The sequence below is a fragment of the Pinus tabuliformis genome, chromosome 1_2 (assembly GCF_031772625.1).
Source record: "Pinus tabuliformis cultivar Carrire ecotype Pingquan chromosome 1_2, CPIR1, whole genome shotgun sequence".
NCBI lineage: Eukaryota > Viridiplantae > Streptophyta > Pinopsida > Pinales > Pinaceae > Pinus > Pinus tabuliformis.
Genome location: NC_142298.1, coordinates 739844741 through 739916829, shown reverse-complemented (window position 1 = coordinate 739916829; position 72089 = coordinate 739844741).

Below are 72089 nucleotides of genomic sequence, written 5' to 3'. Positions count from 1 at the left end.
CTCTCTAGGAAGGGTCACATATGTTAGTCCAAGTGGCTCTCTGAAAACCAAGAGCTTTCTTTTCGATAAAGTCTTGGTAAGAATGTTAGCGATCTCGTCATCAATCGCTATATGATGAAGTGTTACTGCTCCTCTTTACACCATATCTCAAATATAGTGATATTTGATCTCAATGTGTTTGGACTTGTCATAGAACATGAGACTTTTAGCAAGATGAATCCCACTCTTATTGTCACAGGAAATTACTGTAGTATCCAAACCTTGCTCAAACAACTCTCCAAAGAGCTTCGTTAGTCATACTGCCTCACAACTAGCCATGCTAGCAACAATTTATTTTGCTTTAACCGTGCTAAGGGAAACATACTTTTTCCTTTTGCTCATCCAAGCTATCATGGAAAATATTAAGATGAAGAAACACCCTGATGTGCTCTTTTTGTTAGTAGATTTACCATCCCAATCAACATTAGAGTATCCATGTACCCATGTAGGTACCTCAACACATGCTTTGTAGAAACCCGATGTGCATGAGAAGGCTTAATCATATATTGACTCATAATATTGATTGCAAAGCATATATCTGGTCTAGTGTTCACTAAGAACATCAGTGCCCCAATCAGTTGACGGTACTCAGAAGGATTAGCCAAATCAGGTCCTGCAACTTTACCATAAATCTTCTTGAAATTCATTTCTATTGGAGTATTCATAGACTTACACTTAGTCATCCCAAACCTTTCTAGTAGTTTGAAAACATATTTTCCTTGAGAAAGGAAAATCTCACTAGATTTCTGCCATACCTCTAGGCCCAGAAAGTAGTGCATCAAACCAAGATCTTTCATTTCAAATTTAGAAGCTAACTCCCTCTTACACTGGAGAATAAGAGGTTCACTACCGTCATAAATAAATCATCAACATACAATACCAAAATCAAAGACATACCTTGGACTGTCTCAAAGTAAAGATTTGGATCCGCATTGCTTCTGGTAAAACCAAGCCTCATCAAGAAGTTATCTATGCAAGCATCCCAAGCTCTTAGAGTTTGCTTCAAAACATAGAGAGATTTCTTCAGCCTACACACGAGTTTTTGGATCATTTATTTCAAAACCTTATGATTTCTCTACAAATACTTCTTATTTAAGGAAGCCATGAAAAAAATAAATATTCACATCCATTTAGTGAAGAGACTATCCTTGGCTAGAAGCTAGAGATACAATAGATTGGATGGTGGTGTAATGGGAAAAAGGTGCCAAAATTTCGTCATAACCTATTCCCTCTTTCTGAGAGAAACCCCTACCCACAAATCTAGCTTTATATTTTTCAATACTGCTATCAATACCGTGTTTAATATTATACAACCATTTAGAAGATACAACAAATTTACCTTGGGGATTTTGAACCACTTCCCATACATCATTTTGAATGATGGATTCATATTCTTGAGTCATTCCATATTTCCACACTTGGGCCTTTACAACTTATTCAAAAGTGCATGCTTCAACTTGAATAATGTTTCTCATGGCTACAACATATCCTTGGAACCAACAAGGTTTCTATATTTCTTTGAAAGAGCCTCTAGGAGCAGCATGTTTATCAACATCTTGAAGAATATCACGAAGCCACAAAGGTCTCCTTTTATAAGGAGGATCACATGGAGGAGGATCCAGAGGATCCATGGGTCCATCAACAAGATTAGTTTTAACTTCAGGATCTTGTATTTCAAGTACGTCATCTTGATTATCAACATTAGCAGGAGGAAAGGAGTATCACTTGCTTTTCCAAGAGTTTCATCTTCATCAAATGCTATATCCCTGCTAAATTCTATATTTCTTTGACCAGATATGCATATTTTGTAAGCTTTAGAATTCTCACAATAACCAACAAATGTACCTTTCTTACTTGAAGTTTCCAACGTTTTCCTTTTCTCTTTAATTTGGGACATGGAAGTAGATAGGACAACCAAAGATCCTTAGGTGAAAAACTTTGGGCTTCTTGTCAATGAAGACTTCTTCAGGAGTCTTTTTGTTTAGGGCATCGTGAGGAGATCCATTTTGAACATAGACAATAATGTTCATAGATTCTACCCATAAAAGCTTTGGTAATTTCTGATTAAACAACATAACTTTGACTTCTTCCATGATAGTTCTATTCTTTCTGTTGACCACACCATTTTGTTCTAGTTTATATGGTACAATGGTCTCTTTTATGATTCTAGCTTCTTTGCAAAAGTCAATGAAATCACTAGAAGTGAACTCTCCTTCATTGTCATATCTAAAAATTTTGATCTGATTTCTAGTTTGTTTTTCTACTAGAGCTTTGTAATCTTTGAACATGTTAAAAACTTGACTTTTATTTTTCAGAAAATAAATCCATGTTTTGCGAGAAAAATCATCCACAAAGATAATATAATACAAGTAACCACCAAGAGAAGTTATAGGCATTGGTCCACATAAATTAGAATGTACAAGATGCAATACCTGACTGGTTCTACTTTTGCTTGAAGGGAATGGTCCCTTCACTTGATTTCCACTTGTGCATCTTTGGCAAACACCATCATGATCAGATCTAATTTCTAGTATTCTAGAAACCATCATTCTCACATGAGATAATGCTTTGTAGTGAAAGTGAGCAAACCTTTGGTTCCAAAGTTCACTTTAATGATTGATGTCGTAGATTAGTGCATGAATAGGCCTTCCATTGATTTTGTATAGACCTTCACATATAGATCCCAGAGTGATGGCATCTCTCATGTTGGATCTCGATGGCCAAGTGAGAGATTTACCATTTATGAAAGCAACTTTCATTCCTTTATCTTCTAAAGATGATATGGACACAAGATTCTTCTTTAAACCAGGTACATATAAAACTTCTTGAAGAGTCAAAGTTTTACCTTGATCCAGATGGAAAGAAACAAAATTAGATCCTTTTATGGGATATGTAGAGTTATCTCCAAGAATGATCTTCAAATTTGTCTCCCTCTCAACCATATTAGAAAGTACTTTTTTGTAAACAGTAAAGTGCCTTGAAGCACCACTATCAACCAACCATCTATCACAAGAATATGCAAGAGATGAACTAGAAAGAGAAGAAATAATAAAGTACTATGATTGAGTCTCAATTGCATTATTATCATACCTTTGGTTCCTTAAGGAACAATAGTTTCCTTTGTGAGCAGAAGGAACTTCTCTTCTTCTTCTTATGTAATCGGATTTGTTGGAGTGATTGTTGAAGTTATATTTTGATGCTTTTTTATTCTTTGAACAATCACGAGCATAGTGGCCATGCTTACGAAAATTGTAGCATTAGACTTTTGATAAGTCTTTGGTCCATTGAGAGGATCTGTTGGGAGTAGACTGTCTCGAATAGTGCATTCCTTTTCTTCCTTTCTTCTTTTTTCCTTGTACAACAAAGGCGATAGGTTCTCCCTCCTCATGCTCAAGAATTGTCCATATGGAAATCATTTTGGCTTATTCTTGAATGAACTTTCCCAGGAGCTCATCAAATGTAGGAAAATTGTCATTATTACTGATGGTAGTAATAAACATTTCCCAGGAAGAAGGAAGACCTACAAGCAAAATCAGTACTAGTTTTTTATTGGAAACAACTTCACCAAAAGTTGATAGCTAATCTTCAATTTTTGATATCCTCATGCAGTATGCTTGAGTGATTTCTCCTATGTTCATCTTAACATCCTTGAGTTGATTCTTCAAAGAATTTGACTCAAGTTGTTCACTTGATACAATCTAATCAACTTGGCATACATTTCTTTGGCTTTCTTCAAATTAGGTACATAAGTGATGAGGTGGTCTCCAAGAGAGTCAAGGATAATATTTTTAGTCTTGACGTATTTTTTCTTATATCTGGTCTAGATAGCAACATTGGATTTTTCAGCTGGTTCTGTTACCTCTCCTTCAACATACTCTAGAACATCACATTCCTCAATAGTAATATCCAATCTGGCCTTCAAAGGGAAGAGGTTTGAAACATCAACCAGATTCTATTCATTCTTAAAGTAGGAGGAAAACTTTTTGATCTGCTCAAAATTTCAACAGCAAATAGAAAGGGGTAGAAAGAGATATTTCAGTTGTAAATGAGATATTTCAATAGCAAAAGGGAAGAGAAATTTTAGTAGAAAATGAGCAACAAGTAGAAGAAATAACAAGATATTTTTCAACGAAAGAGAGTTGTAAATGGAGCGAACAACAAGCTATATTTCAGAAGAAAGAGAGCTACAAATGGAGTAGACAACAAACTATATTTCAGTAGAAAGAGAACTGCAAATGGAATGGATGACAAGAGATATTCGAATAGAAAGAGAGTTGCAAATGGAGCAGACAACAAGTTATATTTCACTAGAAGGAGAGCTGCAAATGGAGCAGACATCAAGCTATATTTCAGCATAAAGAGAGTTGCACATGGAGCATACATCAAGAGATATCTCAACAGAAAGAGAGTTGGAAATGGAGGTTGTATTCACCAAAGCTATGATACCATGTTGAAATTTCGATGTTCTATGCTGTTATAATCGCTTACATCCATAACTTCTTTATGTTGAAAAATAAGTTAAGTAATTGTAGATAGAACATAAACCATATTATCCATATGTGCAATGGAATATAACCAAGAACTCAATGAGACGCAAGGAAGTTAGGTCAATGACCAGGGCAAAAGCCACAAGGGGAAACCTAACTAGATTCTTCTTATATTAGAAATCAATTTTTCATTAGATATACAGAGTACAATGAGAGAATGCAAAAGTTCACCCAAATTTGGAGGAGAGCTCTGATAGCAATAGCTGATGCAAACACTGAATCACTTTGGCTCTCCAAGATCTGCCTTTCTATTCAAGACTCTCTTTCTCTCTCTCAATCTTCCTCTAGGATCTCCAACTCTCTCTTTCTCAAGTTTGAATCCTTCTTTCACAAGAACAAGTAAGTGTGTCATGTGAGGATGAGAGGCACAAATATATAGGAAGAGCAAGGAGGTCGAATTCATGAGGGAGTAACTCTTATGCCTTGAGGAGGAGTTACATATGCCAAGATATGAATGTAAAATGCCACAAAGGAGAGGAGTGTAACTTATGCATTTAGGAGAGAAGTGTAATTTATGCATTAAAGAGGTGTAAGCGGAATTTTAATGACGGGTCATTAATGTGTGTGAGAGAGTGTGAGAGAGTGTTAGAGGTGCATAATAGCATTAAAGAGAGAGAGAGTAACCTATGCATTAATTGAAGGTAGTTACACGTGACATGATTGAGTCTCATGATTGAGAGACTTGAATTTATTTATTAATAATACTATAATAATATCATAAAGAGGATAATAGTAATAATAATAATAATAATAATAATATTGATGATTAAATTAAAAATTAAACAATTGAGATTAATTAAGGACAAGTTGAGTGATTTTCCATCATGTATATATGATTACGAATTGATGGAAGGTGATTTAATATTTTTGGAAAGTCATGGTTGCAAAGATAAACATGACTTTATATTTTTAGAAAGTCACTTTAAGAAGGTCAGAAATGAAATTCTATTCAAGGAAATTCATCCCATAGCTGTTAATTTTCAACAACTTAAACCAACATACACACACACAGATATATATGTGTGTGTGTGTGTGTGTAGGTATCAATCACCTCTCATCGATTGTATAATGTTTAGCATGATTTATTCATAAAAGATTTTAACATCCTTAACAATAACATAGGCATTTAACCAACACATTACCCTATGCCAGATTTCTAGCCTTTCTGAGCTTACAAATAAGAAACAAAACCTACTAGACATTCTTTTAACAAAGAATAATCATTGTAGATATCCACCCATCTATTTGATATTCAAGCACACAAACCATAGTTCCAAATCAAGCACTTACCACATTCACAAAATCCTTACATACAAGCTATTTAAACTAGGATTATGCTCATCTTAACACAAGAATCTAAGCCATTCCATATTCATGCTTTTAAGGCAACAATGTTCATTCACACATGGTTATCTCCTTCCTTAGTATACAAGACATGATAAAACAATGAATTAAACATGCATAAAACATTCAGGGCATGAGAGTCATAAGGAAAAACTTATATTTGATAGATTGAACTAGGAAACTGAGATTGGGACTTCAAATCTCCACCCAACCTTAGACACACTACAGTCAAATCTTTCTTGTAGTAGTCACCCTTGAGTGAGATTCTAGAGCTTGAGGATGAGTGCTCAAGGGATTAAACCAAATTTTCCAATTGAATACAAGGACTCTAGAGGACCATCCACCTCCACCTACCAACTACTTCTTGCAGTTAATATCTCACAGTGGAATCCAGAGGTCCACCACCTCCACCCTTCAACTACTTCAATAAGAAAATGTAGCTTTATTGTTACAAGCCAAAGCAAAAAATCCAGAAGCCCACCTCCACCCAAAATCAAATGAGGGAATCCAAAGGTTTATCACCTCCACCCTCAACAAGTTATTTAACAAAGTAGTTCCACTCAATCCTGGGAATCCAAAATACACTATATAAACCATAAAATAAGTAGATTGGGATAAATAACTCTCCTTATAAGGAATCCAAGGAACAACCCTCCACTCAAGTTATCAAGGGAATCCCGAGAGAACCATCTCCACCCTTCCATCTTACAGGGAATCCAAAGACTATTGTTCTCACTTCAGAGCTATTCTTCCACCTCCCAATACTCAACCAAAGGATGACTCTACTCCCTGCATTTTGATAGTGATACAAGGATTCTTCTCCTTTTCCTTCATGCACTATGGCTCTCCTTCCTCTATGTTCCAATCATCTCCTTAGTTGTTCTCCTTCTGTTGTGCTCTTCTATGTTCTCTATTTTTTTTGTCGCCGAATTAGCCTCCCCATGCATGAGAGTGTGATGGTTGATAATGCCCTTTGTGAATGCTCGTCCTTCCTTTCATGGAGTTTGTGGCCATCATCCCCATCGTGGAATTGCAACATTCTTGGTTGCGTGACTATACATTATTTGTCGCCCCCCTTTGATTCTCAGTCACGATGGTTCTTTGAGTTTGTGTGGTTGTGGGGAGGCCATTCTGCGAACTCTCCCTTCCACGTCCTGGTTTGTTAACTTCAGGTTATCCCTCTTACCAACGCAACCTATCACTCTTGAATACTTGTCCTCTTTGCCTTGTGGATTTTTCCAAGGTAAGCATGGCTCATTATTCGTCTTCTTCAGTTGTATTAATGGCACAACCAGTCCATTTAATCACACACTTACTGACCTTCCAAGGTTGTCATAAAACAATCAAACTTCCTTCTAATCCCAAGAAATCTCCTCCTTCAAACTCTAAAATCCGTGTCCCAATTTTTAGGCCTTTTAATTCATAACCAAAATACATGAAATATTTACAATGTTTGTAAGAGGGGAACTTTTCCCAAAGGGGCTATCACAAAGGGTGCTTGACGCTTCAGGATGTGTTGAATGCTAGACTCTTAACCGTGGAGTTCCATGGATGGAGGTATCTTAGAGCGATTTTGATCGATAAAGTTCCTGTATTACTACCTGTCAATAACATTGCATGGAATGTACATTTGTGGTGGAGGTCTCGACATTGACGGATCGATGTGGCACTTTAACATAGGACAAATGCATAACAATGAATTATTGTGTACGTGCACAAAGGACAAGTCATTTATTCTCTCCGGACATAAACTAGTGTAGCTACTTCAAGTTTTGGAGTCCTAATGCAACAGTGCAACAAAAGTCACCAACTTGGGAAAACTCAAAACCAAAGTCTACTTTGCAAATACGTGATTTTTTTTTTTTACGGACCAACTAATATGAAAAACCAATCAAATATGTCATGCAATGACATAACAACAATTATCTATCACTATAACATCACCAAGCTAGATCTATCTTAACTATGGATTTACCGAGCGCCAAGAGGGATCAAATCTCTTTTGAGTCTAAAAGAGGTTTGCACCTCTAACTTGATCCCTCTCGACACTTGGTAGATCTAGAATTAAGATGGATTTAAGCTAGTTTAATTTTATTTTAATTTCTATAAATATTATTTGTATGTTATCCATAATATATTTATTATATATGGTTCAAAGACAAATTGCAATGGAATCTCCATGCCTTTAACCTTTATGGTAAGTTAATTAATTTACTCAATTTTGTATCAATTCTTAATTTTTTTTAATTTTGTTTTTATTTTTATTTTGATATAATTTTACTCTATCAAAATAATATTTACCCGATAAAACACTACATCTCTACTCTATTGCAAGGTAAAAACATTACAACTCTACTGTAGACTAAGAAATGCCTAAACACAATAATATCATAATAAAACTTAAAACAAACCAGATGGCAAAATTGAAAGATTCTTTATATATTTTTAGACTGCACAATAACCTCACGTTGAATAAGAAAGATGGAAGCAGACACAGATATATTACATAAAATAATGGTAAAAATTTAATATTTGTTTTGAAAATTTTAAAAACAAAAAATTGAGATTTGATTTGAAAATTTTAAAAACAATGAACCAAAAACGGATTTGGAATTTGGAAAAATCTAGACGCACAATCTCTATCACTTCTTTCAAAAATCTCTGTCACTTCAATCTCCTTTCAAAATTTTTAAATGGATACTTAAGACCTGCTGGGTGACCTTGCCTAACTTCACAATGAAGAAACATAGCCAAGCCTCGAATTCCATTGCATCCATGGAAAATTCCTCTCGCGGGACAAGATGAGAGACAAAGTGGTTCTTGTTTGGACCGACAAGGCTCCAAAACAAGATCCATCTAACCTTTTTATTTTTTCAATTTGGATTTGAGTAGGTTTATCAGGTTAAGTCACATGAATTTCATTATTTCTCCTTTTTTTTTATTATAACCCAGTTGTCTTTTAATAATTTGAGAAACTCTTACTTAGCAAAAACTGAAAACGAAAATGGAATTAAATTTAATGATCGGACTGGACCATATTCTTGGAACGGGAAGGGACATAAGCATATCAGATGGCTTTATACAATATATTAACAGAGATTATATTAGTTGGAGTCAGCCGAGGAGCTGGCGAAAATCAGATTGTCAGGAGGAGTAGTGGTGGCAGACGTATATAACACTCTATGCTACCAGGAGGTGCACAACACAGAGGTATGTTGGTTTTATAAATTTTGGAAAATTAAGATTCTCATTAAGATCATATTATTTCTCTGGCTTGCTTGGAAAAATAAGAATCTAAGATGGGATAACCTTCAAAAGCTGAACTTGAAGAGGTTGGCGTTATGTTTACTGTGCAGGAATGAGGAGGAGGACAATGTTCATATATTTTTAAAGTGCCCTATAACTGTACACTTCTAGAGTTATATTGCTAGTTATATTGGTTTTCCATACAACCAATATGATAACATCATTCACTGCTTGATTTGGTGGAGTAAACAAAAATCCCCATGGCAGACAATCCTATTAGCTTTATTTAGGTAAATGCACAATAGAATTATATTTGAGAATTATAAGGAAAATGATATGCAGGTGATGGATCCTATTATAAGATGGTATACCTTTGGAAATGAACATGACAGTGGCCCTAAGAAGCCTATAAGCAAGAGGACTGACCTGGGATTGAGTATCAGCAATTTTTTTTTTTTTTTTTATATGGTGCAGTACAAAAGGGCATTTGTGGGCGTGGCTTTTGGATCATAATATCAAAGGAACCAAAACACTGGGTCCATTGGGGTGTTCGCAAGGGCACCAATATGAAGGCTGAAGTGATGGCCCTATGGGGTCTCCTTTAGTTTTCATCCTTTCTTAACATTCACTCCATCCACATATTTGGTGATGCTCAGACAATCATTGAAGATGAATTGGGTAGCAGAAAAATATGGATGGCTCAAACAGATTGAGAATCTTTGGGCCTCTTTTAGAGACTCAAAGATGCTGCATATTGGACGGGAATTTAACCAAAATATAGATCGCATGTCCAAGATGGGACTAGAGGATGCTCTGGACGAGATGCATATTAAAATTAAGTTGGGTGACAACATAGTAGATACAGAGATGTTTCCACTTCCGGGATAGCAACACAGTTGCATGGCATCTTAAGTGCTAATATTTGGTTTTTTGCTATATGCATATGGCCGCTTTGAAACCGTTATTTTGCTTTTTATATGTATATAGCATACATCACTAGTGGATGAGGATTTTTTTTATCAAAATGGAACAATAATTGGTACAATTTTTTTGTTTTGTTTAATACTACCTCTAGTTACATAGACACACTACTTAGATATATCTAATGTTGACAAAAATGAATACACTATTACTGAAACAGTACCAAGAATGCACTATAATGATATTGGCATTATACCATAGTAACTGTACTATTTTTACTTGATGCTTTTTCCTTACCGAAAAAAATCGTAATGATAAACATCCCATCTACTCTAAGCTCAGTTTAACCAAAAAAACAAGAACCATCTACAATCCCTAAGCGACAAAAATGATTACGGCATCACAGGATTTTCCTCAAGTATTTGCTTACGTGCAGCTCAATTGCTTGCCAACGCCTTCCAGCAAAACAAGGACCCCTCTCAAAGTCATGCGGTGCATTATTAAATGTGTAGGCACCAGCTTTTTGCTCCTTCGTGGAAGTTATCCGCCCTGACCTTTATGGGCATTCTGCTCCTTCCTGGAAATTACCAACCCTGACTTTTGTGAACATCCTACACTCTTCTCCATGGAATTATTTGTGCTATAAATTTAACCTACCAACCCTAAATAATTAATGAGCTATCTTCTGCCAAAGTTGCTGCCATGGTTTCTTCGTTTCTTCTCATATTTTCTCCTCTAATATTTTTTCCAACCAGACGTTTAACACTTCTCTGCACCACAGTTGCACAATACTATTGTTACTTCAGGCGACTCCTCCACACCAGCGGCCGGACTACAATAATTCGCAACACGCTCTCTCGTCTCGAGTTCGCGTTAATGCGCGCCAGATTGCCGCCTCTTCATAACTATAATCTCAGCGACGGCCTCGATGAATTGAGCTTGCGGCAGCAGCTTTATATTCTCCTACTGTGAGGGAAGAGGGGGTCACTGGTTGTTTATTCCATGGAAGCAGCTGGTTGCACACGGGATTCCAATGAATATATGTATAGTGTAATGGCTATATTTTGCACAATACAGAATTGTATAGTGTAATGGCTATATTTTGCACAATTCATTCTGTAGCAAGAGTTCGAGCTATAGAGTGTAAGAGTTGTATCTGTTTAGGTTAGAGAAATCGAGTTTGCTCACTCGACTTGTAAGTAAATACACTATGCGGTGAGATTGGTATGGGATTGGATTTGAGAATTTAATGATTCAATCGGTATGTGCAAAATCTCGAATCAATAAATAAACTTCATTTTACAAGGTTCATTTGGATATATTTTCTAATTTCATGATAGGAGATTATGCTTCATTAACTTCATAGTTAATGTTGGAGTATGATGTCGGTTATCATTACACTTCTCTGTTGATAAAGAGTGCTCACGCTTGTGGTTGCAAAAAAGTTCAAAAACAAGTGTCAATAATTTTTAAAAGGTTTTTATGGTAAAGCGTTTTATTTAAAAAAGCGAATTTTTTTCCTAGGATTAATTTTTATTTATTTATTGGAAGTATGTTTAGTCTGCACAAATTTTTGTTTTGTCAATGGCAATATTTTGGATGAAGATTGTGCTTTAAGGGCAATATATTAAAAATTATAATTTTTTGGGAGGCTACATGGAAGATAGCCTCATGCAATTAGGAAAACAACTATAAGATGGAGGAAAGACAAGAGTCATGGGTGGCAAAGTTTGAGTGAAGAAGATTAAAAAAATGAATCGAAAAGAAGAGGCAGACATTGTTGTAGCGTTTAGAGAGTTTCATGGAAGACAAAGAAGAAATAGTGGTTAATTGGTGTAGCTTACCACCTCCTATGTTTAATGATTCCGTGCCTTTGAGTTTCATTTAGCAAGCAATGGATGAAACTATTATGTGCAAGGTAGAAAAAACTACATCTTCCAAAGAAACATGGAAGATCTCGGAAAAAGAATTTGGTGCAAGGGGGAGTGACATGCAACAACAAGATGTGTCACAATTGGTTGAGTCAGTCTCAGATCTAAGAGTTGCTGAGAAAGACATAGTGGATGATGTCGTGCCTTTAAGTTTCATTTAGCAAGCAATGGATGAAATTATTATGTGCAAGGTAGAAAAAACTAAATCTTCCAAAGAAACATGGAAGATCTTGGAAGAAGAATTTGGTGCAAGGGAGAGTGACATGCAACAACAAGATGTGTCACAATTAGTTGCGTCAATATCAGATCTAAGAGTTGATGAGAAAGACATAGTGGATGATGGTCATAAATACCATAAAATTGAAAGCCATTATAGAGACATGCATATGGATGAAGAAGATGCAACGAAGATTGAAGAGAGAGAAGTTGAAGCCTCTGTGTGTGAAGCAGAGCAATAGTAGATAAATGCTCAAGTACTCCATTGTAACGTGGATGGTGAATACCAATGTGACAAAATACATGTATGATGTTTGTAAAGAGAGATGTGAATTGGTGAATCTAGCCACAATTGATGAATTTGGTGAAGTTGAAATTATTGATGAGCACATGCATGCTCAGATATCCCACAAAAGAGTGGACGGAAATTATGTTGATGTTAAACTTGATGAAGATAATTTAACGGGTGGTGAGTTGTTTCACATGATGCAACAAAAATAACATATTGCTATGTTGTTATTTGGTGAGAGCAGCCCACTCGTGTTTAGAAGCCAAGTGCAAAACAACGCGTTTGGAGCAACAGAGGTTGGTAAAGAAGCAGAAGATAATGCAAAGAAGAAAGATCTTATTATAGAACATAATGAAGATGGTTTTAATATTGATAGTGTGTAGGTAAAGGATAGTAGACCAGCTGAAAGAGAAAATTAAGACAAAGATTACAAGCAAAAAAATAGTAGTATGTAATGATGGAAGTGAAGAGAAAAAGATAGGTATTTCTAAAGACAAAAACAAAAACATTAAAACAATTTATTAATCACATAGATACATGTTAATTAAATATTTTTATGCATCTTTGAGATGCCGCATGATATAAAATCTATTGTATGATATGAAAAACAAGTTTAATGCAAATTCTAAACAATCGCCAAAGCAGTTACGTAGGATTTGTCAGTTGTAATCTAACCTAACTATCCAAGACTTATACAATAATTGAACGAACTCCCCAAGAGCGATGCAAGCCATCCATTGATCTCAACAGTACCATAAAAGGAGGTAGATTTCTAGTTCGAGGGATTCTCAGTCTTTTGCATCCAAATGCTACCCGAATTTTGAGTGAGGGCTCAAACTAGTTGTGATATTTTCTTGATGTTTCCTAATTTCTCTTTCATGCATTAATCTTATGTTTTTGTATATATATTTGTTTAACTTTTTATTCATTTTATATAAAAAATTACAAAAATAAGAACTTAATAATACAGGAACTGAACTAACAATATGATGATGATATTTACATTATTAATTGTGCTCTTAAATAATTATATATATGACATGATTAAAGGGGGTTATTTCATTTTCTTCTATAAACATTTAGGTAGTTAGTTTGTATCTTGTTTTATTTTTCCCTTTTTTGACGAGATTATATGCTACAAGATTTTTCCTTGTGGGATGTGATTCTCTTGATAAATACAAGTGGATTGAGTTGTACCAATCTTAGCGTTTACTCAATCCTAATAGTGTGGCTATAAACATAGGGAAAGTGCTCTCGTCGCTTCTCGCTAGCCATCAAGAACTTTAAGGTGTTGATGCCGGAGCGAACCATTTCAAAAATCAACATGGGGGTGTTGATGCTGGAGCAAACCATTTCAAAATTAAACATGGGTCTACTGCCCTTGGCCCTCCATGTAGATTTAAATTGAGTTATAATCTGAAAAAAACCGTGATCAGGATTATGTTTGCATCTGTGGGACCCGCTTAGTCCTTTGGCCTCCGAGTTGTTGAAAGGACCCTCAACTAGGATGACATGTGCACGAGTGGGTCCCCATTGGGTCCTCTAGCCCACGGGCTATTGGAAAGACCCACGATTGGGATGACATGTGTGTGGGTGGGACCCCATCAGGTCCTTTGGCTTGCAAGCTATTGGAAAGAACTGTGGTTGGGATAAGATGTGTGTGGGTGGGATCCCACCTGGTCCTCTGTCCTATGAGCTATTGGAAAGACACGCGACGAGGATGGCATATGTGCATTTCCACTGGAATCAAGATGTGTAGCTTTGACATAGACTTCATCCAAATTAGTAGGATTAAATAAAATAAGAGTATGATGAAGATAACTGTGCAATGCACCAAACTGTATTTGGAGAATTGAATGAATATTCAAAGCTAATGATTTCTTCCTAAATTCTTTAGTAAAAATTTGCACGCATCTCAAATTTTACCATTGCATAATTGTTTTCTAAGTATATTCTAATAGATAAAACTAAATATTTAATGCATTAATGAATTCCGATGAAGAAGAAAGGAGCTTACAATTCTTTTTACTATCTTCTCAAAGTTTACTTTCCCACTAAACTAGTGTTATTCCTTCAAGCCGAAGAGTACCTTCAAGCTGAAGAGAGACCAATTGAATCTTTTCCTATTCTTTAACAATCCGTTGAATATGAAAATACAATTCTATCTATCGAATACAATTATTTAATCATTCTACATTAAGCTTTCCATTATATAGTGGTAAGTCTAACTTAACAACCAACTTCAACAATGGCTTCTTTGAAGCAATCTTCTTATGAGGAGATGGAGGCAAAGACGAAGAAGGAGGTGAATAATGAGGAGGAGAGGGAGGTCTCAAAGTAGGCAGAGAAAATGAAGGAAGAGGGGGTTGATCACCCTCATTCTTTACTTGATTGGTGCTTTATCCTTTATGATGTATTATTTCTTTATAGAGCTCTTCCACCCTTGACTGGAATGTAGTGAATTCCTTGAGAAAATATGACTCAAAGTTAAAAGGATTCTCTCATATTGGTGAAGCCATCTCTCCTCTTTGAGTGAAGCTCCTTGAACCAAATTCAAGATTATAAGTTTCAAGTTCACCTTCTCCCTTCTGAAGCTTATACCTGGTAGTCATTCAAACTCAAGAACCACATCAAACTAGCTCATTTAAGCTCTGATACCAAAATTGATCAAGATCTTTAATCGCGAGCCTACGATTTATCAAGCTTAAAATAGAATGTGAAATACCAAGCTTGAAAAAAAGCTATTAGATAACATTAAAAAAACACAAATGAGATTGATAACGGATTTCACCCAGTGTAGGCTATGTCTCTAGCTCCACTTCCAATCGATTGGACTCTTCAATTATGATGAAGAATTACTCAAGTACATCAATTCCCCAATCTCTAAAACTAGTTCTTTGGTCCACATTACAAAAAGTCTCTAAGAACTCCTCACAAAAACTCTCTTTTCAAAAATATCCAAAAGGGAATAAATTCTATGATTTATCACAAGCTCACTCATAATCATGCTACAAATTTAAAGGAGCTCAGCCAAAATAACACAACCACACTTGTGTGGTGCAGTGGAAAAACCCTTTGTATATATAAGCTCGAGGGTCCACAGCCTCAAGGTTGAACCCATGAAGGTTGCAGCCCTCATTCATTGTCATAATATAAAATTAGTGTGTGTTAAGTTTTAGTTACAACCATATTGTTGAACCTGCGGTGAAAATGTTATAACACAAGTAAAGTTATGTTGGTTGCATTATGCTTGTTATAACAATAACCATAACCATGCCCAAAATGGTATATAATACTTTGACACATTATAACCACTGAACTATACCATGACCTATATATACTTATATGTCCACGTGTATTGTTGTTTGATTGGAAAAGGTTTTCAAATTTGTTGGTAATTATACAAAGGTCATGGGGTCAAGCCTGCAACCTCCCCCCTTTTTGGTAATATCGTTCAATCGAACTAAATATGATAAAAAAATGTATGTTATTCCAATGTCCACCCATAGCCCATTGGTTGGGTTCTTATTACTTATTCAAAGGTTACATGTTCAAATCCCACCAGTGTTAGTGTGTTGAGCCAACCCAAATTTTCGTGATTAGGGGTGCCACGTGGCACCCTCTGATTAGGCCACATGTCACCACTGGATTGGTCCACCTAGCCTGCCGCATGTCGAGACCAGGTGTTGTGATGGCATGCCACATGTTGCACTTAGAACACTACCATATCATCCTATATCCACGAAGTGTCATCCATCAAACCCGCCACGTGTCATCCTAAGAGGTTGTCGTGTTTCACTCTATCTCTTTTTTTCTTGTTGTCGCAAAAATTTGGAATATAATAACTTTTTCATATGACTCTATTCGATGTGATTCAACTTGTGTTGGAATCATCTCATTGAGCTCTTTGACTTGGCACCATTTCCATCAAAATTTGTTGACTTTGAATTTTAGGTCATCTTGGATCCTCCTGGATCACAAATAGTTTTTTCTTAAAAATAACGTATAATTGAGCGATTCTCCCACCCATTCGCAATCAAATCACTAGAGAAATGAGTGGTTACACTTATTTATTGTTGGTGAGCAATAAGATTGACTGAGTTGCCCATGGTAAAGTGTAGAGAACCAACCTTTCTCAACTACTAGATTGAGGGTGTAAGATGCCTCCTACTATCCCTAGCCCCAACTAAGGGTAGAAGGAAGTAGTTACTAGAGTGACCCAATCTTCAAGGTTCAATTATGGAAATGGAGTCTAAATTTTTTCACCTTTTTTGACTTTTTGAAAACCAAAAATGAATGACATATTTGCATCTATCTCGTCCATTCTTTCTAATGATATAAAATTTTCCCCAATATTACTCCCATATCAGAATATATGACTGATTTAAGTCTTAGCCATTCCGAGAGTGCCGCATCATCGATCTACCATATGGTTTCCATGTGGTCCCATGTGGCTATTAGAGATAGCCACCATGCTTCCACTTAGCAACATTGCATTAGTTATTGACCCATTCATATAGGAGTCATGAATTAACCTCCCCTCCTATATAACATAATATTAATTAAACCATGTGCGCGGGTGTGGGTCACAACAAGGCTACGTCACCCCAAGAGTAAAATCCAGACATTATCCCATGCGATCCCCCCTGTTGAAACTTATGGGGACAATTCTTTTGGGGTTGGATTTCCCTGTGGACTCTTCCTTGATTGTAACTCCTCGTTATTTGTTGCAGTAGTGCGTGTAACCCATCCTTGCCACGACATCTTGGAGATTAAATCTCAGGAATTTCTTGTGTCGTCCCTCGTCAATTCTTCTGGGGGGACATGGATACCCTTATGGACCCTACTCCACGCATCTTTCTTGTCATTCGCAGTGGACGTGTACTCAGGTTCCACCCTTGACACATTGTCCCAACCCACATTAACTCTACCTCTGTTCATATCCACTGGGGTTACGTGGAAGCTTACCACATCGTGTCATTACATCTATCGCCAGCTCAACATTGTCCAACAATTGCGTTGTCATTCATTCACACCTGTGCATGTGGGCTCTGCCTCACCACATCACCCCGAGAATTAATTCTCAATGGGGATTGCACCCATCTCTACTGGAAATCGCCTTGGTACAAGACGCTACGGTGACATCATCAACCCTTTCCCCCAAGGTGACGTCACCCTCCAGATGGTGCCATTTGAAGGGTGCCACGAATCCGGGTCACTTGGGCTCACCGAACCTTCAAAAATAACTGACATGTGTCCTATTCTTTAGATTTCATGTGCCCCTGAGGCCATGTTACCTTCTACACTGGCGTGTGTCCCTGTTAGTCCTTTATACAGTAAATTCAAGTTTCCACGTTATAAGTGTTTTGGTTTTTTTGACACATTGATGCGCAAATGCATAACCAACTCACCCCACTTGCTAAGTCACTCCTGAAATAAAATGTCGAGAGTTTCCCTTAGGGATCCCCTCAATATCTCCAAGGATAAAGTTTTGGAAAATGTGGATAGTCCTAACATTTGCGTCATTCAATGACTAGGATCTTTCCTGCCTACTTTCTTGGACATGATTCCCAACCATATGGCTCAACAAAAAGTCACTTCGTTAACCCTCGATATTGATTCTTGAACTCTACAATCAGCACTTGGGCATGGCACCTATTCAGACAACACTTATGCTTGAGTCCCTTTTTACTCCTTCGAGACCCAACTTCTGACCTTTCAAAACTTGTTCATGTGTGTATATGAGACCGCTTCTGCCTTTAGTGTTGTTATTAAGGTTAATGTATAAATCCTCGACGCATAGTATATAGATAAACAAAATTAAATGAAAGCTATTTTGGGGCTATCGCTTCTGAGTTTTCAAATATATGCCCATATTGGACTTAAATTCCATTTATCCTAAGCCTTGACGTTGCGTATATCTCTCCTAAGCTTTCAATGAGGCTAGGTCCAACCAATTCGACACACCCTCCTAAGCTTTATGGTTAAACACCAGCCTAGTGGAAAAATCAATTTAATGCAACATCCATTCAATTAACAAAGATTTGTCCATCTCCACTATACACAACAATTTAGATCATTTTAAAGACTCGGGATAAATACAAGAGTAACCCACTCCTAAATACTAACTTAAGTAGTCGTAAGCTCTGTTATTAGTTAATATTAATAATAAAAAGAACATGTGGTGAAATTTTGATGTTCCATGCTATTAAAATCACTTAAATCCATAACTTCTTTATGCTACAACATAAGTTAAGTAATTATATATAGAACATAAACTATATAAAACATATGCACAATGGAATACAACTAAGAACTCAATGAGACACAAGGAAGTTAGGTCAATGACCAGAGAAAAACCCACAAGGGGAAAACCCAACCAGATTCTTCTTCTATTATAAATCAATTTTTCAAGAGAGAAACAAAGTACAATGTGAGAATGAATAAGTTCACCCAAATCTAAAGAATATCTCTGATAGAAGTAGATGATGAAAACATTAAATTTCTTTGGCTCTCCAAGATCTGCTCTTGCTCTTCAAGACTCCCCCTCTCTCTCTCTCAATCTTCCTCTATACTCTCCAACTCTCTCTTTCTCAAGTTCAAATTCTCCTTTCACAAGCACAAATAAGTGTCTCGAGTGAGGATGAGAGGCAAAAATATATAGAAAGAGCAAGGAGGTCAATTTCATGAGGGAGTCACTCCTATGCCTTGAGGAGGAGTTACATATGACAAAATAGGAGTGTAACTTATGCCATAAAGGAGAGGAGTGTAACTTACACATTTAGGAGAGAAGTGTAATTTATCCATTAAAGAGGTGTAAGAAGAATATTTTATGATGAGTCATTAAAGTGTGTAAGAGAGTGTAAGAGGTGCATAAGAGCATTAAAGAGAGAGGAATGAATACATTAAGAGAGAGAGAGTAACTTATGCATTAATTGAGGGGATTTACATATGACATGATTGAGAGAGTTGAATTTCTTTTTAGTAATAATATAATAATATCATAAATAGGATAATAGTAATAATAATAATAATATTGATGCTTAAGTTAAAAATTAAACAATTGAGATTGATTAAGGAAAAGTTAAGTGAATTTCTATCATGTATATATGATTACGAATTAATGGAAGGTGATTTACTATTTTTGGAAAGTCATGGTTGCAAATATAGACATGACTTTCTATTTTTAGAAAGTTACTTCAGAAAGGTCAGAAATGAAATACTATATAAGGAAATTCATCCCATAGCTGTCAATTTTTTAACACTCTGTCTCTACTAGGGAGGAATTTCTTTCTGATACAAGGATCTCTATTATCTCTTCTTTGGAACAATTATGTTACAATCTAATGAGAATAATCATCATAGGGGAGATACATCAATCACCCTATACACACTTTGGAGTGTCCACTTATCAACACATGAAAAATATCTCTCACATCTAAGGTACATCATTGCTTGGGGGATCCAATTGTCAACACATGACAAGGATCTCACTCATCCAAGGCTCATCACTTCTTGGGGGAATCCACTTGTCAGCAGATGACAAGGATCTCGATCATCCAAGGCTTATCACTATTTGAGGGGATCCACTTGTAAACACATGACAAGGATATCATACATCCAAGGCTTATCATCCATCACCACCCTCTTTAGGAAGGGTCACATCTATTAGTTCAGGTTGCTCTCTGAAAACCAAGAGCTTTCCTTTCAGCAAAGGATTGGTAAGAATGTCAGTGATCTAGTCATGAGTCTCTATATGATGAAGTCTTACTACTCCTATTTGCACCATATCTCGGGTATAGTGATATTTGATCTCAATAATTTTGGACTTGTCACAGTAAATTACTATAGTATCCAAACCTTGCTCAAACAACTCTCCAAAGAGCTTCCTTAGTCATACTGCCTCACAACTAGCCATGCTAACAGCAATGTATTCTGCTTCAATTGTGCTAAGGGAAACATATTTTTTCTTTTTTCTCATCCAAGATATCATGGCAGATCCTAAGCTAAAGAAACATCTTGATGTGCTCTTTCTATCAGTAGAGTTACCAGTGTAATCAACATCAGAGTATCCATGTAGCTTTACATATTTGACAGTATACATCAATACAAGATTGATGGTCCCATCCAGGTACCTCAACACATTATTTGTAGAAACCCAATGTGCATGAGTAGGCTTAATCATGTATTGAATTGAGTATTGACTACAAAGCATATATATGCTCCAATTAGTTGACAGTGCTCATAAGGATTAGCCAAAATAGGTCCTGCAAATTTACCACAAAGATTCTTGAAATTCATTTCTATTGGAGTATTCATGGACTTACACTCAATCATGCCAAACCTTTCTAGTAGTTTGACAACATATTTTTCTTGAGAAAGGAAAATCTCACCAGATTTCTGCCATACCTCTAGGCATATAAAGTAGTGCATCAAACCAAGATCTTTCATTTCAAATTTAGAAGCTAACTCCCTCTTACACTGGAGAATAAGAGGTTCACTACTGATCATAAATAAATCGTCAACATAAAATACCAAAATCAAAGGCATACCTTTTACTGTCTTAAAGTAAATATTTGGATCTACATTGCTTTTGGTAAAACCAAGCTTCATAAAGAAGCTATCTATAAGAGCATCGCAAGATCTTGGAGCTTGCTTCAAACCATAAAGAGATTTCTTTATCCTACACACATGAGTTTTTGGATCATGTACATCAAAACATTGTGGTTGCTCCACAAATACTTCTTCTTTAAGGAAGCCATGCAGAAAAACAATATTCACATCCATTTGGTGAAGAGACGATAATTGGCTAGCAACTAGAGTTGCAATAGGTCATATGGTGGTGTAACTGAAACAGGTGCAAAATTTTCGTCATCATCTATTCCCTCTTTCTGAGAGAAACCTCTAGCCACAAATATAGATTTATATTTTTGAATGCTGCCATTAACACCATGTTTAATTTTGTACAACCATTTAGAAGATAAAAAATATTTACCTTGGGGTCTTGGAACCATGTCCCATACATCATTATGAATGATGGATTCATATTCTTCAATCATTGCATCTTTCCACACTTGGGCCTTTACAACTTCTTCAAAAATGCATGCTTAAACTTGAATAATTTTGCTCATGGCTATAACATATCCTTGGAACCAACAAGGTTTCTTGGTTTCTCTAAAAATTCATCTAGAAGCAACATGTTTATCACATCTTGAAGAGTTTCATGAAGCCATAAAGGTCTCTTTTTAGAAGGGGGATCACATGGAGGAGTATCCAAAGGATCCATGGGCTCCATGGCTTCATTAGCAAGATCAATTTTAGCTTCATGATCTTCTTGTATTTCAAATACATCATCTTAACTATCAACATTCGCAAGAGGAAGAGGAGTGTCTCTTTCTTTTCCAAGAGCTGCATCTTCATAAAATTTTACATCCTTGTTAAATTATATATTCCTTTGACTAGGTACGTATATTATGTAAGCTTTATAATTCTCATAATAACCAACAAATGTACCTTTCTTACCTGAAGCTTCCAACTTGTTCCTTTTCTCTTTTGGGACATGGAAGTAGAAAGGACAACAAAAAAGCCTTAGGTGCCCAACTTCGGGCTTCTTGTTAGTGAATACTTCTTCAAAGGTATTGTTGTTTAGGGCATGGTGAGGAGATCTATTTTGAACATAGACAACTGTGTTTGCAGCTTCTCCCCATAAAAACTTTGGAAGTTCTAATCATGCAACATAATTTTGACATCTTCCATGATAGTTTTATTTTTTCTCTTGGCCAAACCATTTTGTTTTGGGTTATATGGTAAAGTTGTCTTTTCTTTATTCCAGCTTCTTTGCATAAGTCAATGAAATCACTGGAAATGAACTCTCCTCCCTTGTCAGATCTAAAAATTTTGATCTGCTTTCTAGTTTTTTTTTCTACTAGAGCTTTGTAATTTTGAACATGTTAAATGCTTGACTTTTATTTTTCAGAAAATAAATCCATGTTTTGTAAGAAAAATCATCCACAATGATAATATAATATAAGTAACCACCAAGAGAAGTTATATGCATTGGTCTAGATAAATCAGAATGTACAAGATGCAATACCGTACTGGTTCTACTTTTACTTGAAGGGAACGATTCCTTCACTTTCTTTTCACTTGTGCATCCTTGCAAAATGACATTATGATAAAATATGATTTCTGACATTCTAGAAACAATCATTCTCACATGAGGTAATGCTTTGTAGTGCAAGTGAGCAAACCTTTGGTGCCAAATTTCACTCTAATGATTGATGTCATAGACTAGTGCATGAATAGGTCTTCCATTGATTTTGTATAGACCTTCACATCTAAATCCTAGAGTGAGGGCATCTCTCAAGTTGGATCTCGATGTCCAAGTGAGAATTTCACCATTTATGAAAGCAACTTTCATTCCTTTATCTTCTAAAGCTTATATGAACACAATATTATTATTTAAACCATTTATATATAAAACTTCTTGAAGAGATAAAGTTTTACCTTGATCAAGATGGAAAGAAACGAAACTAGATCCCTTTATGGGATATGTATAGTTATCTCCAAGAATGATATTCAAACATCTCTCTTTCTCAACTAGATTAGAGAGTACTTCTTTGTAACTAGTAAAGTGCCTTGAATTACCACTATCAACCAACCAGCTATCACAAGAATCTGTAGGAGATGAACTAAAAAGAGCATAAACAAGAAAGTACTATGATTGAGTCTCAACTGCATTATTATCATACCTTAAGATCCTTGAGGATCAATAGTTCCCTTTGCGAGAAAAAGGAGCTTCTCTTCTTCTTCTGTAATCAAATTTGTTGGAGCGATTGTTGAAGTTGGAATTTGATGCTCTATAATCACTAGTATTATTGCCATACTTGTGAAAATTGTAGAAATGGACTTTTGATAAGTATATGGTCCATTGAGAGGATCTTTTGGGAGCATACTTTCTCGAATAGTGAATTCCTCTTCTTCCTTTCTTCTTTTTTTCTTATACAACAAAGGTAGTAGGTTCTCCCTCCTCATGCTTGGGAATTCTCCCTCTGGAAATCATTATGGATTCTTCTTCACTGCACTTTTCCAGGAGCTCATCAAATGTACGAAAATTTTCACAATTACTGATGGTAGTAATAAAAGTTTCCGAAGAAAAAGGAAGACTTCCAAGCGAAATCAATACTAGTCCTTTATCGGAAACAACTTCACCAAAAGTTGACAACTGATCTTTGATTTTTGATATCCTCGTGAAGTATGCTTGAACGGTTTCTCCTTTGTTCTTATTAACGTCCTTGAGTTTATTCTTCAGAGCAAGAATTTGACTCAAATTGTTTACTTGAAACATTCTAATCTGCTTGTCATACATTTCTTTGGCCTTCTTCAAATTGGAGACATAAGTGATGAGGTGGTCTCCAAGAGGTTCAAGGATAATCTTTTTAGCATCGAATTCTCCTTTCTTGTATCTTACCTTGATAACAACATTGGATCTTTCAATTGGTTCTACTACCTCTCCTTCAACATACTCTAGAACACCATGTTCCTTAGGAGTAATATCCAATTTGGCCTTCTAAGGGAAGAAGTTTGAAGCATCGACAAGCTTCTCTTCATTCTTAAAGTAGGAGGAAGACATTTTGATTTGCTCAAAATTTCAACAAAAAATAGAAAGGGTGAACAAGAGATATTTCAGCTGTAAATGAGATATTTCGGTAGTAAAAGGGAAGAGAAATTTCAGCACAAAATGAGCAACAAGTAGAAGGAACAATAAGAATTTTATTTATTTTTTATTTTATTTATTATTTATTTATTATTTATTATTTATTATTATTATTATTTTTTTTTATTATTTTATTTTATTATATATATATATATATATATATATATTATTTTATTTTATTTATTTATTTATTTATTATTTTTTTTTTTAGCAAAAAGAGACTTGTAAATGGAGAAAACAACAAGCTATATTTCAGCAGAAAGAAAGTTGCAAATGGAGCGAACAACAAGCTATATTTAAGCAGAAAGAGAGCTGCAAATGGAGTATACAACAAGAGATATTCCAACAGAAAGAGAGTTGGAAATAGAGCTTGTCTTCACCAAAGCTATGATACCATGTTGAAATTTTGATGTTCTATGTTGTTACAATCACTTAAATCCATAACTTCTTTATGTTGCAAAATAAGTTAAGTAATTGTATATAGAACATAAACCATATAAACCATATGCAAAATGGAAGAAAACCAAGACCTCAATGAGACATAAGGAAGTTAGGTCAATGATCAGGGAAAAACCCACAAGGGAGAAACCCAACTAGATTCTTGTTCTATTAGAAATCAATTATTCAACATAGATACAAAGTACAATGAGAGAATGAAGAAATTCACCCAAATCTGAAGAAGATTTCTGATAACAATAGTTGATGTAAACACTGAATCACTTTGGCTCTCAAACATTTTCTTTTGATCTTCAAGACTCTCTCTCTCTCTCTCTCTCTCTCTCTCTCGACTCTCCAACTCTCTCTTTCTGAAGTTCGAATTCTCCTTTCACAAGAACAATTAAGTGTTTCAAGTGAGGATGTGAGGCACAAATATATAAGAAGAGAAAGGAGGTTGAATTCATGAGGGAGTAACTCCAATACCTTGAGGACGAGTTACATATGCCAAAGTAGGAGTGTAACTTATGCCATAAAGGAGAGGAGTGTAACTTATGCATTTAGGAGTGAAGTGTAAATTATGCATTAAATAGGTGTAAGAGGAATATTTTATTACAAGTCATTAAAGTGTGTAAGAGAGTGTAATAAGTGCGTAAGAGCATTAAAGAGAGAGAGGAATAAATCCATTAAGAGAGAGAGAGTAACATATGCATTAATGGAGGGGAGTTACATATGACATGATTGAGAGACTTGAATTTATTTTTAATAATAATATAATAATATCGTAAAGAGGATAATAGTAATAATAGTAATATTGATGATTGAGTTAAAAATTAAATTATTGAGAATGATTAAGAACAAGTTGAGTGATTTTCCATCATGTATATATGATTACAAATCGATGGAAGGTGATTTACTATTTTGGAAAGTCATGGTTGTAAAGATAGACATGACTTTCTATTTTTAGAAAGTCACTTTAGGAAGGTTAGAAATGAAATTCTATTTAAGGGAATTCATCCCATAGTTGTCAATTTTCAACAGCATGAACTGACACACACACACACACAATATAAGTCTTTAGGGATCAACCACCTCTCATCAATTGTATTACGTTTAACATGATTTATTCACAAAGGAATTTAACATGCTTAACAGTAACATAGGCATTCAACCAACACACTATCCTATGCTCGATTTCTAACCTTCTTGATCTTACAAATAAGAAACAAAACCTACTAGAAATTGTTTTAACAAAGAATAATCATTGTAGAGATCCACCCATCTATTTTATATTCAGGAACAAAAACCATAGTTCCAAATCAAGCATTTACCACGTTCACATAGTCCTTATATAGAAACTATTTAAACTAGGATTATGCTCATCTTGACACAAGAATCTAAGCCATTCCATATTCATGCTTTTAAGAAAACAATGTTCATTCACACATGTTTATCTCCTTCCTTAGCATTGCATTAAACATGCATAAAACATTCATGACATGAAAGTCATAAGAAAAAACTTATCTTTGATAAATTGAACTAGGAAACTGAGATTGTGACTTCAACTCTCCACCCAACCTTAAACACACTACAGCCAAACCTTTCTTGCAATAGCCACTCCCAAGCGATATTCCAAAGCTTGAGGATGAGTTCTTAAGCAATTAACCCAATTTTTTCAACTGAAAACAAGGACTCCATAGGACCATCCACCTCCACCCACCAATTACTTCTTGCAATGAATATCTCATAGTGGAATCGAGAGGTCCACCAGCTACACCCTTTAACTACTTTAATAAGAAAATGTGGCTTTACTGTTACAAGCCAAATCAGACAATTCAGAGGCCCACCTCCACCCAGAATAGAATGAGGGAATCCAAAGGTTTATCACCTCCACCCTCAACAAATTCTTTCACACAATAGTTACACCCAATCCTAGGAATCCAAAACCCACTGTATAAACCATAAGATAAGTGGAGGGGGCTAAATAACTCATGTTATAAGGAATATAAGGAACAAGCCTCCACCCAAGTTATCAAGGGAATCCAGAGAGAACCATATTCACCCTCCCATCTTACAAGGAATCCAAAGACTACTATCCTCACTTGAGAGCTATTCTTTCACCTCCCAATACTCAACCGAAGGATGGCTCTACTCCCCGCGTTATGATAGTAGTACAAGGATTCTTCTCCTTTTCCTTCATGCACTATGGTTCTCCTTCCTCGACAATGCAATCATCTCCTCTGTTGTTCTCCTTCTATTGTGCTCTTCTATGTTCTCTCTTTTCTTTTTGTCTCCAAATTAGCTTCTCCATGTGTGAGAGTGTGATGGTTGATAATGCCCTTTTTGAATGCTCATCCTTCCTTTCATGGAATTTGTGGCCATTGTCCCCATTGCACAGTTGCAACTATTCTTGGTTGTGTGGCTATACATTCTTTGTCGCCCCCCTTTGATTCTCTGTCACCATGCTTCTCTGAGTTTGTGTGGTTGTGGGGAGGTCATTGTGCCATTTCTCCCTTCCACATATTGGTTTGTTGACATTAGGTTGTCCCTCTTACCAATGCAACCCATCACTCTTGAATATCTGTCCTCTTTGCCTCATGGATTTTTCCAAGGTAAGCATGAATCCTTGTTCTTCTTCTTTAGTTGGATTAATGGCACAACCATTCCATTTAATCACACACCTACCGACCTTCCATGGTTTTCATAAAACAATTAAACTTCCTTCTAATCCCAAGAAATCGCCTTCAAAATCTGGAATCTGTGTTCCAATTCTTAGGCCTTTTAATTCATAATCAAAATACATGAAATATTTACAATGTTTGTAAGAGGGGAAATTTTCCCAAAGGGGCTATCAGAGAGGGTACGTAACACTTCAGGATGTCTTGAATGCTAGACTTGGAGTTACATGGATAGAGGTATCTTAGAGTGGTTTTGATTGACAAAGTTCCTGCATTACTACTTGTCAATAACAATTCATGGAATGTACTTTCATGGTGGAGGTCTCAACATCGATGGTTCAATGTGGAACTTTAACATAGGGCAAGTGCATAAAAATGAATTATTGTGTACGTGCACAATGGATAAGTCATTAATTCTCTCTGACATAAACCACCAGTCTATCCGCTTCAAGTTTTGGAGCCCTAATGCAACAATGCAACAAAAGTCACCACTTGGGAAAACTCAAAACCAAAGTCTACTTTGCAGATGCTTGAATTTTTTTTGTACAAAGCAACTAATATGAAAGTTTGATCAAATATGTCAAGGAATGACATAACAACAATTATCTATCACTATAAAATAACCAACCTAGATATATCTTAACTCTGAATCTACCAAGCATAGAGAGAGATCAAATCCCTTTTCACTCTAAAGGAGGTTTGCACCTGAGACTTGATCCCTCTCGACACTTGGTAGATCTATAATTAAGATGGATTTAAGCTCCTTTGATTATTATTATTATTATTATTATTATTTTTAATTTCTACAAATATTATTTGGTCTATTATCCATAATATATTTATTATATATAGTTTAAAGACAAATTACAATAGAATTTCCAAACCTTTAATCCTCAATGGTAAATTGATTATTTTACTAATTTTATTTATTTGTTATTTTTTCATTTATTTTTTTTTTATATAATTTGATTGAGTAAAAATATTTACATGAAATAAATATTACAACATCTCTACTTTAATGAATTAAAAAAGGCCTCTACACTCAATAATATCATAATAAAACTTTATACATTTTTACACTACACACTAACATCACAGAGAATAAGAAAGATGGAAGCAGACACAAATATATTAAATGAAATAATGGCAAAAATTTAGTATTTCTTTTGAAAATTTTAAAAGCAATGAACCGAAAACGGATTTTGGACTTTGGAAAAATGTAGACGCACAATCACTATCACTTAATCTCCTTTCAATTCTAACGGATACTTGAGGCCTGCCGAATGACCTTGCCTAACTCCTCACTTACTTCACAATGAAGAAACATAGACAAGCGTCGAATTCCATCGCATCCATGGAAAATTCCTCTGGCAGGACAACATGAAAAACAAAGTGGTTCTTGTTTAGACGGACCAGGCTCCAAAACTAGATCCATCTAATCTTTTTTTTTTTTAATTTGGATTTGAGTAGCTAGGTCACATGAATTTCATGGGAGAAGTTGAGATTAATTTTTTCGAGACTGGATCATGCATCACACTTACAGTGACACAATCTTTATGATAAACCTCCCATCTACTCTAAGATCAACTTAACCAAAAAAAACAAGACCCATCTACAATCCCTAAGCGACAAAAATTATTACGGCATCACAGGATTTTCGACAAGTATTTGGTTACGTGCCGCTCGGTTGCTTGCGCACCCTTTGCCGCAAAACAAGGACCCCTCTCAAATGCATGCGGCGCATTATTAAATATGTCAGCAGCAGCTTTTTGCTCTTTCCAGGAAGTTACATGCCCTGACCTTTATCGGCTTTTTGCTCCTTCCTGGAAATTACCAACCCTGACTTTTGTGAACATCCTACAGCCTTCTCCTTGGAATTATTTAACCCATCAAAGCCACTCAACCCTAATTAATTAGTGAGCTATCGTCTGCCAAGGTTGCCGCCATGGTTTCTTTGATTCTTCTCATATTTTCTCCTCTAATATGTCTTCCACTGACGCTGTGTTTTCCGCTCTCCAGACGTTTAACACTTCTCTGCACCACAGCTGAGCAGTACTATTGTTACTTCAGGCGACTCCTCCACACCCGCGGCCGGACTACAATAATTCGCAACACGCTCTCTCGTCTTGAGTTCGCGTTAATGCGAGCCAGATTGCGGCCTCTTCAAAACTATAATCTCAGCGACAGCCTCGATGAATTGAGCTTGCGGCAGCAGCTTCATATTCTCCTACTGTGATGGAAGAGGGTGTCATTGGTTGTTTATTCCATGGAAACAGTTCGTTGGGCACTGGATTCCAATGAATATGTGTAATAGCTATACTTTGCACATTTCATTTTGTAGTGATATGTGTATATAAGTCAGAGCTAGAGCTATACAGGATACGCATAAGAGTTCTTTCTGTTTAGTGTTAGAGAAATCGAGTTCGCTAACTCGACCTGTAATTTAATTATTCAATCCTTATGTGCAAAATGAGAAAATTTACTTATTCATGTTTCTGTTTCCATCAATATACCACTCAGAAGTCAAGTATAGCCTATAATACTATCATCATCGAAGATTATGCTTCATTAACTTCATAGTTCATGTTGTAGTATCACGTCCATTATCATTACACTTGCTCTACTGATATAGAATGCTCACGTTTTGTGCTTGCCAAAAAGTCTAAAAACACACTTACCTTAATATAAATGCTAAGTGATTGCAGGGCAAGATTTATAGACTTCAACATTACAATGATAAATTTTGATTAAATAAAAATTAGCTTGTAATTAAGCCTGAATTTTATTAAACCTGATTTAGCCTTAATTAGAACGTAGGAGATCGAAAATTTATTTAAGAGTTTTCAAGTAACTATCTCCAGAGGAGGAAAACTTTTCTCCATCTCCAAAGAAATAGTGGACTTCCCAAGGAGCAAAAAGCAGTTTCCCTGCGGCCTCCTCGTTCTGATACATTATGGCTCCAGGTTGGACCTGGTAACGAAAGGGGAATCCGTAAAAACTTGGGATCCGACACCGTGGTGGAATACTACCCTCATGATTAGACCATGTCTCGATGAACTACGAATTGCCCTTCTCAGCCTCCCGGAAGGGAGTGCTTGCTCCTCCTAACTAAAAGAAATATTTCTCTGGTACGATGGACGAGAATAATAGGTATGGCAACTTGCTGTCTCAACTGAAGGTGTGGAACCCCAATAGGCACTTGTAATTGTTGGACTTCCCAATAGGCACTTGTAATTGTTGATCTATATCATTATGATTATTGATCTATATCATTATGATTATGGACATTATTCAACATATATTTTTAAAGAAAATTATATTTTTGTGACTTTGATTTGGTCAATTTTATGGAAAGATGAGCCTTTAATTGAGTCTATCTCAACAAAAATATGGACATACATGTGCATAATCGATCTTGTTGTAGCTTTTTCAAGATTTTGGGAGGCAATTCCAATATGTCATTCTAGTAACTAGCATTAAAATCAATTTATGAAAACAAAAAGGTTATAAAAGATTTGGTCTCATGTTTCACAAAATATTTCACAAAATAGAACTACGGAACCTCCTTGAACACTCTCAACATGATTATAGAACTTAATAGTAAAAAATCCTTTGGATCAAACAAAGATCTCACAATTTTTATCCTAGATGAATGTATACACTTCCACAAAGCCATAAGGGCAATAATTTTCAATTATAGAATGTAGATGGGTTATCTCCATTGCTTTGATCTACACCAATGGCATTTCTTTAGATCTCTCCACTATATAGGCACTATGAATAGTAGAAATATTTGAAGCATTTGCAATGGTCTTTTTGTTTTTTTCATCCCTAAGATACATAGTTCTTGAGGTTGAAAACATCACGGGCCCACTACTCCTCCCCACAAGCACACCACAAAAATAAGGGTTAAATATTTAACTATGTTATAATTAGACAAAGGAATTAAGTCCTAGGTTTTTAACCCCAAAAATTAAATATTGTTGTTTGACAATAACCTTTTATAAAAGCTCCAATTTCTACTTGATATCCACCACAAAATGAGTAGAATTTACCTACAAAATTAAGGACTTTTAGGAATTGTTATTTGAAAATTTTCCTTGGCATGAGAGACAACAACTAAAGCTTGATGAAATATTCAATCTTAAAACACTTAGATGTAAGAATATAGACACAAACTAGCTATGCATCTTCTTTTAATCTTTTGTACTCCTAACTTCCAAAGGCACAAAGCAATTCTACATACTATTAATGTGAAAACATTTCATCATACAATTGGCCAATATTCTTGTTGGCTTTTGATTCCAAAGCGAAATACTTATAGGGATTCCAACCAATATTTTGTATGCAATCTCTACGAAGTTTCTAGCTATAGATGTCATGCAATTTTCATGCAAACATTTTCCATAAATCCAATATTAAGAACCGTGTTTACCATGTTTACATTGGATTAGTGTGCGCATGATCTAAAATGGAATCCTTAGTTGTGTAGACCATTGATGAACCCTTATATTACCATTGATTTCCATCTTATTGTCATGGTTTTTGATGTATTTGCCTCATACACATAGAGAAACTTTTATTTTAAATGACCAAACTAGATGATATTGACATTTTCTTATTTGAATGAGTATGAATGGCTTAATTTCAAAGATATAATTTATGTTTGATATCTTAAGTATTTTTGAGTTGATTTTGTAATTTACATTGTTTAGATTAATGTATATTGGCAAATAGAAAGATTAGTGCAACAATTAGCTAATTTTTAAAATTAATATCATACATCTAGTAAGGGGGTGTCTCACCCTCATATTATTGACCATTTTCAACACCCAACACATTTCAATAGATTAATTAGGGATGCGATATTGAAGGGGTCTTTTCCTCTTCCTTGATGGAGATTACCTTTTAACTCCAAACATTAGGAGACAACACTTAACTTATTTCTATTTTGAAACTTTAACGAGTGGAGGAGGAAGAATATTGATCTTAAATAAATTATTTTGCACAAGAGGCAATTGAGTGTGTTACCACTTAGTTTAGTATGTTTTTGAAGATCTAGTACAACCAACTAAAGGTATTCTACAATTATATTTTTCTACATACCTACATAGATGAATTGAATATACCCATGTAAAATGTGGCAAAATAGACTATTAAAACATATATATCAACTACTTAGCTATGATAAAAATTTAAGCTCTTTTTCTTCAAGGAGTAGTAGCTATATATGATAAGAAAATTTGTAGCAAGTGAGTAATAAAAAAAGGGAAAAATTTTAAGGTATCTTTTCAATAATGAGATGGTTGAAGAGTGAGGCTTTACCTTTGCCTTTTAAGCTTATTGATTCACATATTTGCAATCATAGCCCTTTCTTTGTCAATTTTACCTTTGAGACTAGAGATTGATAGGAAGTTAGGGATTAAACTATCCCACTCTCTTAGCCTTGGATAACTTGGAAGAATTTTGCCCTCACTAGGAGAATCTAGTCCTTCAAGATGCTCCAACTATGATAACAACGATAGGATGGAGATTCCCCCAAAGAGTTTCCCCAACACATGGAAAAGTGTATTTTGTGTAGCTAGGAAAGGGTGAGGTGAAGACTTGGTCATTAATGTCTGCTTCTATGTGAAGGTTTGTCCCTCAATGGATTGCTATGATAGCATTGTGATAGTTAAAGTATATGTACATGTTAGTTCTTAAAAGCACAAGATTATAGGCAAAAACCAAGAAGAAAAAACATAAAAGATCAACCGAATACAAAAGAGATTATTTTTGCAAATAGTTTCTTTATATTATGGCATCAAAATGATCTCATAATCAAAAACTTCAAATGAGAAGAGGAGCTAGGAATTTATAATTCTCATTAATAACAGCTTATTTCCTCCTTCCATTAGAATAATAATATTTGACTTGTCATCCACAATAAATTTGGAGACTAAGTCTACTCATGAAAAAATAATATTTTATTACATAGTTTTACCACCTAGGCGGGTTGAATTTCCTTTTACTCCCTATGAGAGTATAACTTTCCAATGATGAAGTGTGAATATCATCAAATGAGTGAAGAATATTACCCATTTCTCCTCTAAAATCTACCTAGAAGCCTCCAACATCTTGGGAGTATACTTCATCACTTAGGGAAATTGATCCACTTGAAGAATATTAACCACTTGACTAGTAACAACTACTTTCATGTCCTCAATCCTTATCTTTTAAGAAATAACCACCTCGTGTCTTGACTATTTCCCATTTGAATTGAATTTTCCATACATTATATGTTAGATTAATTACTTTTGTCATTTAATATAATGCCCTTGCCTAGCTGGCCAAGATTTCCACTCTTTTTTGCACTATTTTCAACCTCATGCCATATTGTACGATTAGTTATCTCCAAAATTGAAATGTGTTGGTATGAATGTTGAATCAAATAAAATCATAGTTAATTAGGAATCTCTAATGCCCCAGAGGAACTATAAAATATGAAACATGGATTGTAGATCACTTTAGATGTAATTCATGTCCAAAACACCTCAAAGTTCCACCTATTTAGCCTCTGCCAACTTGCTCCCTACTGTTGACCAGATTTGACCAATAATAACTTGGGAATGCCTCAACCAAATGGAAATTTTTTACTTGGCATGACATCGTTTCACTGATATTTGCAATCTAAAACCTTGTTAGATTTTTGACCTCTTGGTACACTTTGCATTGGGAAATATGAACTTCCTTGGGAAGCCTAAAATGTATCTTATTGTGACATTTCCATGTCTAAAAAAATGCAAGGGATATTACACCAAAGCTAAGGCTACATACAAACCAAATAGACTCATAACCATGTGGAATGACCCTTACACTCGTGATGAGCCCTACAAAACAAGGCTCCTATAAAACCATGATTCCTCATATAAGCCCATCAAAGGTCCTCTAATCCTATCTAGGATGAAAGGAACCTGAAATGAACTCAAAAGGATTGGCCATGTTCCAACCAAAACAACTTGATACAATATGACACATGGTCTATAATGCGTACAAGGCCTAATATGGTTGTTACATGGCTTTTGAATTGTGATTTGGGCTTACAATGATGGAAAAACATTACATGAATATATAGGTATCCCTACCAGTATAGGGGGTAACATATGGCTATATGTGACACATACTCAGGAGGATATAAAAACCCAAGAATATTCCACTTGCCACTTAAGAGAGACTCACAAATAGGTACCACGTATTGGAAAGGGATCGTATTGAAGTCATATCCCTTCCTAAGATAGCAAAAATCCAAATGAAGTAGCAACTAAACTAAGAAATGAAATTGAAACTAAAATAATTGAAAGGCTCGGAAATAAGATAACTAAAATGAACATGGAAATGCAATGCAAGTGGATAATCTAATGCTCATAATAGTAGCTTATTGCATGAAAACATAATTCAAATACATTTATTCAAATTAAATGCATAAAAAAAAGCTAAAGTACTATGGTACAAAAAATGCCCTTGAAAGCATCGACTACCACTTGGGTTGTGTAACTTGAGAATTTTCCCATTCACGGGCAAATAAAGTCATTCTCCTTTCAATTTTTCCAAGTAGAAGAAGTTATTCACTAATTTGGTATGGTCCAAGCCAAATGATCTTAAACTTCCCATGATTTCCTGGTTTTCTCTTTTCTTATTTAGTAATAGCACTAAATCTCTTACTAGGAATTCTCTTAAGCCATCCTTCTTGTCGAATTTCTTCTTCACTTTCTTTTGGCTATGTATAATATGATTATAAGCCTTCCTCCTTGTTTCCTCCAATTCTACTAACTAAATGATTCTTCATTAAGTACCTTCTTATTTTATGGAGAACAATTGTAATTACTTGTTTACAATAATTTTGAGATGGATTGGAAATGTAACATCCATCCCATAAAAAACCTAAAATAGGATTTTACCTATTGAATATTTCTTTCTCATTTGATTATCCCATAATGCATGATTCAACTTACTTTCTCAACTTCTCTTATTTTCTATGATTGTTTTTTATGGTACTTATAAGATTCTTATTTCTTGGTTTGGACAAACCATTTCCTTGGTGATAGTTGTTTGAATAATTTGATAAGACAATTCCATAGTTGAACATATGTCTAAATATTTTGCTAAACTAAATGCCACTAGGCTTGAAGTAGTCCGGTATGGCATCATTTATGAACATTGGATGACAAGGACAATTGTGGTTCTTCAAATTGGTGGACTAAGGCTCAAAGTCATATGCATAATTTATAAGGTAGTGAGCTAGTGAAACTAGATTATAGGAGCCAGGTAGTAAGTGATATCGAATATTTACACTTCTCCATGCAAGCTCTTCTAGTAACTAACTAGTTTTGTGTAGTAGTTGTTCCACTCTAGGTAGAATAAGAAGCAGAGTATCTCAGCCCAGCTCTGGTGGTAGTAGTAGAATTATATCTTCTGGAGAACAACACATCTATGCGAACATTCATATGTTAAGCGGGGATGTGTGAGCCTCAATGAAAATGATATGCAACTCCAAGAAGTAGAGATGCAAAATATAGTTGGTGAAATCTGGCTTTCATGAGGCATTTCACTTGGATCGAACTCTAAGGCTATGTATGGGCTTTGGCACCATTCAACCCATATGGAGAGCTGTGGAGACCCGGTTTAAGCAAAGCCAGCTAAGGAGAGATAACAACTAACTAGTAGGTGATCACGTCTATATGCCGATTATAGGTGAAAACTTATATATGCCAATATAATATAATATATTAACACTAGCTTAGGGCCAAATAATATCTAAACATGTGGTTCTAGTGATATGGATTGAACGAAAGGGGATATTAAGAGGTCTACTAAAGCACAATGGATGCTCAGAACTATACTTGTAGCAGCAAGATCGAGACAAATGCAGAAGATGCAAGTGAAAGTGGTCAACTTCTCCATGGCGATGTCATATATGAACCAGGTATATATCGTGATATGGCTACAATGAGGTCTGCAATTTAGAACGTCTATATAAATCAATGGGTGATACCCTAATGCTTGTGTTGCTTTAATAATTATCTTTACGAAGCCCTACCTATCTTGGCTCTCTAACATAGGATATGGAACTTCATAGATTGAATGGAGGGTAACTCGTCAAAATGGTAGTTACTTAGTCAGCTGAATCTGCATGAAACAAAAATTTGAGGCCTTGAGCCTCAAATCTCTCCTCTTATTCTCTCGCAAGTGCCTTGAACTAGTCACATGCTTAAGGTAGAAAATTATATTTGAGTTCCAATCCTTCTGTTCTAACTATTTTGTTAATTCACTAACCATGGTACAAGGATGATCCTTAAGCCCCAAGGTTTCTTCATTACCCTCAACCCATAATTTAACTAATCTGCACCCCTTGTCTATCTTGGTTGGTCTGATCTCAATATCATACTTGTTTTTTGGATACCCACTTGCCTCTACTTCCCAAAATTTGTATCATCCCTTGTCTATCTTGGTTGGTCTGATCTCAATATCATACTTGTATTTTGGATACCCACTTGCCTCTACTACCCAAATAATCTCATTGAGAGAAAATTTCTTTAACTATTACATGAGGCACAAATGCTATTACCTTGGAGTACCCAATATATTTCTTAAATTGTTTTAGTAACTTCACCAAAGCATATGCTTTCCTTTCCATGCTAGCATAATTTAACTTTGTATCTCTTAAATATTTTTCTCATAAAGGCTATGGGTTGCTCTTGTTCTTGTCCATTATTTTGGAGCAACACACATGTAATGGTATTATTAGAAGCAAAATAAAATATTAAAAACTCTTTAGAAAAAAATGGGCTTAAGCATTCAAAATGGCTTCCATTATTCCATTAAATGTTAAGTGATCTACATCATCCCATTTGAAGATTCCATTTATTTTTAGTAACTTGTTATGGGGTTTTGTAATCTCTACTATTTTGGGTATGAAGCTCCTAATAATGTTTACTTAAAAAATGATCGTAACTCCTTAATTCTAGGTAATTCAATGCTTTGAATAGCCTTTATCCTCTTTGAGTCCACTCTTACACCTTTTGATATGACATGACCCAAGAATTTTCCTTCAACAACCCTAAGAATCATTTTCCTAGGATTCAATGAGATGACATACCTTCTACACCTTTGAAAAAATTGAATCAAATAACTAATATGATGTTTTCTATTTTTGGAGAAAATAGTAAGATCATCTTGTAATATCTCAATGGTTTTCCATATTATATCTTTGGAGATATCTAGTCCATTTCCATTTGAAGGTTATCCCTACATTAAACAATCCAAATGGCATCCCAATATACTAAAAAAAACTCCCAAAGTGTAATGAATGTTGCCTTTGACCTATTTTCTTTAATCACCAACACTTGATAGTACTCTAAAACCCTATGCAAGAAAGATAACATTTCTGATCATGTAATCCTTTGTAGTAGGATCTCCATATTAGGAAAATAGTAGTTATCTTTAATAAAGTATAAATTCAAATTCCTAAAATCAGCACACAAATGATTTTGATTTTCATGGAGGTGTGAAAATCATTAAATTTGATGTGGGTTATTTTGAAATTCTAATTTTAGATGAAATTAATACAAATATTGGTGATGTTGTAGAGTTTAAACAAGTTACACACGAGATAATAACAGCTATACTATGACCTAGAAAAAGAAAAAAAAAATGGTAATGATGAATGGGTATGGGTAATTGATTAGAGTGATCTTGTGATTTGTGATTTAGTGAAAGGAGAGACTTTCCCTGGGTAGAGGCACTGGGTGAACTGATCTTGTAATTTAGATAGAATAGAGGCTCTCTTTTGATAAAGGAACTTATATCAAACATATATTGAAATTGAACTAATTAAATGAGAAAACAAACTATACTTTTAACCACTCAAACTCAAATTATATTAAGAAACAAATCATACGCTGAACTCATGGTGTACGGCAAGATGCAACAACTTCCGATTCCAGGGAGACAACTTCCGATTCCAGGGAGACTCATGAGAGCAATTCCTATTTTTTACCCTATAAAAAAGTTAATGCAGTCTGACATGCAAGGGGAATAGTAGTTTTCTTGCATTTATATTTCCCTCAGAGTTGACTTGCCTCTCATGAGAGCCGAGGGAAGAGCGGCTCATTAATTGAAGTTGGGGTCTGCCGATTTATATTTAAAAATAGAGAGCAAAGGTCCAGGTAGGTTAGTAGAGGGAGTTTCCAGGAAGGAGGCCGTGAACCAAAATATATTATACCAAAGGTCCTTAATGCTTAGGGACAGTGTAATGTATTTTCTTAAATTGAACTGGTCACATATATTGCCGGACATTAATGGATCAAAAAGCTGCCAACCTGATACTGACACATTTAATAATGCATTATTAAATGCTTTATTATGCATTATTGGATACATTTAATAGTGCAGTAAATGATTTTAAGATAAGGATCTGCAGGGCTGAAAAATTCCTATTTCCAACCCCATTGAAACATAAATGCAGCGTGACATGCAAGGGATATAGCAGTTCTCTTGTATTTATGTTTCAATGGGGTTGACTTTGGCATTTTAGCAACAAAGCAACTGCTATATCCCTTGCATGTCAGGCTGCATTTATGTTTCAATGGGGTTGGAAATAGGAATTGCCCGAAAAAGTTGCTACGTTCCTCTGAACTCTTTACGTCTTTCAACTTGTCCCGTCAGTATCAAGGGAAATATCCGAGCCATTTAATAATGCATTAAATTCCTTATTGACATTTAATAATGCATTAACTGCTTTTAAGATGAGAGTTTGCATGGCTGAAAAGTGTTCGTGCATTCCTCTGAGCATTTTAGATCTTTCTACTTTTCCAGTCAGCATCATAAGATTACTGAGTGGCAGGCATGTTCGTGGAAGGTAGCTATGGAGCGGGACCGATACAAATTTTGTTTATAGTGCGAACGAGCTTTTCAGATGAGTGCAACTCAAATTTACTAACAGCACGGTCACATTATGGGATAAAAGTAGTCTTGATCAGTGTTGGAATTTCGATTATTTATTTATTTATTATATACTATTTTTTTTAAATTATGTTATTGGTTAATGTTTAAAGTTTTTTTCCTTAAAATTATATTTTTATAATAAATTATTTCTTCATTAATAAAAGTTTATTAAAAAATTAATTTTCAATAATATAAATATGTTAAAAATTTTCACATATTTATTTTAATCAAAAAAACAAAAAGACCATAACATACAAATCACTTATTATATCTTGAATTTTGGTTTGAAATTGCATGAAACACTCACAATAAAATCTGTAGAACTTGAAATAAAGATATCTTATGGGACATATAAGATGACTAACCTAATAAAACTATTGAATGTTATCAATAAAAAAATCAAAAGTAAATTAATTAATATGATTTACATAATCTAACATATATTATATATTATATGATTTAAAGATAAAGTTGTATTGTATTTATTTTAGCATATTTTGTATAATGTGATATACATTAATATTAAGAAAATTGAATGCATAGTATTTGAATCTTTTAAAAATTAAAAAATTAATCTTATAATAAATAGAAATTGTGGATCTCTTAACATAATGTTATTGGATTATCTTATAATTTTTTCCATTATTACATTCTCAAAGAGCAAACACTTATAAGTATTAAATGTGGGAAAAACATGCGATCAAATGTTTTATTATCAAAATTTAGTAAAATTGATATATATATATATATATATGTGAAAATTATTTTTCAATTCAATTTTATAAGCATTAGTTTTGTTGTTTCTCTCTCTCTATATAAACAACAAAACTTGAATTGAAAAATAATTTTTACCTTAGTGTATTATTTATAGGCTATACCTTTTGGTCTAGCTTATAGACATATGGAGTAAAAGTTAAAGATATTCAAATTTTAATACTTTGACAATTACAATTGTAGGGTTTTCAACAAAAAAAGGGTTGAACATTTGAAACATTTTTTTTTTTCCTTATTAAAAGTATGCAGCGTGAGTGGGCCTAATGGTTAAGAGCATGTGTTTCCTCCTAGGAGGTCACAGGTTCAAAACCAAAGGGGGGTAGAGTATGTATGCCTTCGTAGTCTTAGCAGTCAAATCGCTGCTGGGAGGTGGGTCCCTTGTCCCACAAACAAGGGGGTCTCATACACCAATTTGGTGTCTGTGACCTTAAAAATAGATATTATTATTATTATTATTATATAATAATCCTAAATAAGTATTGATAGTTATCAATTTCATATTTTTAAATTATCATTTAAAAGAAACAATTTCTAGATATTCAATAAAGCTAAATTCGATGCAAATTAAAAAACAATTTCTAATATTATTTAATATAAAATTCGATAAAAAATATATATAATACTCTAAAATAAATGAAAAATATTTCCACACCACAAATGGTTAATAATACTAACTCAAACCTACAGCCATCTCAAAAATGCATCCTATAACCCCTAAACCTATAACTTAGATGGCTAATCCCGGTGCGACCTTCTCTAAACTCAAAAACCTAGAGCATTATCTTCACTTTGAACTAAATATTTCCCGTTGAAAAAGAAAATAGAAAAATTCATTTAAAAAAGGATAAAAAATCTCCTTTTTCACTCGGATAGGCTTTCGGTTTGACTCGGCTCTATCTGTGCCCCTCAGAATATCATCGCTTCTTTTATAAGCTCAGTCATTTTTGAGCATATCGTCACAGCCACAGGACTCATTTAGCTCACTTTCCCGTGCAGAGAATAGAACAATAAATTGATTCATTGCCTAGACGCATATATCTTTAGCATATCTATATCGCTGGAATAAGACGCACATATTTTAAGTATATCTGATATGAATTCAGAGAATGGCATAGCAGCTCTAACGATAATGATGGCAAACGATCCCAGAACAATGAATAAGCTAGTGATTTACAGGCCACCAGGCAACATAATCAGCCAGAGTGAGCTCGTCTCGTTGAGAAAAAAGAAGACTGGAAGAAGTCTGAAGAGAGTTTTTCTGTCCGAGGCCGAGATGATTAGACTATCAATGAATAAACTAGTTATTTACAGGCCGCCAGGCAACATAATCAGCAAGAGTGAGCTCGTCTCGTTGAGGAAAAGAATACTGGAAGAAGTCTGAAGAGAGTTTTTCTGTCCGAGGCCGAGATGGTTAGACTATGAGAGAGTAAGATAACAGTCCTCACTTCGTTTTTCTTCCACGGTATTTAACACGAGATTCATGTCTTCCATTTCGATTTTTTTGTTAAGGGCGGGCAGACGAAGTTTGAGTTGGGAGAAGAAGACTTAAAGGCGTGTGAAGACTTAAAATATCTTCATAAATTTCTTTATTGTTTTTGAAGCTCTCATATTCTAAAATGAAATGATTTTCTGTTTCCGTTTTTTAGAAGAGTAAAAAATACATTCCTACACTTTTTTTGGCCTTTTCCAACGACCTGTTTCACAACATATTTGATGAGAATTTGAACTCAGAAATACAATTTTTGGCCATCCAAGAAATATTGGGCTCTCATGCACACATTTTATTGATGATTATGAGAGAGATTGAACTCTTCAATATAGTACTTTTTCTTTCTCCCTAACTCCTTTTCTTAAGTATGCTTGTAGAACTTATCCATAACAAAAGAAGTTTTATCTATTTAACTCCTTATCCCAAGTACGCTTGTAGAACTTATCCATAACAAAATCTTTTATCTCTTTACTATTTGTGGGACACATGTTCAAGCAAATACCCCATTTACTAAACCATTTGTTATTTTGCAGCATCCAAGTTTTCTTTCTTTTGCACAATATGTCATTAAAGACAACCTTATGCCATCTACCTTCTTTCATTTTCTCAATTTTTTTTAAATACCTTATGACTCGCACCATAGCATTTACTTCAATAAGAGTAGCGCCTCTTTTACTTAACAAGATATCATAAGGAACTACACTTTAATTTTAATTTGTTAGTAATCAAGTGTTTCTGAATTTTCTGAATTTGTTTACACTGCATGTCAGATGTACTGCTTGCCCATAGTTCACAATCGTAGAGAATCATTGGAATCACTAAAAGCCCAAAATACGTTTGAGTGGTTTTCTAGTCCACTTTGCCTCTCTACACCTATTTTGAAAAGTCACATATATTGTTTTAATAATTCACAAGTCACATATATTAAGTTTAACTGAGTGAAAGATTTACTTCAACACTATTAAAGTTTTGTTTTTTTCTTTCACATATTCCAGATAAAATCTCCAACAAGCCCTAACAACAAATTATATTGAACCAAAAGAGACAAAGTTACTACATGAGCATAAAAAAAATAACTGCTTAAAGCTAATGAGTGAGTTGTCTATAAACTGACAACAATGAAGAAGGCTCAAATATCACCTATCATTAACTTGGTAGACAATATTAAAATCAAAGAAGGGACCCAAAAAAGATCCATGATACAACAGTTCAAACTATTAGAAAGAAATACTACAACAAAAACTGAAATCAATATCATTTACATAGAATCTATAACCATGTCCAACATATGTAAATATGTGATCACGTACATGAAAACACATAGTGTGACTCCATAGAAAATTCATGATCATGTTCCAACACAACAAAGTGATCTTTCTCTAGATGAAGACTTTCTTTTGATAGGTTGTTCGCAATCTAGTTTCTTTCCCTAAAAATATGTGAACACTTAAAAGATGAGAATGATCCAATAATGAAAGAGACCTCCTCAATAATGGGTAAACGAGATATATTCTTGCAAACAAATATCCCATTGATCCAATTCATAGCAAGCTTAGAGTCCCCAAAAATTTGAATCTTGGAACATCCCTTGTTAATTCCAAACAATAATAGAAATTTGCAAGCGAATAGTTCTACCTTGTTATTGATCCCAAGACCAAGACCAATCTTTGCTTTGAAGACATGATTTGGTTGAGATATAAAACAAAACCCCCACTCAATTTTTGTGCATTTTATGTAGTAGCACCATTAAAATATCCCCAAGGAATAGAAGTGTCAATATTTTTTTGTTGAAAATAGCAACAAGAAATGTTATAAATAGAATCCGGAAATTCCAATTTAATTTGTCCTTGAATTAAATTGTAATTCTTTTCTCATAGCAACTTGTAAATAGTTAATTAAGTTTAATTAACTTAGGAATTTCAAGTTGGAAGTCTTTTTGAAGTCATGTATATGTTCTCCCTATGATCCGAACTTAAATAGGAACGCAACAAATTACAAAGATAACCATAAACACAGATATGCAGCGGAAATAGTACTTCATTTAATTAATGTAAAACACTGAAATATGCTTACAAACAGTAATGGAAATAAACCAGCTAGGGCGATGGTAGCTTATCTCTGAGAAGAGATGTGGTGGCTACATGCCTCTGAACTGTGTTACAATGAGGCTCGAAGGCCTATTTATTATTGAGAAACAATGGAAAACCCTTAACATTCCAAAACCTAACCCTAGAAGATGAAACGCCAAACTGTGGGCCCCGTTTGGGTAAATTGGTACATCAACTTCCCGGGGTCGTAACTTTGGCATACGATCTCTGTTTGATGCGTACAATAGCTCGTTAGAAAGATCTATCTGAGCACTACCACTTTGGGAAGGGCAACCCAGATTTCCCAAAAAATGTCGTTTAGGGCCTCAAAACGGCTCCGGAAGTTCAGGACTTGAAAAACTGCTAAAAATAGTAAGTTGTGCTACAATTAAGGAAACTGAAAATGCTAAGAGAAACAATGGTGGGGGTCCAGGTGGACTTGGCAGGTGGCCACCAATATCCACCTGGATCATTCCTCCCCCCTTAGGAAGCAATGGTCCCCATTGCGTTGAGTTCCTCCATGAGATGAGGAAACTTTTGTTGAACTTGGTCCCTGGTGAGCCACTTGCCCTGGTGAAGGAGTTGGCCTGCTTTGACAACTCGATACAGTTGGATATTCTGTTGGCGAGTGTTCTTGATCTGTGTGTCCATGATCCGATCAGTTGCAGCTTGTTCCATGTAATCTGGATTTAATTATGTGGGTGTGAGCTGTTCTGCAATGTCGGATGTGTCTAGCAATGGTGGAAAGTATGGCCGAAGGCGATCCACATTGAACACTGGGTGCAGGCCAAGGAATGGGGGAATGCTAAGCTCAAATGCATTGTCTTCCACAGCCTTAGTAATGGTGTAAGGACCATATCGGAGTGGTCTCAGTTTCCGATAGGCTCCCGTAAGGCATTCCTTTTGCAAATGCAACTAGACTTTGTCGCCTACCTGAAACCTATGTGGCACCCGATGTTGATCATGTCGCTGCTTGTACTTGGCATTTGATTTCTATAGAATGTAATGGACCTGCTGGCGAAGATGTTGGATGTGCTCAATGAAGCTGGTTTCCTTATCTGTTTTAGACTGGACATGAGCTGAATCTATGTGAGTAGCTGCAAGTGGCATGGCCACGTCAATGGGGCATAGTGGCTAGAATCCCAAGCCCACCTGAAAAGGGTTGTGGCTAGTCGAGCTGTGAAGAGTTCGGTTGTAGCTGTGCTGAACATAGGGGAGGTTCTCGTCCCATGTGCGTGGATACTTTGAGTTGTACATGTGCAGAATGTGCGGAATCATCCTATTGACAACCTCTGTCTGGCCATCAGTTTGAGGATGGAAGGCTGTGGACTTAGTGAGTTTGGTGTCCAGCATTGACCAGAGACTGGACCAAAATGTACTAAGGAACCGACTGTCCTGATCTGAGATGATAGACTATGGGATCTCAAAGTGCACCCACACTTGTTCAAAGAAGAGTTTAGCAGTGACTTCTGCTTTGATATTCTTCTTGTAGGCCGCCATAATAGCCATCTTCGAGAACCTGTCGACGACCACAAAAACACAGTCATTTCCATGATTAGGGGAAGGAAGGTCTGACATGTAATCCATGGAGATGGATTCCCAAGGTCGACTAGGGGTAGGTAGTCGGGCATAGAGGCCTTGCTTCTTGATGGTCGGTTTGGCAATGGCACAAGCAGTACATGATCTGATGTACTTCCCAACATCCTGTCGAAGATTCGGCCAATAGAAATACTTTTGCAGTACTGCCACCGTTTTCTCGACCCCGAAATGCCCAGCAGCCCGACTGTAGTGTGCTTCCCAAATCATCTTCGCATGCTCACTTGAAGGAACACAAAGGTGACCTAGGTGGCATAATAGGGCATCCTGGATGTGAAAATCTGGAACATGCCGACCCTCCAAGAGTGTCTGGTATGTGTGGCCGAATTCTGGGTCGCTTTTATAGAGAAGTGGCCAATCAGAAGTCTTGTGTCCACAAGAGTTGAGCACGGTGGTTAACTCCATGATCATTGGTCGACTGAGGCAATCTGCAACATTATTGGTGCTGCCATTCTTATACTTGATATTCAAATGGAACTGTTGTAGGTATGTAGACCACTTCTGATGGCGATCATTCTGCAATTTCCCTTGGGTCTGTATGAACTGTAGGGGTCGGTGGTCTGTGTGCATGACCATTTCCTTCCCCAAAATGTAATGCTTCCATTGTTGGTAGGCCTGCACAATGGAATACATCTCTTTATCATAAGTGGGATACTTCCGGACTATGTCTGAAAGTGTTTCATTGTGATATGCCACTAGATGCCCGTGTTGAGTAAGGACTGCCCCAATAGCATAGTCAGAGGCATCTGTCTTGACCTCAAATGGTTGTTGTAAATCTGGTAACGCGAGCACTGGTTCCGTGCAAAGGCAATCTTTCAACTCTATGAATGCCTTATGTTGAGATTCAAACCAAAATAGTTTTGCTTTCACTCCTCCCTTGGTGACTTGACTCAAGGGCCAAGTGATATGAGAAAACCCCAACACGAACCTGCGGTAGAAGTTGGCAAGACCTAGAAAGCTGCGAAGCTCTGTCAGAGTGGTTGGAGATGGCCAATCTTGAATGACTTGGATCTTGGCTGGATCCACATGCACCCCCTGTTCATCAATAATGTATCCCAGATACTGAACTTGGGTCATGCCAAAAGTGCATTTCTCCAAATTGGCACATAGCTTGTGTTGCCGCAGTGTTTGGAGAACCTGTCGGATATGGTGGAGGTGCTCTTCCCAACTCTGGCTGAAGATTAGAATGTCATCCAAGTATACCACTACAAATGAGTTGGTGAATGGCCGCAAGATGTCATCCATTAGCCTCATGAAGGTTGCAGGATCATTCGTCAATCCGAAAGGCATAACCAACCATTCGAAAAGGCCCTCCTTGGCTTTGAAGGTAGTCTTCCACACATCAAAGGGTTCGATTGGTACCTGGTGATATCTTGACTTCAAATCAATCTTGCTGAAATATTTCACCCCCTTTAATTGGTCCAGGAGGTCATCAATCTGCGGGATCGGGTACCTATTACGGACAGTGATCTTGTTCAGCGCTCGATAGTCAATACAGAGTCTCCAAGTCCCATCCTTCTTCTGTACCAACACGATCGGGCTCCCACAAGGCGATGAACTTGGACGGATGTGACCTTTCTGGAGGAGCTCCTGAATTTGCCTCCTGATTTCATCGTTCTTCAGAACGGAGCGCCGATAAATTGGTCCATTGGGTAGCGGCACACCTGGGGTTAGATCGATTGCGTGCTTGACCTGACAGTGCAGAGGAACCCCTGCGGGGGAGGTGAAGATGTCCTCGTACTCCTCCACGACCTTGTCCATCTGTAGTTGTCGTGCGGAGGGGCCTTGTCTAGAGGCCGCGACCACCGTCTTCTTCTTTCCTTGAGGGCATATCATCAGGAAAACAAATTTCCCGGTTTTGGAAATGAGCTTACTGCATTGTTTTGCAGTAATCAAAGAGATGGTAGTAGGCGGTGCTACCTCTGGTATCCTGTACAACTTATTTCCCAATGTAATAATAACAGCATGGGGCCTTGATTCATACACAGCATGTCGCTTCCACAAGTATGGTTGTCTTAATAATACATCAAAAACTTCAAGGGAAGCAATGTCACACCATACCTCATCTGTGAAGGGCTTGATGTTGTATGGAAGGCGACACTACTGGCTCACGCGAAGATCCCGTCCTTGGTGAAGCCACTTGATGGTGTATGGTTGTGGATGTGCTGTGTTTGGTAAGCCCAACCGCTTCACGACCTCTGTTGAAATGAGGCTCTTTTGGCTCCCGCTATCGACAATGAACTGTAGCAAGGAGCCCTTTACCCACATCTGGGAGTGGAAGAGACGCTCCTCCTCCTCTGGATCTTCGGGTTCATTTTTCTGGATCTTGGTGGTAGCAATAGTGGCATTGGGATCCGCATCAATAATCTGCTTCCGCTTGTCATTACCCTTGTCGGGTTCTGACTCAGAGTCGGAACATGCATCTGATTTTGAAACCTTTAGCTCAACCACCAGTGACTGCTTAGCCCGAAACTCACTTGTGTTGTGAGTGGAGCTCTTATGGAACTCACACCATTTTCCTATGTCCTTTTTCGGCTTCGCGGCGCTGTTCTTTGTTCGTAGCTTCGATGGGTTGTCTTGGGCTACCCCGCCTTGGATTTGTCCTTTGTTCTATGGTTTAGGGGCACCTTTCCCTTGTTTTGGATTCGCAGATCCAAAGTCTCGCTTCTTTTGTTTAAACTTCTGCTCGACCTTGACAGCATATCAGTATGCTGTGCCGAGCGAGGAGATGTTCAGGAATTGTATTTCTTCCTGGATGTACTTGTGCATGCAGCCGCAGTATTTGAGTATCAAATGCTGCTCCGAATCCTTAATACCCAACTTTGTGCGAACGGTATGGAAAAGATTGGTGAACTCTGGCACGTCTTAGTCCCTTCCCTGCCGCAGCGTGGTCCACTTTATGTATTCATCCTCATAGCTTCCGACAGGGTAGTATTGCTCCTTGATGGCATCCCGAAATGAATTCTAGGTGGGTGCGGCTGAAAATAGTGAGCCGGTACTTTCATCCTTCTGCTCACAGTAGGTTTCCCACCAGTCCTTGACGTGGGGTGCTGCTTTGAGAAGAGCGAAAACAATCTTTTCCCGACTCAAAAATTCATGAACAGAAAAATAACCCTCTAGCAGATTTAACCATTTATCTACGTCATCTGCGTCTATTTGACCCTCGAATATGGGGATTTCAAAATTAACTTGTACCTTAAAGGGCGTGGCATTTCCAAAGTAGCTGCTGGAAGCCGATGTGTCACTTCTGGGTAGCCGCTGAAGGATCTGGGCAAAGCTTTCCATCATCGCGTTCCGTTGTCGCTCGAGGGCTTCTTCGAGCAAGATTTTGATATGATCTCCTGCCCCCTCGTCTTTCTTCTCATCCGCCCTGGGAGGCCGTCGGGATTTGCGAGGCTGGTCTTGTAAAGGTTCGACCAGTTCAAGCCCTAACTCCTTATATCCCGACCTTGTTGGGGACATGCAAAGAAAAACAGAGAAAAAGCAGACCGCTCTGATACCACTGATCCGAACTTAAACAGGAACGCAACAAATTATAGAGATAACCATAAACACAGATATGCAGTGGAAATAATACTTCATTTCATTAATGTAAAATACTGAAATATGCTTACAAACAGTGATGGAAATAAACCAGCTAGGGCGATGGTAGCTTATCTCTGAGAAGAGATGTGGTGGCTACATGCCTCTGAACTGTGTTACAATGAGGCTCGAAGGCCTATTTATTGTTGAGAAACAATGGAAAACCCTTAACATTCCAGAACCTAACCCTAGAAGATGAAATGCCAAACTGTGGGCCCCGTTTGGGTAAATTGGTACAACAACTTCCCAGGGTCGTAACTTTGGCATACGATCTCCGTTTGACACGTACAATAGCTCATTAGAAAGATCTATCTGAGCACTACCACTTTGGGATGTCGCCCCCAGATTTTCCAAAAAACATCGTTTAGGGCCTCAAAATGGTTGCGGAAGTTCACGACCTGAAAAACTGCTAAAAATAGTAAGTTGTGCTACAATTAAGGAAACTGAAAATGCTGAGAGAAACAATGGTGGGGGTCCAGGTGGACTTGGCAGGTGGCCACCAATATCCACCTAGATCACCCTATATTATAGGGGTCCAGGTGAGTTAAGTATGAGTTGTAATTAGTTAACTCAGTGTACTGAGTTAAGTCCAGTTAAATTAATTCCAAACTGTTTGAGCAACTAATAGTGAGTTAATAGTTAGTTGATGCATTATTGCACTCAACTAGTGCTACCCCAGTTAACTGAAGATTCCCTCATCAAAAACTCATGCATGTCGATTCTGAGAAAGACCCAGTGGAGACTAGAGTGCAGGGAAAATGTACTATTTGTTGTATAATTTTCCGAGTTGTACAGATGGTGCATGCAATCAAGAACTAAACCTATAAGGGATTGTGTAGTTATGGATGAGGAATTTCGCTTTAAATACGGGCTAATTCTCTCAGGAATTGGGCAAAGAATTAGAAGCTTGGAGGCTTGGAAATTTGGCTAACTATTGGCCAAAGGAAGTCATGAGGTGGAGGATAGGAAATAATTATGCAGGTTTAGCAGAGCATATTGTATTCATCCAAATTCTTTGACTAAGGGCGCAAGGAAATAGGAGGCTTGGAGAGCAAAGAAGAAGCCTGGATTTGGCTTGAGCTTACTTGTGAGCTGGAGATTGATTTTACTGAGTGTTGGGATTGTTCTTGTGAGAACAAGCATTGTATTATCATCTTGGATTTCTGATTAATGCAATACAGATAGTGGGGTTTTGAGTTGTGGCTTTCCCCGAATATTTATTGTGTTATGTGCCATTGATTTGTCTTCCTCTTGTCGATTATTGTTTTTCTCGATCTTTATGGGCTTCCACTATAAAGAGTAGAAGTAGATTCTTGTATCTTGCTTTAGAAAATTGCATTAGCTTGTGAATCTACAAGATTTTCTACATTTTTTGCAATAATATCTCTAGAAGCAACAAATCTTTTGTATTGAGGAAAGTGACTAGGAATAACTAAGATTTCAATAGTAATATCAAAAGGGTTTAACATGATATCCTGAAAGACAACTCAATTTATAGCTAACAAAATTCCCCAACATATGATGAGTGGAAGGGATTTTATATGATAATTGGAGAAAATTTCATTCCAAGAATGCAAAGCCTCCTCCAAACCAACACCTATCTAAGGAATTGAATGACTAAGAGCAGAGTAACAAAGAAGCCACATGCTTTGAAAAAAAGGACATAACATAAAAACATGATGAGCAGATTCATCATCATTGTGACAAAGATAACACCAACTTGGACCAATTATATATATTTTCTATAAAATATCCCATGTAGGTACCTTGTTCATCATCAATCATAACAAAATATTTTAGATTTAGAAGGGAATTTAGATTTCCATAGATCTTTCCACCACCACTTAATTTCTGAATTAAGACAGTCAACAATAATAAAAGAAGTAGTCCAATTTAAGAAAGTAGATACTAAAGAGGGAAACACAACATATTAGCTCATATAATTTGTTAGTCGGGCGAATATGAGCATCCACCAAAGCTTGAATATAATCAAGCCAATAATATATGAATCAATAGTAAGTCCAAGATCTTCAGCAGATAACCAACCTTGATGCCAAAGGGAAGATCGACGAGGATTTGTAATATGGGATAATTTAAAAATGCCCCGATTTAGAGTCAATGAATTAAGGGAGGAGGAAGAAAATGACAGGATCTACTACTAAGTCATCAATCCAAGCCCAAAATAAATTTGTCACCATTACCCACACGCCAAGCAAGACCAAAACTAATAATGTCAAAAGTGTTGAGGACCGCATGCCATATATTAGAAATGTTCCTTCTTGGTTTATCAAACCTTCTTGTCTAGTCCTCAAGCGATAAGGGATCAATATATTTTTTATATACAATAGTTTTCCAAAGGCTCTCAATAGATATTAATCTTTAACCACATCTTGTAGCTAAATATTTTGAAAAATTGAAAAGATGCTTTAAACCCCAACCACCAAGGGCCTTTGGTTTAACAATGACATCCCATTTTACCTAAGGTAGAAGCCCCTTATCTTTCTTTCTTGACTAAAGAAAAAAGGAGCATAGTCTCTAAAATGCATTTGGAAATCCATGCGAAGGATACCCATTAAATAGGGACATCTTTCATAACAGACTTAATGAGGATCGAATGGCCTTCCCTAGACAACCATCTATGGCACCAACAAAATAAAAGTTTATCCACCTTGGATACCAACCAAACCTAGTCCTCTTTATGATAGTCATTAGGCTTGAGAACAAAACCCAAATACTTCAAACCTTGTTTTAGAGGCTTAAGAATATAAGGACGTACACATGTATTTTTTTAATAGTTATAAGCTACATATACTAATAATTATGGGTCAAACATGTTCCTTGGAATGGAACCCACATGGAGGGAAGAAAAATGGTGCTCATAACCACTAAAAAGAAAGTACATAAATGGTGTTACAATGGTGAATCATTAACTTGCTGGAGTAATTTGGTTGAGGTCCAAGATCAATCAAATCTAGAAACTGCCACTATGAAACCAAGAGTATATCCAATATCCTAATCGATCAAATCTAAGAGCTGCCTTTATAACACCAAAAGTATATCCAATATCTAGTAGTTAACACTATAACACCAAGAGTATATCTAATGGCCTACAATCGATATTTACCAAGGATTTTATGACTGAGCAAGAGTTGAGATTCCATGAAGTTGGGGAAGCATACTTGTGCCTTATCACAACAAGCCAAAAATACTTTTTATGAGATTTGAAATCGAGTAAAAAGGATAACATCCCATTATATAAACTAATCAATATATTAATAAAAATAATATTTGTTAATATATATATATATATATATATATATATATATATATTAGACAACTTTAAAAAGAATGGTCCAATATCTTAAACCATATATGTAGGACAAAGTCCAAAACATCATGTGTTACACTCATTTTTTCCATGAATAAAATTTGATATGATTAAATATACACTATTACATAGAGGGTGTTTTATGGGGTTTTGGAGATGATGGTTAAGATAATATTATCAACTTGTTGTAAATAAAGGCTTAAAATACGTATGTATTATTTTTTATATTGTATTGTTTATCTAAATATAATAATTTTTTTCTTTAAAACGATATAGAATATAATTTAATTTTCTTAAAGATGATATATTATACAATGTTGAAAAAATAGAGCTTAGTAAAATGCTTAATCAACATAAAAGTTATTCTTAAGAATTAAGACAATTTCATTTAGTAATTTATGATAGGGAATAATAATATTGAATCATCATGTTCTTGTTTCTAAGGTAGGGGCTATTCGATTGAGCTAACACATTTTAAATAATTAGTGGAAAGGGACATGATATCATTGTGGAAGTCCCCAATAGAGGTCAACAAGGGACATAATTCAAGTTTCATGGAAATGCTCATGTTGTCACTTTAGGATTTTCATACCAAAAGTAATGTACCAAATCCTTAGTATCGTATAATACCCCAATACACACAATGTACAACAAATATGATCATGAAACACAACTCCAAAATATATTAAAGAGATAGGTTACATAATAACTCCTTAAGGAATAGGAGAACCTCATCCAAATAAACCAATGCATTTATACATCCCAATTACAAGTTCCACTACAACAAAACAGGCAATTTGCGCCAGATTTAGCACCAGATTCTAGTGCATTTTTTTCTCAATTGGGATGAGCAACCTGGCGCTAAATCTGGCTCTATTGTACAATTTTTAAAGCGTCCTTTTTTGCACCAAATTTTGCATCTTTTTTACGCCAAATTTTCCATCATTTTCTGCATCATATTTTGCACCAAGATTTTCATTTGGTTTTACAACAGGTTTTGCTTCTAGTTTTGTGCCTTTTTTTGCATCATTTTTTGCTTCCTCTTTTGTGGAATTCTTTGCTTCTATTTTTGTGTCATAATTTGAATCGATTTTTACACCATCTTTGACATCTTATTTAGCGCCTTTTTTTACATCCAATTTGTGCCAATTTTTGCATCTGGTCTTATGCCATCTTTTGCTTCTAATTTTGTACTTATTTTTACATCTATTTTTGTGCCAATTTTTGTGCCTTTTTTTACACCATCTTTTCCATCCAATTTTGCACCATATGTTGAATCTGATTTAGTGCCAAATTTTGCATGCATTTTTGCACCATTTTTTGCATCCACTTTCGCATTTTATTTATCTCCCTTTTTTGCATCCTATTTTAGACCATATTTTGCATTTAATTTTGCATCATTTGTTGCATCCAATTTAGCATCATTTTTAACACCATTTCTTGCATCCAATTTTTCATCCTTTTGAGCATCTAAATTTGCATCCTATGTTGAACCATATATTGCATCCACCTTTGCATCCCATTTTGTGTCTATTGTTACGTTCACTTTTGAGCCATTTTTTCGTCTACTTTTGCATTTGTTTTTGCACCAAGTTTTGAATGATTTGTTGCATCATTTTACATCCAATGTTGCATCTCAATTTGCATCCAAAATTGAGCCATTTTTATGCCCATTTTTGCACCATTTTTTCTTCTTTTGTGTCCAGTTTTGCACCATTTTTTATGTCCAAATTTGCATCATTTTTGGTATCTAGTTTTTCATCCTTTTTGGCTTCCAAATTTGCATCCTTTTTTCTGCCACATTTTGTGTCCACATTTGCATCTCATTTTTCACCTAGATTTTAGTTGGAATTTTCATCTAGTTATGCATCATGTTTGACATCCTTGGTTTCACCATTTTTTAGTCCCATTTTGCATCTTGTTTTGTGTCTTTTCTTACATCCTTTTTGCATCCTAATTTTACACCATTCTTTGCATCCTCATTTTGGTGTCCATTTTTGCATCCTTGTTTGCACCCAATTCGGTATCCTTTCATATGCCCTATTTTGTTCCCTTCTTTGTGTCTAGTGTTGCACCCTTTTTTAATTTTACTTTAAAAACCTTTTTGTGTCATTGTTTGCATATTGTTTTGATGGCTAGTTTAACATCCAATTCTACTCCCAATTTTTCATCCATGGTTAAATCCACTTTTGGCTTCTTGTTTAGAGTTTTACTTTTATTTCCATTTATGACCACCTCTATGGGTTCATTTTACTAAGTTCATTTACATAGTGAAATATATTAAATTTTCTAAATATCATTTTGCTATAGGATTTAATGCATGGTTAGATGAAAACAAAACCCTCTCAGTTTATCTCAGAATCCTAGGACAAACCAATTAAGAGAAAGGTTGTTCTAAGGCTTAGGATTCTTAGTAGATCAAGATGTAGAGTATAGATTAAGAAAAAGAGAATGAATTCTTGTGAGTCCTCGCATGCAGGTCTTCTTGGAGTTTTTCGTATAGCCAAGAAGCACTCCTAGCTAGCTCCAAAGCTTGGTCCTACACATAAGAGAGAGAATAAAGCAACCTTCACAACATAATATCTTAATAATCAAAACTATAAAAAACATATAAATATTATTGAATAAATAAATATAAACCAAAAACCCATGCATACATTAGTTAAATAGAAGAAGTAAAGAATGAATAGAAACATATGGAAGGAAGAACAACTGATCTATATGAATAAAGGAGTTGGAGGAAAGTTATAATAATCAGATATAGTTGCAACATCACCTCCCCCAACTCATAGCTCCAAAACTCTCCCTCTCAAGACAAATCTCAAGAGCATGACAATACAAAATTCCTGTAGGAATTTACAGGGTAAGTTCCACAGAAAGAATACCAAAAGGACACCGCTCACAACCAGATCTCAAATCAATACACCAGTATTTTTGACGTGGTTAAAACCCTCAGAGTGCAAGGAGGGAAACAGTCCACGGCCTGTCCCAACGTGGGTACTACAGGCAATTTATTAATCAAAGAATGAAAATTTACATAAGCTTCTCTCATGCACGGATTACCCGAACAATGACCCTCCATGCGCTTTAAATAGAACTCATGGACCAATCGGGTGTCAAGCCACGGATCAAGTGTCGGTAATACCGAGGTGAGAGTGAACCGTCGGATCACTACATATCGTGACCGTCGGATTGTAAGTTACAAAATGTACAACGGTAAAGAAACACACTTTACCTAACTCTAACCTAACTCTATACTAGACCAAGTTGAACTTAACTATATCCTATGTGTCGGAATATCCTAACATCCCCCCTTAAGAACAACTTGGGATAGGATTGAAGGATTTACAAATATGACACAATAGGAGAAGGAAGGAGGCACTAGAGCCTATCCCCCCTTAGTGACAACTTCCTGAACTCCAAGCATATATCGAAGTTTAGTGAACTTCGCCTCTGTGAGAGCCTTTGTGAAGATGTCTGCAACCTGATCATCTGTTGGACAATATTGCACTTCAAGAACATGGTCATGAATGAGCTTTCTGATGAAGTGCATGTGTAGTTCAATGTGTTTGCTGCGCTGATGCTGGACTGGATCTTTGCATAGCTGAATGGCACTTTGATTATCACACCAAAGTGTGGTTGGATGCTGCTGCTCAAAGCCAAACTTGATAGGATCTGACGAAGCCACAAGGCTTCCTTACTAGCTTCCACGGCACCACGATACTCTGCTTCTGCTGACGAAAGAGAAATGGCAGCCTGTTTCTTACAAGCCCATGTAATAGGTCCTGAACCAAGAGTGAAGACATAACCGGCAGTAGACTTCCGATCATCAGGGTCACCAGCCCAATCAGAATCAGTGAAACCAACTAACAGAGGAGCTGCTTTGGCACTGTAATGAATCCCAAACTGTACTGTACCTCGAACATAACGAAGTATTCTTTTAGCTGCTTTCCAATGACTTTCACGGGGGTTTTGCATAAAACGAGCAACAAGGCCAACAGCAAAGGAAAGATCAGGACGAGTATGGGTTAAATACAGAGTTTTTTGACAAGTTGACGGTATAAGGTAGCATCAACTTCAGGAGAAGTACAAGAGACTGAAAGTTTGACTCCAGACTGAAAGGGAGAAGGGGCTGGCTTACAGTCTTCCATGTGAAAATGACGAAGAATATCACAAGCATACTTGGACTGGGAAAGGAAAATACCCTCTTGGGATTGCAAGACTTGAAGACCGAGAAAATAGTGTAAGTGTCCTAAGTCTGTCATTTCAAATTTCTTTTTAAGGCTGGACTTCACATGGTTTATAAGGTTGGGATCACTACCAGTAAGAATAAGATCATCAACATAAAGAACAAGGATGATAAGAGAGTTGCCCACTTTCTTGGTGTAGACAGTATTGTCAGAATGACACCTAGAAAAGCCAGATTCTAAAAGAAAGCTATCCATTTTGGCATACCAAGCCCGAGGAGCTTGCTTGAGGCCATAAAGGGATTTCTTAAGTCGACAAACAAGGCTGGAGTCTGTTTGTATGAAGCCAATGGGTTGTTCCATATAGATTTCTTCCTGCAAGTCCCCATGCAAGAAGGCAGATTTAACATCCATCTGATGGACTTCCCATTTTAAAGAGGCAGCAAGGGAAAGAACAAGGCGGATAGAGTTCATTTTGGCAACAGGAGAAAGGTTTCAGTGTAGTCAATGCCTTCAACCTGTGAAAAGCCCTTAGCAACGAGACGAGCTTTATGTTTATCAACTTTCCCATCTGGTCCATACTTGGTTCTGTAAACCCATTTACATCTAACAAGTTTGCGTCCCTTTGGTAGAGGAACAAGATCCCATGTATCATTTGTCATCAATGAATGATATTCTTCATTCATAGCTGCTTCCCAATGTGGATGGCCTGAAGCTTCTGCAAAAGTGTCAGGATCATGATTTACTGGAGCTTGAGCCAGTAAAGAAGAGGCTCTTTCAAACTGAGAACGTGTACGTCGCTGATCTGTAGGATCACCGGCAAGATCACCTGCTGCATCCCGAGTAGCACGGACCCATCTTGGAAGTTGAGGATCCTGAGAAGGGGGGGAGGATTATCATCCTCGCTTTCATCATCTGAAGAAGAAATGTTTTCAAAGATAGAAGAGATAGGAAGAGGTGGCACATCCGCCGGACTAGGCTCGCAGGCCGATTTATTTTCATCAAATTTTACATCTCTTCTAATGATAACATTTTTGGACTTAAATGGAATAAGTCTATAACCTTTTACATCTTCAGAATATCCAACAAAAGTACATTTCTCACTCTTAGGTTCTAAAGCTTTATGCTTTTCATCTGGAATATGGGCCCATGCTTCACTTCCAAACACACGAAAGTGACTTACATCTGGTTTAATGGAACTCCAAGCTTCTTCTGGAGTGATATTCTCTAGAACCTTAGTAGGAGTGCGATTGATTATATAATTTGCACAATTAATTGCTTCGGCCCAAAAACTAAGACTGAGTCCTTTAGATTGCAGCATACAATTAGCCATTTCCTTTAAGGTGCGATTTTTCCTTTCAGCTACACCATTTTGTTGTGGAGTGTATGGAACAGTATGTTGCATTTGAATTCCATTTTCGGTGCAAAAGTTGATGAATGTGTTTTTAACATATTCTCCACCATTATCAGTTCTTAGCTTAAGAATTTGATGTCCAGATTGTTTTTCAACAAATGCTTTGAAGGCCAAAAAAGTGGTTAAATACTTCGCTCTTGAGTTTTAAGAAGTATACCCAAGTGCGTCTGGAGAAATCATCAATGAAAGTTAAGAAGTACTTGCAGCCAGAGAATGAAGCAACAGGAAGAGGACCACATAAATCACTGTGCACAAGCTGTAAAGGGGCTGAGGCGTGCCAAGAGGCACGTTTGTCAAAACTGTCCCGATGATGTTTTCCGAGTACACATCCGGAACAAACACCATCTCTGCAAGATACCATAGGAAGACCTGTCACCATATTTTCTTTACATAGATGCTGAAGGGAGCGATAGTTTAAGTGACCAAATCGCTCATGCCAAAGTTTGCTCACTTCATCATTATGAGCAACAAATACTGAGGGAAGATTGGATGACCCAAAGTTGTGAAACTTATACAACCTTTTGGAATCATCAGCAAGACCAGTAGCTAGAATCTGTTTAGGATCTTTTAGATCCTTGATTACAACATCATGAGGTGAAAATTCAACAATTTTACCTTCACCTGAATGAGTTATCTGATAGACAGATAGAAGGTTGCAGGATAAGGTTGGAACACATAATACATCATTAAACTGACCATTGTCTAGATGAACAGTTCCAGTCCCTACAACATTAAGAGATCTATCATCACCAATATATATATTTTTGGTGTTACAATCATTTAAAGAAGAAAACATGGCTTGGTTTTTGGCCATGTGACAAGAGGCTCCAGAATCAATGAGCCACTCATGAGAATGAGAAGAAGAAGAAGATACATTTAATGCATAACCAGACTGAGATGATTGACAATGACATGCAGAAAGTGCCATTCCGGAAGTTGAAGTTGAAGTAGGCTCCACATGGATGTTATGTTTCTTCATTGCGGCTTCCAAGGCTTCCATCTTCTTAAAGCATTTAGATTCTAAGTGGCCATCTCGATTACAAAAGTTACAATGTCTATCAGTCTTCTTCCATTTGTTTTTATTGGTCTTATCATTTTGCTGAAATGATCTTTCATTTTGAGGCTGAAATGGTTTAGGACCATTCTTTTGAGGATATGACTTCTTAGGATTCTTTGAATTTGGTTGCTGCTGGGCGGCTAACGCTTTCGTGGAAGAGTTTCCAAGATTAAGAAGACCAAGGTGTAAGAGTTTTTCTTGTTCTCTTATTAAGGAATCACAAAAGGAGTCAAAGGAAGGGGCTTGTAGTCTTGTCCTTGACAAATGAAAGCTTCCCTTGTAGAATGGAAAGTGGAAACAAATACAGAGTAGGCTGGTCCCAACTTAGTAAGGATGGAATAAATAAGGTTACCATCTTCTTTCTTAACTTTAACACCTTCCAAGAGATATCTAAGGTTCTTGAATTTGGACAAGAAATCTTCAATGCAAGAAAAATTATTAGGATCCAAAGTAAGCAGCTCATTTTCAAGTTGATGGGCTCTAATTTCATTTTTAATCCCAAAAACTTTAGCAAGTTTTTCTAATGCTTCATGAGGAGTCTCAAGTTCTGCAATGTGGAATCTAAGATCAGGAGAAATAGACATCCCTATCAAACCACGTGCTTGATCTTGTCTATTTTCCCATTTTGCCGCCTTGTCTTCATCTTTTGGTTTCTTCTCTTGGTCTGTGGCTATTCTGAAGAGACCTTTACTTCTAAGTAAATCTTCCATGTAGGCTACCCATTGGAAGTAGTTAGTGCTGTCAAGAATGACTTGGCATGGACTTTCCATTTTTAAAAAAAACTGAAGCTGAAGATGCTGAAAGTAAGTGTTCCAATGGATAGATCTCGAAAAAATAGGCGGTTTTAAAAAAAACGGCTCTGAAAAAGGCTTCCGGATGAAGAAGTTATGGCTTTTTGAAAAAAATTGTTGACGTTGCCGGCAAAGTGCGCGAATGTGCGGGAATGAAAAAATCCGCCCCCACAAAATGGAGACTTGAACCCAAGACCTCTACTCTCTTAAAATAGCTTTGAACCAATTGATCTATACAAAAAATTTGAGAGAGAGAGAGAGAGAGAGAGAGAGAGAGGAGGGGGGGGGCCTCGGTTTGCGTGCTTGCCTTGAGAAAGCTCTTTTTCCCTACAAAACACAAAACACAAAACCCAACACGAATATGCAAAGAAAAACGAACCTTGCGGCTCGAAGTTAGCTTTAGCCAAAAAACTAGAAATTTTAAAAAAATCTCAAAGTTAGCTTTAGCCGAAAAACTAAATATTTTTCTCAATGTTTCTGATTTTCCGAGATCACACTAAGGTGCAGGGAAAAGAGCATACGCATGAGAAAAATCCTTCCTTTCTGTTTCTGATTTGCCCAGATCGCACAGAGTCGCAGGGCAAAGAGCATACGCAGAAATGAAAGGTATAGATCCGGTTAAAAAAAAAGGCTAAATAAACTGAGACCGAAATAAGCAGAGAGAAAATAACAGTAAACTGCAAAAAAAACACTGTATACCTCCCGATCTGAAAAATGACGCAGCTAGGGCTACCGGAAACCTTTTCGCGTGAAACGAAAGGGGTTCCTCACTGGAACAGATGCTCCGAACGCAACAGAGCAGTCCTCTCGGCCCGAAAGCAGTCAGAAACAGCAGATCTAGGAAACGACAGCCGCATGCAGTTCTACCGGCTTCAGATTTGGATCACCAACGGACGCGGCCCTCAAATAGCTCTGATACCATGTAGGAATTTACAGGGTAAGTTCCACAGAAAGAATACCAAAAGGACACCGCTCACAACCAGATCTCAAATCAATACACCAGTATTTTTGACGTGGTTAAAACCCTCAGAGTGCAAGGAGGGAAACAGTCCACGGCCTGTCCCAACGTGGGTACTATAGGCAATTTATTAATCAAAGAATGAAAATTTACATAAGCTTCTCTCATGCACGGATTACCCGAACAATGACCCTCCATGCGCTTTAAATAGAACTCATGGACCAATCGGGTGTCAAGCCACGGATCAAGTGTCGGTAATACCGAGGTGAGAGTGAACCGTCGGATCACTACATATCGTGACCGTCGGATTGTAAGTTACAAAATGTACAACGGTAAAGAAACACACTTTACCTAACTCTAACCTAACTCTATACTAGACCAAGTTGAACTTAACTATATCCTTTGTGTCAGAATATCCTAACAATTCCCATCATTTTTTCAATGGCCAAGCCTCTAATATATAGGAAAGTGGAGGCTATGAAGATTTCCAAAATTCGTCATTAGTTCAATTTGGGAAAAATCTTTTGGGTGAATAATGTTTCCTCATATAAAAAAGGAATTTTCCACTTTTTAGATGCTTTTGTGCTTAGGAAAAAGCTTCCCCATGCTTTATGGCTCTTCCCACTTTTGTATGCTTTTATTTTTTAGAAAAAGCTAAAGCTGAGGATAAAGAGATTACATTCCACCATATGTTTCCGAAAGTGACCAAGAATGTCAAATTCAAATTCTAGTTTTCTTATGTTTTAGTTTTTTTTTAAATATATTTTTAGTTTTAGTATTTTTTTTTTTCTAGAAAAATATATTTAATTTTTGGTATATTTTTCTATAAGAAAAATTATATTTTGTTTTTATAAAAATGGATTTTAAACATTCCATTCATGCTAAATTTGTGATTTTATGATAGGATTTTAAATTATATATAGTAAAGTAACTTAATGTCATGTGTCGTGTTGCTGAGATGGGTGTTATACATCTCTTTCTTGCTAAGTTATAGAATGTGCTTGGGTTTTCTTAATGCAATAAAACTAATATGTTCTTCATGATATCTTGAAATGTTCATCTTGAACCAGGCTAATAAAACAATAAAGTTAAAATAGGTTTTCCTTTGTCCTTTATAGATCTTTGTCCCCATTAATATTGGTCTTAATAGATTAATTGTCTTGTGGTGGCCTTGAGTGGTCACTTCCATTAGTTGCATGCTTTGTAGTTTTCAGTTAGTGACATTTTTTAGGCTTGATAATATGTTATTTAATTTATCAAAATGTGTTATTGTCCATATTATTGTTAAATATTAATATTAAATATGTTGATTTTTAAGCATGTTTTAGCAAAACTTTCCCAAAATGTTTATAGATTGTATTTTATAATGCAATGATTCTTTGCTTGATGAAATTGTTTTGGATATTTTTTTTAATGATTCATTGATTGATGAAATTGTTATGGATATTTTTTTTAGTATATTAAATTGTATGTGATAAATTCAAAAATCACCTCTTTTTTAGATTTTCATTGATCAATTTCCCTTAAGGCCATCAAGTTCACCATTTGGTCCCAGGTTAAGGAAATATAGGAGTCATGAAGTGGAATTGTCCAAGCACTTAAATCTTGAGACATGTTTCTTTTTAGTCACTTTATACTTTCTTTCTATGTAAATTTTTGATGAAAATAGTCTTGGAACATGAGGGGCGTCAATAGTAAGCAAAAACAAACTCCTAAAAGAAAAATGGTATGCAAAGCACCCATAAATAATTTTGATATAAGAAGCAAAAATATTAAGTGAGGTTCAACCTCATATAATTAGAAAATGGGGGAGGAATTTCCAAGTAGTAGTGATTGATGCTTAGAGATACTTGGGTGGAATGGTTATTATTTGAAATGATTAAGACATCAAGGTTACCAATATGTTTACCTCTTTTCGCATTATGACAATACAATTTTAGTTAATTGGCATTGAGGACTACTACCATGTATCCAATATCTATGACTCCAATATCGCAAATGGAAAACCTCTATTTCTCAATTCTATTTCTAGCACAAGTAATTTATACTCCCCATCTCCATGGATTGTTGGGAGTGACTTCAATATTATAAGTGTCTCGAGGAAAAGAAAGAATGAATCGAAATGTTTAACAAGATATTTTGTAAGCTATACCATTAAAGCCACAAAGTAGTCTCCATTAAAGTTGTCAAGAAATGAGTCCCCAACCCACACATGTGGATCAATGAGATGTAATACATGTGTGTGTGGTTACGAACTCAATACACCTCTATAATAACTCCACAAACTTATGTATTTCACTCTGTCACATAAATTGACAGTAGTGTGACATAAGTAAACCAAGAGTAGACATGAAAGCCTTAGGAAACAAACATTCCTTAGATCCTCAATTAGGTGCTTAAATGATGAAGTGAAAATGCAAGGAGAAAAGAAGAATTCATGATTTATTCATCACATACATGTGATCAAGTGTGACTAGGAGTGTATATATTCATATATTTTCCAAAGAGGGAGTGAATACATGAGTTACCATTTATTGGCCCTTATTTTTATTTCTTTTTCATTTTCTTATATATAGGACTTAGGGAATAAGGTTTTCATAAGTTTGGCACAACTCATAGATATAAGATTTACATGAATTTTCACTTCAACCTTAGAGTTTAGACTTAGATAAATCAATATAGTGTATGTTTAATGATTTTGGCTTTCACTTTTTTATTGTATTTCATCACAAATACAAAAGGGGAAATATTTTGCCACAAATCTATGAATGCTTAATCATAAAGTCGTCATGTGATGAAAAAAAATTAATGATGTTATTCTCTACGAAAATGATGGGTATTCTTGAGAAAATCTTATGCTTGTGGATGTTTCCTCCCTGGTTGAGAGGGAGTGAGGGTAGACACCATGTTATCCATGTGTCATGTACTATGGCTAGGATTAACAATTGTAAGCCTAGTAAAGGCACTAGTAGGGATAATGGTGGATTGGATAAACATCTGGGACCAATATTCTTTGAGAATTTGGACATTGACTAGGACTAATCGCCATAAGTCAAGTACATTAATCCAAGATAAGAATAGTCATGAGGATTGACATTTTCTGGTTTCAAATATTATGATAGTGGATTAGGAAATGATCATGTGAGGACATACTTGGTAAACATCTTGGTGGGGTAAGTGCCTTGAAAGGCAGTGGTGTCCAAATTTATGCCTCCCAACATTGTGCTCTGATCTAATGGAGAGATAAACTTGTTAGTCAAGGCCTTACTATTTTGAAAATTTTGGCTATGATGATGTAAATCATCATTGATGCTTATCAATCTAGATCCCTTCTTATATGAATATTTCAACTTGAGAGTACTTTTTTGTCTCATTATGAGTACCTCGCTAGTTTAGAGGGAGGGTCATCATCTTCATTATTGCCATCATCACCACCATCAATGTGATCATTATTGTCATCATTTCATTATCATCATAATCACCATTCATGTCTTCTTCATGATCCTCATCATCATCATGATTTTGTATATTTTCGTCAATTGTTCATAATTATAGGTATCATAAGAAATATCACCAACCTTAGGACACATGATATATGAAAGAAAAATAACCACTTTATTTTTTAGAAATAATTGATGATCATCAACATCACTACCATTATCATCGTCATTATAATTGTCATCATCCCCATCATCATAACTAATATAAGTTTTATCATAATTTTTGTCATCTTCATCATCAACATCATAATCATCATTCATGCCATTATTGTTCTTGATTATGACCAAGATGAAAATAATGATAATGATGATCAAATGATGATGACTTGGAAGATGATGCCAAAGATAATTATTATGATTTTTACCATGATAACATTTAAAAATTGGGAGGAATGGCCAAGGTCATTAGCATCATCATCATTGTCATTGTAACTCCCATCGTCTTTATCATCATTGTCATTATCATAACAATCGCAATTCATGTCATCATCATCATCTTCATTATCATCATCGTTATAATTATTGACATTGTCATCAGTTGTTCATAATTTTCAATGTCATAAGAAATATAATCAATGCAAAAGATATGATGTGTGTTGGAAAATGGATGCAAAAGTAAACAAAAAAATGGGGGTAAAAATAGACGTAAATTTGGATGAAGAGTGGACACAACATAAGTAGATGCAGATCAAGACAGAAAAATTGAACAAAAGTGGATGAAAAAGTAGATGCAATAGTTCATACAAACTTGAACACAAAATAGGACTCAAACATGGATGAAAAAGTGGAAGAAAACATGGGCACAATAGTAGGCATAAAACTTAGCATGAATTGTGGTGAAACAAATGTGGATACTCCCAATGAATGTAGAAAAAAAGGGACACAAACTTGAATGCAAAAAGGAGGAAAACTTGGATGAAAAAAGGGATGTAAACATGGGCCAAACATGGGTGCAATAGTGAACATAAAATTAGTTGCAAAACTAGACAAATCAAAAGTGGATGTAAAAGTAAATTCGAAATGGGATGCAAAAAACATAAACAATATTTGATGCAAACTTGGACACAAAAGAGGATGCAAATATGGATGCAATAGTGGAAGAAAATGTGGGTTGCAATGATAGGCATAAGATATGGCACAAATAATAGCACAAAAAAGGTGGATGTAATAATAGACACAAAAAAATATGCAAACTTAGATGCAAGACAAGATGCTATAAGGGATGTAAAAGTGGATGCAAACACGGGTGCAACATGAGAAACAAAATTGGATGCAAAATATGGATGAAATGGAAGTGCATGCAAAAGAAGATACAAAATGAGATGCAAAACCCAACACAAAAGTGGATGCAAAAATAGATGAAATATTTTATGCAAAAGAGGATGTGAAGATGGATGCAAAATTGGAAGCAAACGTGGGTACAACAGTATGTGAAAAACATGGAACAAATTTTGTCACAACAAAAATAGATGTAATGATAGATGCAAAAAAAGAAGCAAATGAACATGAAAAATAGGATGCAAAAAGGGATGTAAAAGTGGGTGTAAACATGGGTGCAACAATGGATGTAAAATAGCTTTTGCAGCTTATTTGAAAGAGCAATTTTGTCCCAACAATTAGACTTGTAGCATAAAGAACATGGTTAATACATATGATTCGACCAAAAACTAGTTACTACCAAAATTCAACCAAAAAAAATATTACTGCGTAAAAATAGAATTAAAAACAAAAATTTCCCAAATTAAAAATAAATAAATGATAAACTTTTTTTTACCAAAATTTAGTGATTCTTTTAGTGCTAATACTAACATCACCATTACAACAAGATATTTTTTTAGTGCTAATACTGCCATTACAACAAGATATAAGAGGGATATAATGAAAAAAGTTTAATAATAATATGTATGTAGAAGATGGTCTTCAGACTGGTGAATTCATGATAATCAATGGGACTGCAGTCAAAATAATTGGATGTTATTTACTTTTTTACATAGATTGTCAAAATAATTGCATAAATCGATTTTTTTAAACCAAAATTTAACAAAAACTTTGCTATTGCTAACATTAGAACCACCATTACAACAAGATATCTTTCTAGTGTTGACAACACCATTATAGTAAGATACCTCAAGAGAGACAGAAAATTTAAAAAGTATGATAGTAATATGTATCCAGAAGATGGTAGTGAAACTAGTAATTGTTCATTCTCATTATCATAATCATTGTCATCATCATCACCATCATCCTTGTCATCGTTATTGCCATCATTACATTATCATCATAATCACCATTCATGCCATCATCATCAGCTCCATCATCATCATCATTATGGACATTGTTTGCAATTGTTTATAATTCTAGACGTTGTAAGAAATATCATCAACCCAAAAAATGTGATCAGTGCTAGAAAAGGGTTGTTTAGGAAACATTGATATACGTAAGAGAAATAACAACTCTATTTTTGAGAGATGATCGATGATCATCATCATCACCACCATTATCATCGTCATTGTCATTTTTATCATCCCCGTCATCATCATTAATGTAATTTCTATCAACATTGTTGTAATCATCATCATCATTCATGCCGTTATTGTTTTTGATGATGACCTAGATGAAAATGATGATGATGACACCAAAGATAATGCTTATGATTATGACAATGACAACATCTAAAATTGGGAAGATTCGCCAAGGTCATTAGCGTCGTCATCATCATAATCATTGCCATCATCATCATTAATGTCATTGTAACCACTATCTTCTTTATCATCATAATCACAATTCATGTCATCGCCATCATCTTCATTTTCATCATTGTCAATATTATTGACATTTTCATCAATTGTTCATAATTGTCAATGCCATAAGGAATATCATCAATGCAGAAAATATGATGAGTGTTGGAAAAGGGATGCAAAAGCGAACATAGAAATGGGGGCAACAATAGAAGTAAAATTGGATGAAAAGTGGATACAACATAAGTAGATGCACAACAACATGAAAAACCTAACACAAAAGTGGATGCAAAATTAGATGCAGTTGTCAATGCAAACTTGGATGCAAACATGAAGGCAAAAGTGGAAGCAAACATGGGTCCAATGGTAGGTGTAAAACTTGGCACAAACTGTGGTGAAACAAATGTGGATGCAACAACGGACACAAAAGTAGATGAAAAAATGGATGAAACAAAAGTGGATACAATAGGGGATGCAAAAACATACACAATATCTGATGCAAACTTGAACACAAAAGAGGATGCAAATGTGGATGCAAACGTGGAAGCAAATGTGGTTGCAATGGTAGGCGCAAGATATGGTGCAACAAAAGTGGATGTAACAATAGACAAAAAATATGCAAAATAAGATGCAAAAATGGATGTAAAAGTGGAAGCAAACATTGATGCAATAGGCAAAACAAAATTGGATGAAAAAAATGGATACAATGGAAGTAGATGCAAAAGTAGATACAAAACGAGATGCAAAACCCAATGCATAAACCTGACACAAAAGTTGATGCAAAAATAGATGCAATATTTGATGCAAAAGAGGATGTGAACATGGATGCAAAATTGGAAGCAAACGTGGATACAATAGTTAGTGCAAAACATGGTGCAAATTATGGCATAACAAAAGTGGATGTAATGATAGATGAAAAAAAGAATCAAAGTATGATGCAAATGAAGATGTAAAAAGTGATGCAAAAAGTGAAATTTAAAATGGGTGTAACAGTGGATGCAAAATTGTATGCAAAAGTGGATGCAATAGAAGTCGATGCAAAAGTAGATGCAAAACGAGACACAAAACCCGATGCAAATCCTGGTCCAAAATTGGATACAAAAAGGGATGCAAAAATAGATGTAGTAGTTGATGAAAACCTAGATGCAAATGAGGATGCAAACGTGGATGCAAAATTATAATCAAAAGTGGGTGCAAAAGGAGGTGCCAAACTAGGCGCCAATTGTGGCACAAAAATATTAGATGCAATAGTGGGTACAATAATAGATGCAAAAGAGGATGTAAATATGGATGCCAAACAAGATGGAAAAGTGGATGCAACAAAAGTAGATGCAAAATTATATGCAAAACTAGACACAAAACTCGATGTAAAACGTGGCGCAAAAGTGATGCACAAAGGGATGAAAAAATGGATGCAAAAAATGATTTAAAAAAGGATGCAAAAAAGGATGCAAAAGTCGATGCAAAAGTTGATGCAAGTGTAGGTGCAAAAAGTGGATGCAAATGAGGATGCAAAAGTATGTCAAACAAAAATAGATGCCAAAATTGATGCAAAACCTGGAACAAAACCTGGTGCAAAGGATGACACAAAACTTGGCATAAAATTTGGTGCAAAACGTGGTGCAAAACCTATTGCAATACCTGGTGCTAAACTTGGTGTAAGATTTGGTGCAAAACTTGATGCAAATTTTGTGTCAAGTTTTGCACCATATTGATAAATGGATGCAAATAGCACCAAAAATGGGCTCTAGATGCAAAAAAAGAAGTAAAAAGGGACGCTAATCGCTGGTTTTGTTGTAGTGTTCTTATTAGTAATAACTACATTACCTCTTTATATGCCTATTCATCCATTGCACATGTGACCTCTTTATTAGACCAACTATTATCGCATATAGATTTAACCTATATATGTAACCCCATATATGGCCCCCTTGGTTCATAACAAAAACCAACATTTGAGATATTGGAAACTAACATTTGAAGTATTGGAAATCAACGTTTGAATTATTAAAAAAATGATATATTAATTATTGGAAATCGATATTCATATTAAAGTTATGATGGAATAGACTAAAATTAGTTTAAGATTAATGAAATCAAGGTTCTATTGGAACATGTTTCAAGATTAAATAACCATTTTGGGGGTCAAAATTATGTGAACAATTTTTTTATCCTTTTGACTTTATTCAACTTATCCAAAGCTTTCCAACAATTTAGAGATCACCTCAATCATAATTATTACGAGGAAGTTATGCCTCCTAAAAGTTCACCTGTGATTTTCTCACTACATACCTAATGGATGTTATATCTTGTTACTCACATAGATGGAGCTAGTCATATGCATAATTTTAAGAATATTTTAAAGGGTCCAAATACCTAACCCTAATTAGAAGTTGAGGCATGCAAAAACTCTAACCCTAATCCTAGAAATTTGTCAAGATATGCTAAATATTGAGTTGCAAGGAAATGAAAAGGTTGTTTTCCTATAATATTGATTTACTATTCCATAAATGAGTAGAGAAAATGAGTGGGATATTATGAGGATAACAAAGGAAGTGGTCTAGACCTACAATTTCATTTAGGTTGCATCATCTGTTGTAACTCCTAGTAAGATCATATTTTTTTATTTTCATTTTATGTTTGTGAAGAAAAGATCAAAGTATAATCGTTACTTTTGGGCTAGGGTTTCTTATATTGGGCTTTCCAAGGTACATCATCTACTCATTATATGGAATTGTGGAATCTATAGTCATTTTATTGTTGAATATTTTTTATTATAAATTCATGGTTTATTTAAGTGTGTGAGTGTTATTCTTATATCATTGCATTTTTTTAAATCATAAGTAAACAATGTAATTGAGGATAAAATAGTAGTAATTTGTAGTAACATGTATTAATATTTGTTAGAAAAAACTATCCATCATTGTTTATATATTAGATTGGTATTAGAACAATTTTCTTTGTTATTTTTATGGGTTATTGTAGGATCTAGAAATTCACACGAAAGAAAGAATTCTCAAACCCTATTCATAGTGGATGAGTACAATAGTAACCCAAAGGATGACTAGTAATCCAAAGGTTGACTCAAAGGAGATGTTCATAAAATTAGGAGAAAAACCCTTTGACATGTTGTATAGTATGGTTATACTAATGTCATTTCTAAAGAAACATTTTAGAGCTTTTGGGGAGCTTGATAGCTCAACCTAAGAATTTGGATTTAATGGAAAAACTAAAGATGAAGAATATCTAGAGAAGGAGCTAGGGAAAGAAACATTGAGTTTCAACCTTACATATTCCCATTATACGTTGAAAGTAGAAGTGAAAGTAGGCATCAAACCTTATCAAGGTGAGGTTGACATTGTAAAGCAGAGTTAGTGGTTCCAACAACTAGAAGTCTATTTCAATGTACATAATATAAGAAAAGATTAAAATATATCATTTGCTCAACTAAAGTTAGAGGGCCATTCCAGAACTTTGTGGGAAATCCATATAAATACATTTAGATTTGAGCGTGATGCACTGGAAACCTAGTGGGAGGTGTTTAAAACATTTAGTTAATCTCACTTTTCCATTTTTAAAACATGAAGAGAATCAATGGATTTGGAGCATCATATCTGAAAAAAGAAAGGGTAATATTATGCAAGTGTATACAACTAAGTTTAAGACATTTTATCAAGAAATATATTTCCAGATAACCCAAATGTACACTTCATGTATCTGGATTATATTACAATGATTTAAGGATGCAAGGAATTCTATTTAAACCTAATAAAATGTGTTAACCATATAATTTTTTTATTTTTTATTTTCACTTGCTTTATATAATATATACATAGTTGATATTGAAATATTATTCAACATGGCCGTTGAAATATCTTGTCTATTTAAAAATGTTTTATTATTATTAATATATTTTAAAATACATGTCCGCCTCATAAATCATTGGGATAGAATCTCTCTCTCTCTCTCTCTCTCTACACACACAGATATTTTTTTTCTATTAATATTATTTTTAAATGTTACATGTATCACTATTAACTTAATTTTATTATATGGTGAGAGGAAGGGGAGGTAAAAGTCATAGGGGGTGATGAGAAGGTCCAGGGTCCTCCACACCCCACGAACAAAAACATGTGGAAATATCAACCCATATTTATCATAGTACCACTCCCCTGTCTGTCCAACAAGATATTAAGAAGGTACAAGAGGAGGCTTAGGTTGAATGAAGGTTTGTGAAAAATGAGGAAGTGTTGGTGCAGGTGGGAAAATGGATTGTCGACATCAGAACAAGATGTGTTGGTGCAAGTGGGGAATAGATTGTTGACTTTGGAACAATGAGTACTTCCATTGCAAAATGTACATAGTCCATTGACATATACTAGTAGGTTGAAACAATAAGGGGACAAGTTCTAATGGAGTGCTTTATGACCCTTAATATTACAATAATAATGTTGCAACTCCTAAGGTATCTCGACTTTAATTGTCAACCTGGGGTTCATACAAACTTAAGAGGGGTTAGCACTATGCATGCAACATGAAATGTGTTCTTATTTTGTTGATCTTATGCAGGTGAAAATAACTGAAGCAAAACTAGGTTGCATAGAGACAACTTTGGTATCTATGCAACACGAAATACTCATAAATTATAGAAAGGAAAAGAACAATAATGTAGAAAATGAAAGCAAATAAATTCAAGCAAGTTGGAACAAAATAAAATCTATTCTACAATTCATTGTAAACAAACTTGCAATAGAAAGAGAGAATTCAAACATTAAACCTAATTTGCAGAGAAAAAAAAGTATTTTTGCTACAACTTGTAGGTCAAGGATTCTATCGAGTGTATGAACTTCAAAATTCCATCCTCAGGGTTTGGTGTGTGTTTTAACATGCTAATGAAGGATGATAATTCTTTGGGTGCAAATATGGAGGAGTTTTAATGCAATTTGTGGGTTGTTATAAGAGTCCCTGTTTTGTTACATGTGACAACCATGAGAGTAGTAATATGTATTCTACATGTGGTTTGAGAGAAGGATGAGGTGAAGGAGGGTTAAAGGAGAGTCAAGAAGTCTTTCCCAAGCTCAAGTGCCTATGATGGATCAGTTCATGCAACAAAAGGGGTAAATATGGGGTTTCCTATGGCTTGGCAAGATAAAAATTCATGCACTAATAGGTTGCAAAAATGAATGACAACAAGTAAAGAAACAATGATCTAAGCAAGCCAAATGCATAGAAAGGAGCACTAAT